The sequence below is a fragment of the Erpetoichthys calabaricus genome, chromosome 18, assembly GCF_900747795.2.
Source record: "Erpetoichthys calabaricus chromosome 18, fErpCal1.3, whole genome shotgun sequence".
NCBI classification, from domain to species: domain Eukaryota; kingdom Metazoa; phylum Chordata; class Cladistia; order Polypteriformes; family Polypteridae; genus Erpetoichthys; species Erpetoichthys calabaricus.
Genome location: NC_041411.2, coordinates 49,436,739 through 49,508,827, shown reverse-complemented (window position 1 = coordinate 49,508,827; position 72,089 = coordinate 49,436,739). Strand labels below are relative to the sequence as shown.

The 72,089-nt window shown below is 40.9% G+C and overlaps 1 protein-coding gene across 1 annotated transcript; it reads left to right on the top strand.

Annotated features, from left to right (window-relative positions):
- The first annotated feature begins 13,510 nt into the window (after window positions 1–13,510).
- napab (N-ethylmaleimide-sensitive factor attachment protein, alpha b) lies at window positions 13,511–43,693 on the top strand. Its single transcript, XM_028824277.2, has 11 exons — window positions 13,511–13,724; window positions 18,041–18,120; window positions 26,071–26,187; window positions 26,277–26,323; window positions 26,408–26,485; window positions 26,757–26,812; window positions 27,535–27,619; window positions 34,632–34,736; window positions 34,830–34,898; window positions 42,807–42,857; window positions 42,943–43,693. Exons 1-11 carry the CDS (start codon window positions 13,627–13,629, stop codon window positions 43,042–43,044), a joined length of 888 nt encoding a protein of 295 aa, XP_028680110.1. The 5' UTR covers window positions 13,511–13,626; the 3' UTR covers window positions 43,045–43,693.
- The last annotated feature ends 28,396 nt before the right edge of the window (window positions 43,694–72,089 follow it).

Here is a 72,089-nt window from a genome sequence, read left to right as displayed (position 1 = left end):
AGACACAGGGAGAACATGCAAACTCCACGCAGGGAGGACCCGGGAAGTGAACCCGGGTCTCCTTACTGCGAGGCAGCAGCACTACCACTGCGCCACCGTGCCTCCCTTTATGTAAATCTTCCTCTGTAAATGATTTACAACCTTGCCAGCTCTGATGTCAGTTCCGGCATCCGACCAACTGGAGGAGCCCCTTTCTGCCCGTCCTGTATATTACTGGAAGTGTCGCCATCTTGAGCAGTCTATTCTCATACTGTTTTTCACTGAAAAGCATTTATTATTTTTGTATCTACAATATACAGGATTGCTGTGTGACCCCAAAATTTTATTTTGTCTTTGTCCTTTTTTACAGTAGTATATTCTGCAGGATTACGAAGAGTCGTAAGATGAGTGAATTCCAGGATATTACGACAACTATGCAGACAATGGCAGTGGAATTACAGGCACTCAAGTCCAGGTAGATGATAAACAGACTCAGCTTGCCAAGGTGGGCACAAATGGCCATCTAGCAGGAATGGCTGATGGGACCATCTCAGGTATTGTTGCCATTACATCATAATGATGTTGAGACATTTTTCCTTACATTTGAGTGTAACTCTACCTGTCATCACTGGAAGAAAGAAGAATGGACACACAAACTGGCACCTTTATCTGTCTTTGTCCTCTTTTACACAATATAAAACAGTAATAAAAAATACACAACTATGTGAACTATTCATATATATAAGGAATCACTTAAATTTTAAATATACTGAAAAAGATCAAAAAAGTACCTAAAGGAGTTTTTATTGATAGTTTTCAAGCTGGACCCAGTCAGAGCTGGACCAGATTTATAGAGCAGTTATTCAAAGTATTGTCACTTCCTCCGAAATAGTCTGACTTGGCTGTACATCTGAATTTTAAAAGCATAAACTGCAGGGTGCTGCTTTGACATCAGAAAGATGCAAGCTAGACCTAAAATGAATATTAGTCTATTTCAATTATTTTCATTACAGAAAAGTTGCTGGTCACTCAAAGAAAAAAACATAGCCACAGCAACAATCACAATGGTCAACCACAACTTTTGATTCATCTTTGTATCTGTAGATCTCCAAATATTCCCACCTGTCATAACTTATGTTTACTTTAACAGCTTAAATTGTATGGTGCATGAATGTAAGCCAATTCATTGTCAAATTGCTTTATGTGTTCATTCTGCACTATATACTGCTGTCCTCCATAATGTTGTCATGCCATATATTGTATACTGTGCTTTCAACTATCTCTCTATCTCTCTATTATAAAAAAAAATCTTGGGAAGGAGACTAGGGAGACGAGATGTGATCTTCTCGGAAGACCATTTGACGTCCCGCAAGAGACACTTTAACATCCCGCGAGACAAGTCAGTGACAGAACATTTAAAACAAGTCTATGGACATCTAACCTAGCAGTTGTTGGAATGCTTGTGGCAGACACACTTCATGTGCTCCCAGCTCTTAAAACAACGACAAGCAACAAGCAGAACACGCAGCTCGCCAGCAGCAGCAGCAGCAAGCCAGCAGATGATCCGATCGCTTCTCCTTAGTGTGCGTTCAGCCGCCCTCCTTCACAACGCGAGCAGCGTTATACGTCCTGCGAGAAAGAGATTTAACCACGCCCGGGGCCGTAAATAAAGGACAAGTATAGTTTTTACAAAAGTTTTAAAGTAAAAGTGAAAATAATGCATATGTAACAATGCCCATGAAAATAACAACCTCTTTAAATTGTATATCCGGTAAACCAAACCTGGGGGTAGGCGAGCAAATTGATATTGAGGCATTCAGCCACTGCACAGCCCTCAAAGGAAAGTGTGTTGACTTCCAAACAACAAGCCTTGGATCACTAAGGAGCTAAGAGGTCTCCTGAATAAGATAAAAAAGAGCATTCAAATTTGGTGACAAAGAGGTTCTAGGAGAATGCTATATAAAAAGTGAAGGAAAGGAAGCTTATAAAGCTGAAATAGAAAACAAACTCACTGAAAATAACATGAAGTATGTCTTGAAATGACTGGGCATAATTACTGGACTCAAGCAATCCAATGTCTCAGTGCTATTAGGGGATGTGGACAAAGCTAAGACCCTGAACGGATTTTTTGATAGATTTTCCCTCCCACTGTCTCCTTCTTCCAATTACTGTATAAGTCTTCCCACACCATCCCTACTACATCAACAACTCCTGCCATGACAACTGGAAAGGCCAATGATGATTCCACCTAAGTAAAGACAACCAAGTAAAGGAGACAACTGAGGAGGCTACACACAGAACAAGCTCCAGGACCAGAAGGTGTCAGCCCTTGAAATCTTAAGGCCTGTGCTGACCAGCTTTGTGGTGTTCTCTGTCACCTGTTCAGTCGATCCCAGAGGCTCCAGAAGGTGTTGCTGCTGTGGAAAACATACTTTTTTTTTTGTTCAAAGAAGGCAGACCGGTGGCACATATGTCTCACATCATGAAGAGCTTTCAGAGACTGGTCCTGGACTATATGAGTCCTCTTGTGGTAGACCACCTGAACCCCACTTCAGTTTTACTACTGGACAAAGACTGGAGTGGAGAATGCAATTATCCCTCTGTTCTTACTTGGACAAAGCTGGCAGGACTGTGAGGATTATGTTTTTTGATTGCTCCAGTGACTTCAATGCCACCCAGCCATCCCTGTTAAGGGGTAAAGTCAGAGATATGTGGCTTATGGTGTCCTGGGTAATGGGCTAACTGTTGGCCAAACCACAGTTTGTGAGAGTCAAGGACTATGTTTCCAATATGGATATGAGCAACACTGGGGCACCTCAAGGAACAGTCTTGCCTCTTTTTCACTTCACTCTGTACAGCTCAGACTATAAATATAACAACATGTCATGTCACATGCAGAAATTCTCAGATGATTCTGCACTTATGGGATGTATATTGTTAAAGGGGATGAGACAGAGTATAGGAGTCAGATAGAGAACTTTTTTTTGGTGTAAAAAAATAGTTTTCAACATAACATCAGCAAAACCATTGAGCTGGTTTTTGACTTTCCCCACACCAAAGACCCTCAAGTTCCAGTCGCTATTGTTCACTACACATGCGATAATGCTGCACTCTGGCTTTGAACCCAGTTAACCTCCAAAGCTTCTGCATTATGACTCGTGATGTGCTCCATTGCACAAACCACCATGAAGGGAGTATGACAGTAACTCTGAGCTCCTTTGTCTGTTAATGTTTAAGGGTTAATGTTTAAGTTTAAATGTTAAGACAGAAATCCTCCCTGTTGATACAATTCCTCTTCAAACAGTTAACAGAATGAACACTGGGAAAGGCTTAAACTGATGACTTAACATTTTACAGGTAGCAGTTTAAGGGAAAAAAACCATAAATATTATTAGGGTTTGGTGAAACTCCAAATAACTAAAATTAGTGTGATGCACTGCAAAAAGTATTTGAGTTTTGCATCAATGATGTGGGTAATGACATCTTTCACATCATCTACAACTCTGTGATGGCCAGTGCAATTTTCTATGCTGTGGTGTGCTGGGCTGGTAACATCACTTCAGGAGAGCCCACCGAATCAACAAGCTGATTAAAAGGGAAGGCTCAGTTATGAGACACACTCATTCCCCCCTGGAAGAAGTACCAAAGGTAAGAATTAAAAGAAAGCTGAGTGCCATTTTGAACAATGGTGCACATCCTCACTTTGACACACTAACATTGAGGACTTTCAGGCAACGAATTTGTTCAGCAAAAGTGTGTCAAGAAACACTACTGGGGCTCCTTTATACCAACAACAAAATGCCTGTGTAATGCCTTACTGTGATTGTGAGACTGCCAAGTAAGAAGTTGTTGTTTCTTTTTAATTCTGTGCCTTTTTAGTCATTCTGGTGTGTGTTTGTGTAACAGGTGTATAAAATAAATAGTTTAGTTGTTTGGAGCTTTACCAAATCCTAATAACATTCATTGTGTTGTAAGTTTTCTGTTGTGGTCCTGTTATATTTCCCTACTCTGTTTGTTGTGTTATGTTACGTCATCAGTGTGCATCTCTCCCAGTATTCGTTGTGTTACTGTGAGAGGAGGTAAGCACGCTGTTATTTCCTGTATGGTAAATTTAATTAACTTATTTTAAATTGTTTGAGTTCATTTTTTTTGTATATGACAGTAATTGTAATATGATTTTTTTGTATACAGTTGTTGTTTTGAAATGTTTTGAATGGTTTTTTATTAATTTTGGTTATGTGTTAACATGAGCGTTCAACAGCCTTTCCAGATGGTTTTCTTTTGTTAATAGGAGGAATCACAGAGCTTGAACTGTCACTTTTTATGTTCTTTGTTTAATATTTCAGACCATTAATAAAAAAAAGAGAAAACATCAAGAACTAAAGGGTGTTTGCAGTATTCTTTCATTGCGGTTTGTACGGCACGTTGCATATAAATCACAACGCAGAAGCTTTAAGGGTTAACAGAATCCAAAGGCCAGGACGTAGCAGTATGGCGCGTGCGATGGAGACCGGTTACATTTGGACTATAGTGTGTGTGTGTGTGTGTGTGTGTGTGTGTGTGTGTGTGTGTGTTTATGTATCTGTTTATTTCTTTAAAGAGCTTGTATAAAAAGCCAAATTCCTGCCTGGGGACAAATAATGTTCTCACATATCTAATCTAATAAACATGCCATTAAGTCAACATAGTTAATATGTAAGGGAGGCACGGTGGCACAGTGGGTAGCGCTGCTGCCTCGCAATTAGGAGACCCGGGTTTGCTTCCCAGGTCCTCCCTGTGTGGAGTTTGCATGTTCTCCCCATGTTTGCGTGGGTTTCCTCCGGGTGCTCCGGTTTCCTCCCACAGCCCAAAGACATGCAGGTTAGGTGCGTTGGCGATCCTAAATTGTCCCCAGTGTGTGCTTGGTGTGTGTGTGTGTGTGTGTGTGTGTGTGTGTGTGTGCCCTGCGGTTGGCTGGCACCCTGGCCGGGGTTTGTTTCCTGCCTTGCACCCTGTGTTGGCTGGGATTGGCTCCAGCAGACCCCAGTGACCCTGTAGTTGGGATATAGCGGGTTGGATAATGGATGGATAGTTAATATGTAAGAGTAGGTTAAGTGTTACACTGAGAAGCAAAACAAACTACACTGGGCGTTATTTCAGCAATGATGATATTGTTCCTTAAAAACATAGGATGATGTGAATATTACAGCATGATTTACATACCTAGCACAATCATTCATACTGTTTGTGGTCATCCATTCATTTTCCGAACTCACTTAATCCCATTTTTAGTCTTACAGATACAAATGGACAAAAACTTTCAGTTTTACAATATTATTGTACTGCGGTGGGTTGGCACCCTGCCCGGGATTGGTTCCTGCCTTGTGCCCTGTGTTGGCTGGGATTGGCTCCAGCTGACCCCCGTGACCCTGTGTTCGGATTCAGCGGGTTGGATAATGGATGGATGGATGGAATATTATTGTAGATGCTGCCATATGATGATCCAAAACTGTCATCCTGTCATGTGGTGTACCTAATTTATAAAAACCTTTATTATAAGTCCACTGGAGGCTACAAATACGTTTCTCTACTGCAGCAACTACAAGCATGTGACGTTCAGATGAGAAACCTACAGCTGTCTTTCCCACACACTCTCCAAATAGATAGATAGATAGATAGATAGATAGATAGATAGATAGATAGATAGATAGATAGATAGATAGATAGATAGATAGATAGATAGATAGATAGATAGATAGATAGATAGATAGATAGATAGATAGATAGATAGATAGATACTTTATTAATCCCAAGGGGAAATTCACATACTCCAGCAGCAAAAAATATTAAATCAAAGAGTAATAAAAAATGCAGGTAAAAAACAGACAATAACTTGAATAATGTTCAACGTTTACCCCCTCTGGTGGAATTGAAGAGTCGCATAGTTTGGGGGAGGAATGAACTTCTCAGTCTGTCAGTGGAGCAGGACAGTGACAGCAGTCTGTCGCTGAAGCTGCTCCTGTGTCTGGAGATGACACTGTTTAATGGATGTAGTGGATTCTCCATAATTGATAGGAGCCTGCTGAGCGCCCGTTGCTCTGCTACAGATGTCAAACCGTCCAGCTCTATGCCAACAATAGAGCCTGCCTTCCTCACCAGTTTGTCCAGGCGTGAGGCATCCTTCTTCTTAATGCTGCCTCCCCAGCACACCACTGCGTAGAAGAGGGCACTCAATGCTATGTGCTTGGCTGTTTATGTTGCTTTTTTGCATGAGTTGTACCATTTCACACATTAGGGGGGATGGATACAAGAAATAGAAATTGACTGTAATAAATTTATCAAACTGTCAAATTAATATATCTACAATATACAAATACAGTCGAAATTGTCAAGGTTGTACCTGTATAAAACATTTTGATTGCAGAACAATATTGTGGTGCCCCCCAAAAAGTTTAATGGCTCCAAACCTGTAAAAAAATCTCCAATAACATTCCACTTCTAGCAGATATGTGTCAGAAGGAGGCAGGAGGTCTGATACTTTCACTGATGTATTCATTCAATAGCAGCTTTTGATTTAATATGACAGTGTTTTGGCTATGACTTAAACTTTTCAGTTATCAATAATTTATGTGTATTGTGGTGACATAGGAAGATGTATTTTTCTTTTATGTTTCAAACTCAGTTCTTCCTAATAACCGTTAAGAATCATGATATAAGAATCTTGATATAAGAATCTACATATAGATAGATAGATAGATAGATAGATAGATAGATAGATAGATAGATAGATAGATAGATAGATAGATAGATAGATAGATAGATAGATAGATAGATACTTTATTAATCCCCAAGGGGAAATTCACACACTCCAGCAGCAGCATACTGATACAAAAAACAATATTAATTAAAGAGTGATAAAAACGCAGTGCAAGTTAAAAAGTGCATGCAGAAGGAAAATGTGTGATGTAGTACTGCCTGCATCTATAAGTTTGAAACGCAGTTCAAGAAATGGATGTTAATAAAGCAATCGAGTCAATTGGCTTTATTGTCATCCCATCCATACACAGTATTGCAGCATACATTGGCACAAAGTAATATTTTAAAGGGCTGCAATGCAAAATATACATAAACACAGGACAAGTGCCTGCCACAGCCACAGTGATGAATGCAGGAATGCCCATGCAAATGAGCACACATTCAAGTACTCTCAAATATGCGCATATAGTCATTTTGTATGTTAAGGTCTTGAATCATCTTGTGAGTGATTAATGATTGTAAAACCACATGAAGAGAAGAACAGTGTCACACTGGTTAGCACCACTAATCCACAAATTTAGAAGGCTAGGCATAAATCCAAACCCAAGTACTCTGTGGACTTTACGTTTTATCGATATGTTTATGTGTTTTTCTCTATTTAGGTACTTCATTGTTCCTGATACAACCCAAGTGGGAATGGGTCTAGAAGAACATCTAGATGTTAAAGGAATAGAGAATGTAATTAAACACAAAAGCTTGGTGTGATGATCTACCATTTTTTTTTTTTTACAAAATTTAAAGAACCAAAGAAAATACTGTAGATATTGTATATTAGAAATGTTTAAAGAAATTGTTTAGAGGAAGGGAAAACATCACCTACATTTTGATCTGGTATCATAAAATTAATACCAAATATTGAGGGTGTGAAGAACACGGCAACTTGGAGCTTTGTGACTTTATTATTTCAAGGTTACAAAGTCTCAGCAAACAAATTGGCACATAGGCTTCAGCAACTTTCTGCGACCCTGGTGTAGATTAAGTGGGTGAGAAAAAGACATATCAGTAAGAGGGCCATTAATAAAGTAGTTCATATTGAAGATCTTATGACAAGGATTTAGGCATTGTAGTGGACTGGACACTATCAACTGTCAGATGGTCCTCAGAAGCCATTAATGAATATTAGTTTATATAGCATGTGTGGAGTACAAGTCCAAGGAGGTTCTGCTCAGGCTTTATAACACACTGGTGAGGCCTCATCTTGCCTCACTGGTCTCCAGGTTACAAAAAGGACATAGCAGCACTAGGAAAGGTCCAGAGGAGAGCAACTAGGCTGACTCCAGGACTACAAGGGAAGAATTATGAGGAAAGATTAAACGAGCTGAGCCTATACAGTTTAAGCAAAAAAAGATTATGAGCAGACATGATTGAAATGTTTAAAATTATGAAAAGAATTGCATTATGTAGATTACATTAGGAAGAATTTCTTCACACAATGAACTATAGACACATAGAATAAACTATCAAGTAGTGCGGTACACAGTAGGAATTTAGAGTCCTTCAAAACTAGACTTGATGTTTTTTTAAAAGAATGAAATGGATAGATAGGACTGGCAAGCATTTTTGAGCTAAATGACCTTTTCTCTTCTAGACTGTTGTAATGTTTTAATATGCAGTGCCTGGATGGCGTGTAACAGATAAGCTGGTGTTAAGAAGGCAATCTATAAATTTAGCAGAAGAAAGAAATGAGAGAGGAGGCTCTGGTAAACGTAAACCAGGCAGTGCACAAATATATAATGGAAGTGAAATATTAGTTGAATTAAATTTTGTGGCTGCAAATTATGTATCAATCAGTAATAAACAAACCAGAATTCTTTTGGGCCTTATGTAATGGAATTTCAATCAGCACTGGAGCAAGACAAGGTTGTCTTTTTTGTGCAATATGAAATTTTGGTATACAGACTAAGAAAACACCCCAAAGTAAAAGGCATAAACATCCTAGGGGGTGGTGAACAACAGACAAAGGTTTTCATGTGTAATAAACAGAGATGGATGGGATGAAAGAAATACAGAAATAAAAGGAATAACTTTAAAAAAAACTGAAAAGAAAGCCTGGCCTTACTCTTACAAATACTGGTTCTTTAATGGCATTGTATGGTGCTTTACTGGGTTCTAATGTTTCCTCATAGAACTACTACCTGACTAAGCACCATTTCACTCTGGAAAGGGTTCTTTGCACATGAAGTTGGTTCTTTGTGTTTGTAAAAACGTCCTGATATGTAGGCTGCCTAGCAGTACACTAAACAAATTAAGAAAACCTGAAGTTAGCCTGTTATTATACGCAGCCTGAGTCTTTAAAAACCATGACCCATCTGTATTTCACTGATCTGTCACCATCTATTCATGATTAGTCACTGTATGAAGCTGGTAATGGATCTAAATAAATAAAAGTTCTTTATGGAACCTACATGTAGATGGCATCACTCTAAAAAAACTCTCTGACACGTTTATTTTTAAGAGTGTTCGGGAAGCTTATGATGGAATAAAAAGTTTTAAGAGCAGCCAATTATACAGTATTTGGCAGCATTCTTTTTACTTCTGCAAAAAACGCAGGAGTAGAATAATAATATTATTTCAGTTGTTTTGGAAATGAAAGTGTGAAATATTCAAAAGAGGTAAACTAATAAGGAAGTTATCTTTCCTAACCTCCACAAATTGCTAAACTTGAGGTACAGTGACAATAGTGAATGCATCAGTAAACAGAGAGGTAAAAACAATGGATATGGGGACAATGCCTACTGAGGACAATTTGAAAAAGAGTTAAATTATATAAACAGACCAACATCTGATAAAGACGAACATTATAGAAAGAGAGTGAGAGCATAATGAGGGTATAAATGGTGTAAGAAAACCAAATGAGACAAGATGAAGGGTCGGTCCTCCGTGATAACCCCATTTAACATCTGAGATCAAAAGACTTCAAAATAATGGAAAAATAACGACATTATACAGGACCATCTTGGTCTCTTAAGATATTGAAAAAGCGTTCTGAATCTAGAGTGCTGCCTTCTTCAGTCACGTGTTCTAGAATAAATGCTGACTTCTGGTCTTTGTTGTCTTTTTTATAGATTGAGATGGAAGGGGCAGGACCGCTGAGTCAGAAGGGGGAGGTGACATCACTGTTTATCTGATTTTCTGAGAGAAAGGGGGAATGAAGTCAACAACTCTGTCACCCTTCTCTCTCTGACCATGCTGTTCTTACTCCATCAAGCCCAGAAGATGCTTCCTAGGCTCTTTTGTTGGACAATGGGAAGGAAAATTAAATTGGTTAGAGTTTCAAAAAGTGAGACAAGTGATAAGAGCAGTATTTTTAACTAGCCAACCCGCGGCGTAGCATACGCCGCATAATTATGTATTGATGGGTGAACACTTCCTGAAAGACACAGTTGTCCAAATGGGGTGGGTTTGAGGATACGACTGTAGGTGAATGAAAAGATGGAACTCTGGAGAGGGACACATACAATTGTCCGTGACTGAAAACTGGAGGACCGTCGTCGCGCCTCCACCTCCCAGAGCGAGGGATGGGGCTGGACGGCGCTCGGGAGTGGAGGGCAGAATGGGGGAAGAGGGTAAGGATGCCCATTCCGCCCCCTCCACCCCGGCCCCCCCACCATTCTAGTCTGCTTATTTCTTAGTCATCTCTTAGTCATTGTTCAGTATGCACTGCCTGCTCATGTGCCCGCCCCCAACTCTTCACCTGAGTCACTTTCGTCTGTGTACAGTCCACATGCACCTGTGAGTCACGTTGACGTTTCATTTTCCAAACACCGCCTCAGTCGCTTTCGTCTCTGCTACAGTCCACATGCACCTCTGAGCCATGTTGACGTTTCATTGTTCTTTGCGGTTCCGGCTGCTTTTCTATATATAATCCACCAAGTCACACGACCATGGTAGTAGCGACGGGGGGTGTGTACAAAGGGCAGGGACTTAATCAGTGTGAGCGTATGACCCGCACTTACTGGGAATTCCTCGCTACTTGTCCCTCTAAGAAGTTGGACGCCAACTGCTCGGGGGTCGCGTAACTATTTAGCAGAAGGGAGTTTCGTTCGTTAACGAAATTAACCAGACAAATCGCTCCACCAACTAAGTACGGCCATGCACCACCACCCACAGAATGGAGAAAGAGCTATCAATCTGTCAATCCTCTCCGTGTCCGGGCCGGGTGAGGTTTCCTGTTTTGAGTCAAATGAAGCGAAAGGCTCCACACTTGGTGGCGCCCTTCCATCAATTCCTTTAAGTTTCAGCTTTGGAACCATACTACCCCCAGAACCCAAAAACTTTGGTTACCCGATCAGCTGCCCGGCGGGTCATGGGAATAACGCCGCCGGATCGCTAGTCGTCATCGTTTATGGTCGGTACTACGATGGTATGTGATTGTCTTCGAACCTCCGACTTTCATTCTTGATTAATGAAAACATTCTTGGCAAATGCTTTTGCGCTCGCTCGAATTGTTGGTGGGCGTGGCTCTGTCTTGCGTGTGTCTTGTTTGCCATGGAATTCTTAGAGTTGGTGGGCGTGGCTCTGTGAGTTGTTGTCGTATCCCATGATCTTAGCATTGGTGGGCAGGTCTCTGTGAGTTGGCGGGCGTGGCTATGTCGTGCGTATCCCATGGTTGTCTTGCGTGCCCTGTCGGCTTAGTGAATTATATATATAGATATGAAAAATTGGAATTGGTTTGAAAAAATAGCAAGAAGACTTAACAAATGAGCAGAATGGTCTAGTGGAGGCAGGGTGTAAGTTTTCATATGTTACTGTACAGCCTGCATAATCAAAAATATATTTAAAACTAGCAAACATCAATGTACAACAAAAGCTGTGCCAAGTTAAATCAAATATTAACAACACTAAAATAAAGCTAAATCAAGCAAGATGTATGAAAGCGACCATTTAATTGATAAAGAAAAAGAAAAAATGATAAGAAATCAGCAATCAAATGAGTAATAATGGGTATCAGAACTGTTTCAACCATCTAACAATTTGTTTAAAATCTTACATGCGAAGAAGTGCATAATCCATCCTGAAAAACAGACAGGTCCTCAGTTAGCTGCTTCCTTAAATAGTACACACTATATACCATTCCATTGTTATCTGGAGCAATGTAAAGAAAAGTTTAAATTTTGGAGAAGAACAGTGGCAAAGGTGGATTTCTTGGTTAATTCTAAATTTTTGGCCATTTTAATCTTTTTATTTGCCATTTTCTGATACAGCTTTATCAGAAAAAAACAACTTAATTATGAACTGAAAACATCCACATTAAATGTTTTGAATTTCCAGAACATTTAGGTAATAAATTTTCGACTAGGACTAATAATAATAAATAAAAATAATAATACATTTTATTTATTTGTAGGCACCTTTCTAAACACTCAAGGACACTGAACAATAGATAAAACACAGATATTAACAAAATTAAAATACAAAAATTGAAATCAGACAGAGCAATTGTAATCAAAGAGAAAAAGCAGTCTTAAATAAATGAGTTTTAAATTTAGATTTGAAAAGTGAAAATGATTCAATATTTCTAAGCTCAGATGGTAGTGAGTTCCAGAGCTGGGGAGCAGAGCAACTGAATGCTGTGCTCCCCATGGTGGTAAGACGGATGAAGGGGACAGTCAAGTGGATGGAGGAGGAGGATCTAAGGGTACGAGAGGGAATGGCAACATGGAGGAAGTCAGACAGATATGAAGGAGCAAGGTTGTGGATAGCCTTAAAAGTTAACAGAAGAATTTTGAAATGAATGCAGAACTTAACTGGAAGCCAGTGAAGCTGCTGCAAAACGGGAGTGATACTGTGAATAGAGGGGGTTCTAGTAATGATGCGGGCAGCTGAATTCTGGACCAGTTGAAGCTTAAAATGAGTGGGACTGAAAGGATAAAGTACTGTCAAGGATGACACCCAGACTCTTAACCTGTGGGGAAGGGGAAACAGAGGAATTATCAATAACAAATGCAAAATTATCAGTTTTGGATAATGTTGATTTTGTGCCAATGAGGAGAACCTCAGTTTTCTCACTATTTAACTTAAGAAAATTGAAGAAAACCAGGATTTGATTTCTGCTATGCAATCAATAAGCGAGGAGAGTGGAAAGGAAACAGTAGGTTTGCTAGTGAGATAGAGCTGGGTGTCATCAGCATAACAGTGCAAGCTAATGTTATATTTAAGAAAGATATTTCCAAGGGGAAGGAGTTAAATAATAAAAAGGAGGGGCCCCAGGAGAGTGCCATGGGGCACACCTGAAGTAACAGCGGTGGGTTGGGATGTGAAAGTTTTAGGCTGAACAAACTGAGTGAGGCCCGAGTGGTAGGATCTGAACCAATCCAGTGGAGTGTGGGTAATGGCAATCGAATATAATCTATTGAGAAGAGTAGTGTGACAAACAGTGTCAACGGCTGCACTCAGATCAAGGAGGATGAAAATAGTAATTAAACCAGACTAGGATCTAGGTTCAAGCCCCTTAAACTCGCGCGTAATCGTGTGACATAAATTAGCATTATATGTGTATATATAATCTGTAGATAGACAGACGGTTATTTGGCGTCCTATATTTTTCACACAGTTCTTGTCATTTATTTACAGTGCATCACCTGTGAAAGGGACATGAAACAGTTACTTTAAGAAACAACGATATACCCAATTAATACTGGCGCGAAGAACGCACCATCCCATCATAAATAACGCAGTGACTTGTACAAACCCTGCACACGTGACAAGGACACGCACGTGATGAGTGTGTGACTTCCGCTCTACTCACGTGTTGCGGGTGAAGCTGGAGAGGGTGATGTGTCAACTGCCTGACGGGGACTTTGTGAAACATTAAAACGCTCAGGACCACCGTTGAAACTCAGGATTGTTATAATGGACAACAGTGGGAAAGAGAAGGAGGCTTTGGCGTTGCTCGCTGAAGCCGATAAGAAAATCAAGTCTTCGCAGTCATTTTTTGGGACGTTGTTCGGGTAAGTAATGTGAACGCAGTGGGTTGCTGGGCATAAAGAGTCTTGTGATGAAGTGCGGTGAAGGCCGTTGGCCCTTGTCCTTACACTAAGGTGATATGCGCCAGCTCGTCATTGTATTAATTGAAGATATTGTGCCTTTTTTTGTTTTTCACTGCCTTCTCAGTTCTATCCGCCTCTTATCGAATTCTGTATTTATTTTGTTGTTTCTACCGCATAATACTGCTATTTTTAAGCAGCATAACCAGGCGCAGGGTAAGTAATGTTTATAAGTCACAAATAAAAGTTATTAATTTTTCTAACGAACATTTTGACATTGACATTTTGAGATTGAAAACTTATTTCCACTGCCGTCCAGTCCAGGGTTGGTTTCTGCCTTGGCACCCGGTGCTGCTGGTGTAAGCTGTCAACCTGTCTCCGGCTTCCATCAATTCTAAAATTTAAATATAACATCCTGGTGACTTTTAATTAAAAGGTTATTATTAAAAGGAGAGTGGATGATTACTGCCTCCAGTACAAACAGACAAATAACAATATCATGTGGAACTATATTGTTTTCAAGAACATAATAAGGAGTAGAAGCATCCTTTGCCTTCAGAACAGCATCTGCTGAATAATTTGTTGGGTAAAGGTGCTCATTGTTAGTGTGTCAGAGAGCGAGGATGTACAACATTGTCTATAACTGCAATTTTATTTTAAGTTTCTACTTTGGTACAACCTCCAGGGGGTCCAGAGTGCACCCCATAACTGGGCCTGCCATTTTACACAGGAGGTGTTTTGCTGCATTCCACTCTGTGCTCCAGACCTTCCTCTAAAGGTTCAGTAGTGTAATCATCTGATGATTGGGCAGGCCACAGAAGGTGTTTAAGTTCAATCTTTTATTCCTGAAGCCACTCTTGAAACAGTTTAACAGGCTGTTAGGGCAGTCATGGGATCTAATGTCTTCTCCACAATGGCTGCCCATACCATTACGAATCCCCCACCATATTCTAATGGCTGGCACCAGACTTTGTGGCTTGAAGATCTACTGTACTTGGCTTTCTGCAAATGCAAACCAGTTAACATTTAGGAAACGGGGTTGAAGATGACTCGCTTAACCACATTTATTTGTTACTTGGATATAGAGAGAGCACTTTATTTGTCCTCAAGGTGAAATTGGTCTTTTCACATATATAGATAGATAGATAGATAGATACTTTATTAATCCCAGGGGGAAATTCACATACTCCAGCAGCAAAAAATATTAAATTAAAGAGTAATAAAAAATGCAGGTAAAAAACAGACAATACCCCCTCTGGTGGAATTGAAGAGTCGCATAGTTTGGGGGAGGAATGATCTTCTCAGTCTGTCAGTGGAGCAGGACAGTGACAGCAGTCTGTCGCTGAAACTGCTCCTCTGTCTGGAGATGACACTGTTTAATGGATGTAGTGGATTCTCCATAATTGATAGGAGCCTGCTGAGTGCCCGTTGCTCTGCTACGGATGTCAAACCGTCCAGCTCTATGCCAACAATAGAGCCTGCCTTCCTCACCAGTTTGTCCAGGCGTGAGGCATCCTTCTTCTTAATGCTGCCTCCCCAGCACACCACTGCGTAGAAGAGGGCACTCGCCACAACCATCTGATAGAACATCTGCAGCATCTTACTGCAGATGTTGAATGATGCCAGTCTTCTAAGGAAGTACAGGCGGCTCTGTCCTTTCTTGCACAGAGAATCAGTATTGGCAGTCCAGTCCAATTTATCGTCCAGCTGCACTCCCAGGTATTTATAGGTCTGCACCCTCTGCACACAGTCACCTCTGATGATCACGGGGTCTATGAGGGGCCTGGGCCTCCTAAAATCCACCACCAGCTCTTTGGTTTTGCTGGTGTTCAGTTGTAGGTGGTTTAAGTCGCACCATTTAACAAAGTCCTTGATGAGGTTTCTATACTCCTCCTCCTGCCCACTCCTGATGCAGCCCACGATAGCAGTGTCGTCAGCAAACTTTTGCACGTGGCAGGACTCCGAGTTATATTGGAAGTCCGATGTATATAGGCTGAACAGGACCGGAGAAAGTACAGTCCCCTGCGGCGCTCCTGTGTTGCTGACCACAATGTCAGATCTGCAATTCCCGAGACGCACATACTGAGGTCTGTTTGTAAGATAGTCCACGATCCATGCCACCAGGTATGAGTCTACTCCCATCTCTGTCAGCTTGTCCCTAAGGAGCAGAGGTTGGATGGTGTTGAAGGCACTAGAGAAGTCTAGAAACATAATTCTTACAGCACCACTGCCTCTGTCCAAGTGGGAGAGGGATCGATGTAGCATATAGATGATGGCATCTTCCACTCCCACCTTCTCCTGGTATGCGAACTGCAGAGGGTCGAGGGCGTGTTGGATCTGTGGCCTCAGGTGGTGAAGCAGCAGCCACTCCATGGTCTTCATCACATGTGATGTTAGAGCGACAGGCCGGAAGTCATTCAGCTCACCAGGACGTGATACCTTTGGGACTGGGGTGATACAAGATGTTTTCCAAAGCCTCGGGACTTTCCCCTGTTCCAGGCTCAGGTTGAAGATGCGCTGTAGAGGACCCCCCAGCTCTGATGCACAGACCTTCAGCAGTCGTGGCGATACTCCATCTGGACCTACTGCTTTGCTGGCACGAAGTTTCCTCAATAAATAATTTATAATATTCTGATAAACGGCAGACTCCTCACAAATACACAACAGACTAAAAAGAAACAAAAATACAATGCCCTGTATAATGTTTGGGACCAAGACACATTTTTCTTTGATTTATCCGTCTACTCCACAGTTTAAAATTACCTATGTGATTAAAGTGCACATTGCAGACTTTCCTTTAAGGGTACAGTATTTGCATCCATTTTGGTCACACTTTGTAGAAGTGACTACACTTTTTCTATATGGGCCCCCCTCTCCAAGGCACCGTAATATTTGGAACAATTGGCATCACAGGAGTTCCCTTTTATAATGTCCGAATTGTTAGATTTGTTCTTTTACACTGTAGCAGAGGGGTAAATTGAGGAAAACTTGTCCTTGCCCCAAACATAATGGAAAAAGAATGCAAATTCTAAGTCAGAAGGTTCCTTTGAGGCATTTTCTTTAATGTTAGTCAGAGAGAGGATATGCAACATTGTTAGTAATGGCACTCAGTTTTGTCTTCATTCTCTCTTCCACTGCTACCTACAGCAAGTTGAGATTGTGTCCCATAACTGGACCTTCCTTTTTAATTAGCTTGTTGATTTGGTCATCACAGATTTGCAAGATATTTTAAGGATGTTGCAACCCTTTCTGCCCTTTCTTATAGCCTGTCATTAATGTGGACCCCCAAATATTTGTAACATTGCACTACCTCCATGTCCATTCCCTGAATTGCGACTGGACACAGAGGCTCAAGGTCCAAGGTTTTGTGGTTCACGTCTCAGGTTATGTGCATTTGTGTATTGGACTTTTGATAAAAGCTATTTACAAATTGCAGGCTTTCCATAAATCCAGCTTTGCAAAGCTCATTTGTTTTTGAGACTGACTAACAGAGGTGCAGATAAGTAATTGGTGGGCAGAAGTAATGAGGATGGAAGAACAGGGGAAGAGAAAGTGAAGGAGGCTGAAGCAGAGGTGGATGGATAAAGTAAAAGAACATTTGAAGGAAAATAGTTTGACAGGAGAGGAGGTGCAAGACCAAGCTGTTTGGAGAGGGTTGATCAGGCACATCAACTCCACATAAGAATGGGAAAAGATGAAGAAGAAGGTAACAGGTGCCAGTTCATTTCCTGTGATGTGTCCATTAATTACTGTCAATGAGCTTCAACATGTGAGCACGCTCTCTTGTTGCTGGTACAGTTTGTCATCATTTGGCATATGTTATGATTCTTCCTAGGACTTTTCCTCTTGCCACATGCAATAATTGTACAGTTTTTGTAATTGATGCACTGGTGAGTTTAGGTATTAACTATTCAGCCTCTAAAACTCTGTTAGTTGTTGAAGAGCCAATCGTCAGACCTCTTCTATAACTGATATATGCTGCTAATTAACATTCAGACTAGTATGATGTAATTTTGCAGCTGTATTTGGAATTGTGATTTAGTTACGTCTACGTTCAATTTCTTTCTCGTGTTGCATTTTAGTTATTATCTTCACCTTTGTATGTTCTGTCTGACAAGGAGGTGCCTTCACTCTCGTTTTTATCTATCCCTCATTGTGATTTTTGCCTGTCTTATATTGTGACTCAAATACCCATGAAGTCTTTGTGATTCCCTTTCTGTTTCCTAAACCTCATTGTGACTGCCTGTATCTAGTAAGTTATTCTCCTTTCCTCCCTGCAGGGGCTCTTCAAAACTGGAGGAGGCCTGTGAGATGTATTCCAGGGCAGCCAACATGTTCAAGATGGCAAAGAACTGGAGTGGTGAGCTGAAATACCCCACTGAGGCGTAGGGGTTTCTTATAATTTTGCAAAGACAGTGGAGCACACAGCAGCAGGTTGGAAGCCAAAGCCAGTGTTTTAGTGGCTGTGTGATAGTTCTCAAAGGTGGTGTGCATGAGTGAAAAATGGTCAAATTGCACACACGGTATATAAGATGTTAAAAGTGCGCAAATGGCAAAGGAGCTGGATGTTGTCAGAGAGTTTTGTCAGCCAGTGAGAGAATAGCTTGTTAATCAGAGTAGCCACTATGTTGATTTTGGGTGTTTGGGGGGAGGTAGGGGATGGGAGAGCTCTTTGAAGACTTTGTGAAAACTAGTGAGTGTTCTTCGATTATAGTTGTTTTCTGGCAGGAAATTGTAGAGCTTCAGGTAGTAATAAACATTGCCTTGTACATCTCAGTAGTTTCTACAATTGGTGATAAGTGTAATTTAGCCATGGTAAACTGGCAGGATTGTGTAGAGTTGGAAGGTTTAGTTTAACCTATAACAATTTTGCCCTTTCCAATGAAGAAAAATTGAAAATAAATTGTTTTTGTGCCAGCATTCAAAATGTTTCTGGTTATCATGGATAAATAAACTGTTTATATTCCCTTTCTGCATAGCTTCTGATTAATGTGCGGATTCAGCCCCCTCCACTGACTCACTTTGAGCAAAATATGTTTAGTTTGCAGTGTATAATAATGAGGTATTTATATGCTTTAAACTGTTGTAAGATTTTGTCAATAAGAAGATCAATGATGCATTAGTTGCAAGAAAGCACTGTTGAAAGTTTGTTATTGCTATCTGCGGCATGTTTCTTTAAGTATTGCTGCAGGAGCAAACGTTCATTGCATTAACCACAGTCTTACAAATGATAAAACAGTAGAAAATGCAAACCATAAACCAAGACAAGATTACCTATGCCTTAGTTAAACTTAATATTCTTATCAGTCGGCAGTGGGTCTTCCTGTTTACACATTCTTTAACATAAGTCCATCCATCCATCCATTTTCCAACCCGCTGAATCCGAACACAGGGTCACGGGGGTCTGCTGGAGCCAATCCCAGCCAACACAAGGCACAAGGCAGGAACCAATCCTGGGCAGGGTGCCAACCCACCGCAGGACACACACAAACACACCCACACACCAAGCACACACTACGGCCAATTTAGAATCGCCAATCCACCTAACCTGCATGTCTTTGGACTGTGGGAGGAAACCCACGCAGACATGGGGAGAACATGCAAACTCCACGCAGGGAGGACCCGGGAAGCGAACCCAGGTCCCCAGGTCTCCCAACTGCGAGGCAGCAGCGCTACCCACTGCGCCACCGTGCCGCCTTAACAAGTCTTTTTTAACAAATTAAAAAGAAACTGAAAGTATGATGAATTTAGCTAAATATTGTAGGTATAGCTGTCGTTTTGGTCAATGAGCCAGTAGTATTCTTTGAAGACCAGTCTCTCCTCACATTCATTGGTTGTTAATCCACAGTCTTGCATTTCTGTGTTTTCAAGCAGCAATATATGAAACTGCATCACTGAATTTATCCACTGCATCTTGAAGCACAAAATATTAGGTAAACCTTCCACATGATAACATTTTTGCTTACAACAAGATCTTAAAAATATTTTTTGGGGGGTTTGACACTTACGAAGCTTCAGTAAAGTGGTTTTTTCATTTCTTCAATTTTGCATTCTAAAATTACTTCATTTTAGAATGGTCAGAGGTGGCTTAAGCAAGTTCTTCTGTGTAAAGTGTTGCTTACTAAGAGCCTTTGATGTACCAATAGCATTTCTTGGGAATATGAAGGTTTCACAGGTCTTATCAGAGTCACATTTATTCTCCAGTACTTAATGCACAGGAATTTAAGTTTGCAGCTTTAGAGCGTCCAACAAATTAAACAACATACATTATAAACCATTGCAGAGTAGAGAATCTTTAAAGGACGTGCAAATAATGTGCCAATGAAAGCATGTGTATGCACACATACACACTGTTGAACATTCTTACATTTTCATACAGTATATGAAAGACCACATAAATATAAATGAGGAGGGCAGGCTAAATTACTGGTTTGTGAGGACTATGGCCGTAGAAAAGAAAGTGTTTAAGGGACATTTGATGACCTGGGAGAGATGAGCCAGTGGTGATCCTTTTCACATGGTTTATGAAACTAGGTGCATTCAGGTCTGCAATAAATGGAAGAGCACAGCCCATTATTTTCTCAGCAGTCTTCACAACAACTGTAATTTATTGCTGGAGTGGACAGTTGCTGAACTAAACCAAGTAACAATGGAGAATATAATCACGCTTTCTATCAAGGCATATTTCCCTAGATAGGGCTGGGAAAAATTAAATTTTTTAAGTTGGCATAAATAGTACATCAACTGCTGAGCCTTCTTAGTGATGGAAATGCTATTACTGTCGTAGATTGAGAGTGTTTTGTGATTGTTATTCCCAACAATTTAAAGGTTTCCACCAAACGAATTATACAATCATTAATTTCTAGTTGGAGGGGTTGTAACTCTCACGTTACTATTTCCACTGTCTTGGTAGTATTGAGTACCAGGTTATTAGTAGTGCAGCATGACACAAGGCAAGTCTCCTTCGTTCTATATGCTGTTTTATTTCCATTAGTAATTAGTCCAATAATTCTGGTGTCATCAACAACAAACTTAATGGTTTTTACTGAAGGGTCTGTTGAACTACAGGCATGTGTATATAAGGGATAGATTGGGGGTCGGGGAGGGATTTAGTACACAGTGTTGAGGGGCAGCTGTCCTGATATAGAAACAGTCTGAGGTGTTGGGTCCCATCAGAGAATATGGTTTGCTGTTTATCAGAAAACTGTTACGTCCATTTACAGATGGAAGCACTCAGTTGCGTTTGTGGAAGTTTAGTTTGTAACAGTTCAGGGACAATGGTGTTTAATGTTTGGATGAAGTCCAGAAACTGCATTCTGGTGTAAGTTCCTTTACAGTCTGGATTCACCAGCACAAAGTGAAAGTCCATGTTTGTGGCCTCATTCACAAATTTACTGTATGTTCCCTACACTGAAACTGAATTTTTTCAGATGCAGAGCAATTATAGACTTAAGATGGGGAAATAACTTGTTTTTGTGATATTTTCATTAGAAGTAATCTAAGTGCAGTATGCCTTTAATAATTGAAGCAGCTTATTTTATCTTTTTTGGGAACTGGAATGATAACTGAAGATTTAAAGCAATACAATATCAAGATAAAAATGTGTTGGACTTTGACCATTTCAGTACCTAAAGTGTTACCAATGAGTTCAATAAATTTTTAGTACACAGTAGTACTAAATGACAGGAAAGGTATATAGCTATGAAATTTATCACATCAATTTATTGTTATTATTTTAAAGACTATATCAAATTATTTTTCATAAAAATAATGCACTATTAATTCCTTCCATGTCTATTGTTTTTAACAGTCATGAAAGTTCTGACTTGAACATGGAAATTATTACTTCAATTTATGAACAATTGCAGAGCTATTTTTCTCATCTTGCATTTTTTTTCCAAATTTCATGTATAATTTTTTCATCAAAACAATACCATATTTTGAGTTTTCAGAAGAGGCAAATGCACTATGGTACCCCAGAGCATGTTTTTTGCATTTTTGGAAAGATGTGTGTTCCGTGTCTTTGGTGAATTTTGTTTTGAAAACTGTATCTTGAGACCGAATGGATCAATTCTTATGAAGTTTTGTGAAAAACCATCTGTTTAGCGCAAAGCTTTTAAAAAATTTTGAATTTTAATGCCAGTACTGCTGAAAATTTGTCATACACATTTAGGACTTGGAAAAAAGAAAATAAGAATTTTGAGCTCAGTCCAATGCTCAAGCTTTGAGCATTTTAAGGTTTTGAAGTTTCAGCAGCTAAACTCTAATTAGAAACAACAAAGGAATATAAACATGCCTTTATAATTACCAGAATATCTTGCCTGTTTGTGTTCCTACTTTGAGGTTTAAAGTTTGTGCCTTCTGTTTATTAGTGGGTGATGCTATCTGAAAGGCCATTTAAGCTGTGTACAGGAAGGTGCAGTTTTTTTTCTTTCTCCTCTAATTTTGAACATCTTAAACGAAACTTACAGAGGGAAAGGAATTAATATACAATTCATATAGTAATTAAGTAGTTGTCCAAATTTAGTCTAATAATGTAAGTCCAAATTTTTTATGTTTTGGTGACCAAAAGTGTATATTAAGAAAACATTGAAAGAGATTTCCCTTACGGGGGAAAAATGTGAAAAATAAGTTCAGTTGTATTGAAACTTGGATATTTTTTGGCAAATTCACATTCTATACTATAAAAGTTGAGTGTTGGTCACTTAAGATTTTGTGACCACTGCTCTTCATGTCAGCAATGATGGAAGGCTGCAAAAACGGAAACTACAAGGAATTTTAACATGTGGGCCTTCTCATCAGTCTTTGGGTAAAACCCAGGTTATTGGTACCTTCTCTTGGAGATAATGTAGCTATCTTGTATATTTAAAATACCACCTGTAAATGACATCAAGACATGGAGAAATTCATCAGTCTACTTCGATTGAAATCATTGTGCACTAAAGTTGTAACAGTATTTACTTACTGTAAAGTTCTGTTTGATCCTACTTGATATTTTAAGGGTAGAATTAGGAATTGCATTGAGAATGCACAATGTAGTTACTGCACCAAAGAGACAAAGTTACAGCTGTAAAATCTTACTTCTGGAGCTCATTACCCTTAATGCTTCTTTAGGAAAAAACACTGTAATATACAGTGGGAAAAAACACTGTAATATACAGTGAAACTACAACCGTATGTTTGCAGTTAATAATTGGATTTCATTTATTATTGGCCAGTCATAGTGAGTATTCAGAGTGACGGTCAGTAATCTGGTGAGAATGGTAAGTGTTTTTGTTCAGGAACGAAGGAACATTGTCAGTTAAAGAAACTCTTTGTAACTAGGGGGCTCCGCCCCCTGCTTGCTTCGCTCGCCAACCCCTGGCGTTGGGGCATGACAAAGAGTGAGATGTATGAATTAGATATAGAATAGTGTGCAGGTTTGGATGATGCCTATAGAAATAAAAAATAGAGTGTTTGGCATAGAGTAATGTTTTATTGGAATATTTCTTTGTATACAACATTAGTAGTAAAGATGGTGTCTTGTCCTTGAATGAGTCTTCCTTGGCATGGATCATTTATAACTTTAACTTTAACGTCAGATGAACGTCGAACACGTGAGAAGGCAACATAAAGTTGTCCATGTCCAAAAACGGGTTCAGAGAGGTAGATGCCAACCTTGTCCATGGTTTGTCCTTGTGATTTGTTGATGGTCATGGCAAATGCAGGTTTAATGGGGAACTGTCGGCGTTTCAATGTAAAAGGTAATTCTAGGTCAGAACTCGTAAGGTCAATTCTAGGAATGAGAACTGTATTGTTAGCATGTGATCCTGTAAGAACTGTTGCTTGAATAACATTGTGTGTCATGGTGTTGACGACTAACCGTGTGCCATTGCATAAACCCTGTTTAGTGTTAAGGTTTCTTAATAGCATGATTATTGTTCCGTTTTTAAGGCTAAGGTTGTGTTGTGGTCATCCGGCCGGGTTAATAGTGTTCAAATATTCTAAGGGGAAATTCAGATGTTCATTGTCGTCATCAGAGTCAACTTTGTCAGAGCTTAGAAAGAGCCGTGTCTCTCCAGGAAGTAATGAAATGACCTGGTTATTAATGTGATTAACATTAATATTTTTTGGACATAATATAGTGCGTTGTGTTAACCACATATGCGAAAGCAGTATGGGCCATTGCCTTTTGGTGGCCTGATATTTACTCCGGTAGATGCAAAAGCAAATGAACTATTGTAGGATCTAATGCAGTTCATAAAGTTTTTACTTTCAGGCACATCGTTAGTTAGAAGCTTCTGTAGATATTCAGGATATGAATGTAAAGGAGGCAGTCTAATCTGCCCCTTTTGACAACAACGTGTAAATTCATTATTTGTATTGCCAGTTGTTTCTTCTGGGAAGTTAAGTGAATGACAATGATTGCAAATGACATTCATTAATCCCAATGAATTTTCCTCAATAGTGGACTCATTATTGAAGGCGTTGTCAGCCAACTGGCGTAAGCGTTTAGCAGGTGTCTGGCGTTGATGTCCGTGACGGGCATGTTTTGCTTGTGGCGTTTGAGTGCCGCTTTGTTGCATGTCCATTATTTGTGACGCGCTATTTTGGAGTTTTAATTGATTCGCCTCCGCTTTGCGAAAAGTCCGTTTCAGTCTACGTCGTGCGTTGTTTGTATCGAGCCTTGTCCGTTTTTGTATGTCGGTCAGTTGAGCTTTCTGCTTTTGGAGTCTTGCTTGCTTGTTTTCTGGCAGTTCATATGCGCGTTGTACACGTCTGCGTTCATTTATTCTGTCTCTTCGCTCCCTTTTTTGTATGTCTGAGACGCGAGCTCTTTCGGTTTGAAATCGTGCTTGTTTCGATGCAGCACTTTGAGACGCGCGCTGTATGCGTCTACGTTCATTGTCTGTCCATTTGGGCACGTCTCTGTAACGGGGTTACTTGAGCTTTGCGTTTTTTTGATCCGAGACATTTTTTCTCCCGGAGTTTCCGAAGCGCGTTGTATGCGCCGCCGTGTATTTTGTTGTTTCATTCGTGTTCGTGTGTTTGGTCCCGTTATCCGATCCGAATCGTTTTGTACCCGTGACCGTGTATTCATGACTTGTTTGTTCCTCAGCATGCGAAATATGGATAAGTAATAAGGAGGATCGCACTCACTGTTAATATGTAGCCTTTTCTGCAGTTGAACGGTTAATAGTGCTTTATTGTAAGGAGATCCACCTATGCTGTCCATCCGGTTTAGCATTCTCGGTTAGTAATATGGATAATAGAAGCAGTATCGGAAGTTATTCAAGTCAAATTTATTATTGTGTACATAGTTTAGTGAAATTCTTATTTTCATGTTTCCTCACCACAGTCAACAAACATAAAATACCAAAAATAAAGTATGCATAACATGATCTATAGACATACGCACAGGAGGGAGAAGCGACATAAGTGGCTATACAGGATGGGTGATGTCTTTTAATTATCCTGTCTTTCTAAGGCAGCGAGTGCCATATGTCCAGAGTGAAAGGCAGTTGGTTGCCGATAATAGTTTGTGCAACTTTCACAGCAGCTCCACCACCAACCCCAAAAACACAGTGCTTTACGATCTTGAGCTTAGCAGGTGCCAGAATGTGAGTCAGGCAGTGAAGATGAATTCACTGTGCACCTGTAGAAGTTAATGTGAACAGATGGAGAAATGCAAGCTGTCTTCAGCTGTTGGTGAACCTTTTTGAGAGGAGTTGAAATGTGTTGTGTCCACTTCAGTTCATCAGTAATAATCATCTCCAAATAATTTAAAGTCACTCACTCTTTCAGCAACATATCCCTGCTTATGTAGGGGGAAGTTTAGTCTTTGTTTTGCTTTCTGAAATCTATGACCAGCTGTTTGGTTTTGGTGATGTAAAAAGTGAGATTATTGTCCTGGCACCACTGAGTCGGTAGGTAGACCTGTTCTCTTTTGGCCATATCATCACTGTTGGTGACAAGGCCTATAATGCTGGCATTATCAGGAGATGTAATAATGGATTTGGAGATGTGTCTGGCCACACAAAGGAGAACCAGGAAAGTCAGTGTGGAGAGTATGATGCTGCCAATCTGCAGCTTTTGGTCAGGAAGCCTACAATCCAGTTTGCAGAGGGTGACACTGAGTCCTAAACTGAGGAGTTTGGTGGTCACTTTTGATAACTGTGAAATGCAGTAATCTATAAACGGGACAGTTTTAATTTTTCAGATTAGTACGATATACAGTAATACTAGCTCAGTAGTGTGAGTATATACGGTGATAGGTTGAGAATAGAGAGGTGCATTTTTCCTAATAGTCCATCTCCACACTTCTCTTCAGCTGCAGGAAATGCATTCACACAGGCTGCACGTCTACATCTGCAACTACAAAGCAAGCATGATGCTGCAACCAACTTCATTGATGCAGGAAATGCCTTCAAGAAGGCTGACCCACAAGGTAAATGAGAAACACTAATGGGGAATGGTATTGCGAGCAAAAGGGCTGAATGCTTCAACTGATTAACATGAAATACCTTTAACCCACAGAGGCTATTAACTGTTTGAACCGAGCTATTGAGATCTACACAGACATGGTAAGAAGCTAAAATCATGGCCAGCTGAGTCAATTCATTGGTGTATTTATTAATTGGTACATCCTTTCTTTAATTGGTTTGCAGGGGCGTTTTACAATTGCAGCAAAACACCACATATCAATTGCTGAAATATATGAGACTGAGTTAGTGGACATTGACAAGGTATGCAGAAATGACTCTGGTCAGCAATATAATATACCTTAAAATTGTGTGTTTTTTTTTTTTTTTTAACATTTTACCCCTTTTTCTACAGAAAAAATAATTTTGATGTTTTTATGTATTCCCTATTTTCTTTTTTTTTTTTTTTTTTTTTAAACATCTTTCTCTTTCTATTTGTCTTTAAGAACTCCACAACTTCTTTTAAAAAAAAAAACAAAAAAAAACTGTTGGGATAATATATTAACCAGTCTTTGGCATTTTGCTGCTGTTGCAGGCAATTGCACACTACGAGCAAGCTGCTGATTACTACAAGGGAGAGGAATCGAACAGGTAGGATTTTGTTTGTATTTGAGATGCTTGATTGGGTGCTGCTGATTAGTTTAATACCTCGTCTCACAACAGAATTGAATGATATGTTAGATTAGATATACAAGTTGGCAATCCCATGACATTTTACAAGTTTAAAAAAAAATCTTGTTTTTCCAAATGGATTAAAAATACCAGATTTAACAAACCACTTATTTTCTGGTTACTTAAATTTAAACTGGAAAAAGAAATAGACTGATTTGAAAGAGGTAATGTAAAACAGTTTTTGCACCATCTTAATTTTGTTTCTGAGTTTTTTTTCCCCAAAGTAAGAGTTCTGTTTTCAGTGTAAATCGAAGACATTCTTAGTGATCAAATCATGCAAAAAAAAAAAAGTAATAAAATTAAATATATTTATTTATAGGAGTGGAGTGTTTGCTGATTTGTGAAGATGTGACTTTCATCTCCTATCTTTTTTTTTTTTTTCTGGTGCCACACTACCTACAGCTCATTTTAGGGTAAAGGCGCTTATTCCTTTTCTAATACACAAATACCATATTGACATACGTTATGAGTTTCGCCATGAATTAGGCTGTAATGCATTTACTCTTGAACTGATCTGCAATAATTGGTAAAGGATAACCGAAGCTTAGTCCCCTGGACCACTTGTCATGCACTAGAAATGAAATTCATTAACACAGTTGGTCCTGTCTCACTGGTAATCTCTGGTATTTTGTACTTTATAGCTCTGCCAACAAGTGTCTGTTGAAAGTTGCCACATACGCCGCCCAGCTGGAGCAGTATCAAAAAGCTGTTGAGATTTTTGAGCAGGTGAGGCTGGATTTTATGCATTACGTTGCTTCCAGCATTTTTTCTCTCATTTAACGTTTTGCATCGCAGTTTCTCTCTGAGTAAAGTCTTTCTTTCCCGACATGCAAATTAGACCTGGATGGGAAACAGCCATATGCTAAGTCAAATACCATCTGAAATCTAACAAGCTTTGCATTTTGAATTTAGAAAAATGTTGCATAGGACCTGTGACTGTGTGTCCTGTCGTCATGTTTGTATAATTTTTGTAGTTTTTGTTCAATTTATCTATGAAATACTAACATGTCTATGCTAGGACTGTTCTAATAATTTCTGAATTTGAAATACAGTTGAGTGATCATTATGTTTGAAAGTGAACTGAAAAAATTTAAAATTAGTATTGCGTTATTCTTAATATTACAGTTTTTCATGGCAGAATTTACTGATTCTGTCTTAGATAAAAACAGTTTATTCATATATTTGGTTTGATAGGTAATGTTGTTATCAATGAAATGTGAAGCTCTATGTCCAGAAATTCCTTTTTTCTTCAGCAAATGCAGGACGATCCACGGAGTCTCCTTTTAATCTTGATTAAACGGACATATTAGACTACCAATGTCTGTCCATTGTCAAAACTGTTTAATCCAATTCAGATTCACACATGAAAGAACTGTTATTTCTTTTGTATAAATAAAGGCACTCTGAAATACATGTCGATTGATTAGATGAAAAGTACAAAGTATATTCCAAGAAGTTGGTTTATTGTAGATATTGTCCACACACCTGTATTCTGTCCAAAGTACTTTGCAAATCATTCTCCATGTTTGCATGCATATTTTGAACAGGTGCACAAAAATTATAAGGATTAAAGCCTTGCCAACGATGTGATGTTCGCTACAGAAAGTATAAATCTAGGCTGTGTAGCAATTAAAAAGGTAAAAATAAATGCCATCCATCCATCCATCCTCTTCCGCTTATCCGAGGTCGGGTCGCGGGGGCAGCAGCTTGAGCAGAGATACCCAGACTTCCCTCTCCCCGGCCACTTCTTCTAGCTCTTCCGGGAGAATCCTGAGGCATTCCCAGGCCAGCTGGGAGACATAGGCCCTTCAGCGTGTCCTGGATCTTCCCTGGGGCCTCCTCCCGGTTGGACGTGCCCGGCACACCTCACCAGGGAGGTGTCCAGGAGGCATCCTGATCAGATGCCCGAGCCACCTCATCTGACTCCTCTCGATGCGGAGGAGCAGCGGCTCTACTCTGAGCCCTTCCCGGATGACTGAGCTTCTCACCCTGTCTTTAAGGGAGAGTCCAGACGCCCCACGGAGGAAACTCATTTCAGCCGCTTGTATTCGCGATCTCGTTCTTTCGGTCACTACCCATAGCTCATGACCATAGGTGAGGGTAGGAACATAGATCGACTGGTAAATTGAGAGCTTTGCCTTATGGCTCAGCTCCATTTTCACCACGACAGACCGATGCAGAGCCCGCATCACTGCGGACACTGCACCGATCCGCCTGTCAATCTCGCGCTCCATTCTTCGCTCACTTGTGAACAAGACCCCGAGATACTTGAACTCCTCCACTTAAGGCAGGATCTCGCTCCCAACCCTGAGAGGGCACTCCACCCTTTTCCGGCTGAGGACCATGGTCTCGATTTGGAGGTGCTGATTCCCATCCCAGCCGCTTCACACTCAGCTGCGAACCGATCCAGAGAGAGCTGAAAAACACGGCCTGATGAAGCAAACGGGACAACATCATCTGCAAAAAGCAGTGACCTAATCCTGAGTCCACCAAACCAGACCCCCTCAACACCCTGGCTGCGCCTAGAAATTCTGTCCATAAAAGTTAAGAACAGCATCGGTGACAAAGGGCAGCCCTGGCGGAGTCCAACTCTCACTGGAAACGGGTTCAACTTGCTTCCGCCAATGCGGACCAAGCTCTGACACCGCTTGTACTGGGACCGAACAGCCCTTATCAGGGGGTCTGGTACCCTATACTCCCGGAGCACCCCCCACAGGATTCCCCGAGGGACACGGTCGAACGCCTTTTCCAAGTCCACAAAACACATGTAGACTGGTTGGGCGAACTCCCATGCACCCTCCAGGACTCTGCTAAGGGTGTAGAGCTGGTCCACTGTTCTGCGACCAGGATGAAAACCACACTGTTCCTCCTGAATCTGAGGTTCGACTATCCGACAGACCCTCCTCTCCAGAACCCCCGAATAGACCTTTCCAGGGAGGCTGAGGAGTGTGATCCCTCTGTAGTTGGAACACACCCTCCGGTCCCCCTTCTTAAAGAGGGGGACCACCACCCCGGTCTGCCAATCCAGAGGCACTGTCCCTGATATCCATGCGATGTTGCAGAGATGTGTCAACCAAGACAGCCCTACAACATCCAGAGACTTGAGGAACTCTGGGCGTATCTCATCCACCTCTGGGGCCCTGCCACCAAGGAGTTTTTTGACCACCTCGGTGACCTCAGTCCCAGAGATTGGGGAGCCCACCTCCGAGTCCCCAGGCTCTGCTTCCTCATTGGAAGGCATGTTAGTGGGATTGAGGAGGTCTTCGAAGTACAACTCCCAACCCCCCCCCCCACAACGTACCGAGTCGAGGTCAGCAGCGCACTATCCCCACCATATACAGTGTTGACACTGCACTGCTTCCCCATCCTGAGACGCAGGACGGTGGACCAGAATCTCCTCGAAGCCATCCGAAAGTCGTTCTCCATGGCCTCCCCAAACTCCTCCCATGCCCGGGTTTTTGCCTCAGCAACCACTGAAGCCGCATTCCGCTTGGTCTGCCGGTACCTATTAGCTGCCTCCAGAGTCCCACAGGACAAAAGGGACTGGTAGGACTTCTCCTTCAGCTTGACAGCATCCCTCACCACCGGGGTCCACCAACGGGTTCGGGGATTGCCGCCACGACAGACACCTTACAGCCACAGCTCCGGTCAGCTGCCTCAACAATAGAGGCACGGAACATGTCCCATTCGGACTCAATGTCCCCCACCTCCCTCGGGACGTGGTTGAGGTTCTGCCGGAGGTGGAAGTTGAAGCTACTTCTGACAGAGGGCTCTGACTGACATTCCCAGCAGACCCTCCCAACACGTTTAGGCCTACCAGGCCTGACCGGCATCCTCCACCACCATCGAAGCCAACTCACCACCAGGTGGTGATCGGTTGACAGCTCCACCCCTCTCTTCACCCGAGTGTCCAAGACATGTGGCCGCAAGTCCGACGACACGACCACAAAGTCGATCATCGAACTGAGGCCTAGGGTGTCCTGGTGCCAAGTGCACATATGAACACCCCTATGCTTCAACATGGTGTTCGTTATGGACACTCCGTGATGAGCACAGAAGTCCAATAACAAAACACCACTCGGGTTCAGATCGGGGGGGCCATTCCTCCCAATCATGCCCTTCCAGGTCTCACTGTCATTGCCCACGTGAGCATTGAAGTCTCCCAGCAGTACGAGGGAGTCACCAGAAGGTATGCCCTCTAGCACCCCCTCCAGGGACTCCAAAAAGGTTGGGTACTCCGAAGTGCTGTTCGGTGTATACGCACAAACAACAGTTAGGACCTGCTCCCCCCACCCGAAGGCGGAGGGAGGCCACCCTCTCGTCCACCGGGGTAAACCCCAATGTACAGGCTCTAAGTCGGGGGGCAATAAGTATGCCCACACCCGCTCGGCACCTCTCACTGGGGGCAACTCCAGAGTGGTGCAGAGTCCAGCCCCTCTCAAGGAGATTGGTTCCAGATGGTTCCAGAGTCCAAGCTGTGCGTCGAGGTGAGCACGACTATATCTAGCTGGAACCTCTCAACCTCACGCTCCTTCCCCTTCAGAGAGGTGACATTCCACGTCCCAAGAGCCAGCTTCTGTAGCAGAGGATCGGACCGCCAAGGTCCCCGCCTTCGGCCACCACCCAACTCACACTGCACCCGACCTCCTTGGCACCTCCCATAGGTGGTGAGCCCATGGGAATGGGGACCCACGTTGCCTCTTCAGGCTGTGCCCGGCCGAGCCCCATGGGTGCAAGCCCGGCCACCAGGCGCTCGCCATCAAGCCCCACCTCCAGGCCTGGCTCCAGAGGGGGGCCCCGGTGACCCGCGTCCGGGCAAGGGAAAACACTGTCCAAATTTTTTATTCATCATAGGAGGTTATGTTGAACCACACTTTGTCTCATCCCTCACCTAGGACCAGTTTGCCTTGGGTGGCCCTACCAGGGGCATAAAGCCCCGGACAACAGAGCTCCTAGGATCATTGGGACACGCAAACCCCTCCACCACGATAAGGTGGCGGTTCAAGGATATAATGCCATATTTCTTAAAAAAAAAAAAAAAGCAAAATGAGACTTTTTAAACAAGTTAACATGGTATTTTAATTGTTGCTGTGAGCCAGGAAGTATTCAGTGTACTGTACATGCAAATTTATTAGAAAACAGCACAGTCTTGATACCTTCGCTGGTCTTATGTACCTCGTACAGGAATGTGAGTTTAGCTCCCGACCTTTTCACACATACATACAAATTCAGATATTTCTGAAAGAAAACAATACTTATTTTTAATATGAAATATTAGAAATGTGACATCTTTTGGTCATTAAAAGTGTACAGGTTGAGCATTCTCTCATTAAAAGATGAAAACTTAATCAGTATTTCCAAATGCTGTTTGCCCAGTGCTTTGCAGAATTTCCTGAGCTTCTGCACAACAATATTCTTTACACAAAATTATTTCTGACAAAGAAGCAGTTTCAAAACAACATTTATATAGGAAGATTTCAAGTGCAAAACATTTTTTGTGCTAAATAGAATATTTATCATATATACTCGTGTATAATTTGGGTCTTGAAACTTGAAAAATCGATCATAAAATCAGACCCTGACTTATATGCCCATTCAAAAATGCAACACTTAATTTTTTTTTTCTTTTTAACATCTTCTTCTCCAATCTTGCATCAGTTTCTCAGACGCATCAACTTTTGTTGCAGCAGCAGCGCAGTTACCAATTTCTTTCGCTACTTCAACAACGTTTAATATAAAACCAGCTTCATATTTTCTTCTGATGGAATGTTCCATCATAGATAAGAGATGCTCTTACGATAAAGGTGAATGAGGGTGTGAGATACAAAAAACACAAATCAGTGCAAACATTGCTTCGGAATAGTTTGAGTATTACCATGTGGTCACGTAGGCACAATAGAGAGAGGGGTTAGGAGTATGTGCTGATACAGCGCATTGCCACACTCCCATAGAAGAAAAGGCAGTGTGCTCTGTGGTTACTCTCTCAGGTGGGCGTTAGCATATCATCATGTCTTGGACCAATAGTTTGAGTTTTCTGCATTCGACTTATATGACCGACATTATAAAATACCAGAAATTATATGGTAAAATCAAGACCCGACTTATCTGTGAGTATATACGGAAATTCAGTTCTATTAACAGTTTGGTTTTATTTTTTGAAATACTAGGGGGCTCCGCCCCCTTACTCGCTTCACTCGCCAACCCCTGTGTTTGGTTAATCCATCTATCCATCATCCAACCTGCTATATCCTAACCACAGGGTCACTGGGGTCTGCTGGAGCCAATCCCAGCCAACACAGGGTGCAAGGCAAGAAACAAACCCCAGGCAGAGCGCTAGCCCATCACAGGGCTCGCACACACACTAGGGACAATTTAGAGTCGTCAGTCCACCCAACCTGCATGTCTTTGGACTGTGGGAAGAAGCACCCGGAGGAAAGCCACGCAGACACGGGGAGAACATGCACACTCCACGCAGTGGAATGAATACCAAATTGTGTATTCTTTGAAGTTAAACTTGTCGTTGCTTTAACTGTTGTGGGACGACCTTGCTTTGTCCTACTATTTTTTCAATTACACCTGGCTCTGATGATTAATTACCTTTTGTTTGCGGTAATGAGATCTTTACTATCTTTTTTTTTTTTTGATACTGTAGTGACTGACGTAATAAAGTGTCACAAACGTCTTACTTGAACTATCGCAGACTTAGTAACCCCAAACACAACTGTCTAGCACCCTCTCCGACCCCTCCTCCTCCAAGTCTCGCCTCCCCCTTACCGGATCAGTCAGTACCCCGCTATCAAGTCTTCCGTGCTGTACTCTGCCCCCATCAATCGGACCTATCAGTCACTTAAAACCAAAAAGGCTTCAACCTGCTGGTGAGCTGCCTGTTCTGCTTGTCGCATGTCGTTGTTTTAAGAGCTGGGAGCACATGATGCATGTCTGCCAAAAGCAATCCAACAACTGCTTAGTTAGATGTCTGTGGAGTTGTTTTAAATAATGGCTCACTGACTTATCTCGCGTGACGTTGTAAAAACAATAATTGTCCTTTATTTCCGGCCCGGGTATGGTTAATTCTCTTTCTTGCAGGACGTATAACGCTGCTCCCGTTTATGAAGTTCTAATCCTTTAATTCTGAGCCCTGTTGGACGTGCTTTGTTTTCAGTTCCACTTGTTCCGGGCTGATTTCACTTTCCTTATTTTCTAAATTTGTACCTAGATTGTTTTTCTTTTTAGAATTTTTTTCTCTCCACCACTTCTGGGTCTCTTTTCTTCGCGCTTTTCTTTCTTCTTTGTTTAGCCGTCGACGTTTCATTTCTACCCTATTAATTTCATTTCTACGGTATTGACCTTATACACTTTTTATATGCACTGAGAGCCATGGGGATGTGTGTGCTGCGTGACTGCCTTTACACTACTGATCTTTTTTTTTTCTGCCCGTGGTCTTATCTTGTAAGTAGGGCATGTCTTGCGGGCTTTTAAAATGTCTTCCGAGAGGATCACGTATTGTAGCCTTGCTTTTGCTTTGCTTTCCAGGATTTCCTTTTATAATAGATAGATATTGTGCCAGCTGTGCCTATGAGATGAAATAGCCAAATGTAATAACCTTGCTACAACTGGTGGGTCCAGTTTATCCTCTATGAATGGATGCTTAAACTCATGTTTGCATTGAGCTCAGCTGCTACTTCAATAATAAGCTGACTTCTGGGGACTGAATTATGTTATGCTCTTTTCTTCCTAGGTTGCAACCCATGCCATGGACAGCACACTACTGAAATATAGTGCCAAGGAGTACTTCTTTAAAGCAGCATTATGTCATTTCTGTGTGGACATGCTGAATGCCCAGGTTAGGTGCACTAGATGGATGGGATATTTCCCTAATTAATTTGCTGACAGTGGAAGATCACATGATAGTAAACTGTGTTTTCTTGTCACTTAGCTTGCCATCCAGAGATATGAAGAAATGTTTCCAGCATTCTCAGATTCCCGAGAGTGCAAACTTGTCAAGGTAAGGGAGCATTGTCATCTGCCCTTTAGTATATTATACTGGAGTGAGGGCACTGTAATTCTTTCTTTGTCTCTGGGGAATAACTTGTGCAGTTAACACAAAACTTGGTATAAGATGCTCAGTGATGCTCATTATTAAAACCATAATTTAAAAAGTCTACATTTATGTAGTATTCACACAAGTCCCACCCCCCATGCACTCTGGCTTCCTCCCACATTTTAAAGATGTGAATGTTAGTTTGTGACTCTGATTTAGTGTTGCTGAGAGGATTTATGTATCCAGCAGTGAACTTTTGATGAATCCAGTGTTAGTTCCTGATTTTATGTCCCTTTGTTTTCTTGATGGCTGCCAGGGTAAACTGCAGTTGACGAAGATGCTGTAATGGAAAAAGCCAGAAAATGGATGTACAGACATAACTGAAATTAAGTGTATGAAAGGCATTTTTTTAGTGTTGCAAAGAATATCAAGTTTCAGAGAAATTTCAGACATTTAGGACAATTATTTTTATTCTTGGATGTTTACAGATCCAAGTCTCAGAAATTCTTAGCCTCTTTATGCAAGTACAGAATTATTATTTTTTTATTTTATATATACCAAAAATGATCTTTTTTTTTTTTCCAGCAAAAATACAGCCATTTTTGTGTTAAATGTAGGGTTGTGCTGTATACCAAAACCTAATTTTTAAAATGTTAGTTTAGCATTTCTATGTTTTCAGTTTCAGGAACTAAGCACTATTTTTCCACTCATTCCTCCCACCCCAGTTCTTCATGGCATATTAGGGTATACGGGTAAAAGCTTTAACACAGTTAAGGCTTCACAAGGAAAAATTTGCTTTGGTATAATGGAGACTCCAAGCTGGTATTGACACCAAAGTCGAAATTTTAGTACAGATCCAGCACTAGTTAACACTAGAATTACCAAAACATACGAAAAAACTTGTAAATCCAGCCCACCTTAAATCCCTTTGCACAGCAAGCAGTCTACTAATCCATCCTCCCACCACCGCAGAAGAGGCACAAAGTTCTCCCACTTCCAGCCTTGATTATCTGGGAGTGAAGTCCTGGAGTTTTAGAATGGAAATAATAGATCGTTATTTGGAACTCATGCATTTCATGTGTGTTCAGTTTCTGCAATAATCTGTGTAAACACATCTTAAAAAAACATATTTTAGTAAAAAATGACAAAATGTAGACAAACTGTGTAATGTGTAAAGCCTGAAATCCAAAGATCAAATAAACACTTTCACAAAAGTTTGAAGGGTGCTGCAACAGCTTCTGTGGCGCAGTGGCAAGATTTGCCGACTTGTAATCAAGTGTCCCCCAGTTCAATCCTGGCTACCTCGTATGTTTACCATTTTCAGTAGTGAGCTGCTCTTATTGTTAATATTGTACAATTAAAAACATACATTTGATTTGCATCTGTAACAGCCGGTATAAATTTAGAGTACTTATAAAAATTAACGTTTTTTTTTTTTGTTTGTTTTTTTCCACTTTTATTCTCTCCATCACGATCACGATACATACATACTACAGCGTCAGATCGGGTGTGAATTTATGCTGGTGCTGTTATTTAGGTGTCCGATCAGGAGGGGAGGGAGATTGTGAATGTGACTGAGAGAATAAAAGTGAAAAAAGCTAACTTTTTTTACAAGTGCCATAAATTTACAGCTGATCTGTTCATTTTCAAATAATATTGCATTAGTGCGATGATGTTTTCTGATTGGTACTATTCAGGTCATAAAATTACTTCTTCAAAATGTCAGATATGTTTGTCTTTTTTTTTTTTCCTCTGGTGCTGTGTTGATATCATGCACCAGACGGCATGAGCTTATTCAGTGCGTGCAAGGGCATACGGGTGGTCGGTTGCTTGTGCTTTAACAAGCTCGACCTGGTGGCGATCAACGTGCATGTACTGTGCAAGGCATGTACGGGTTCCACTGAGAAAAGAAGAGTGTTCATGGCTCACCTTCCAGAGGAACTTTCTTTCCTCTGCATGTCCTGGAGTACAAAAGAAATGCCACCATGCACCAAAATGTGGAGACTGGGCAAGATCGGGGAAAAAAAAAAAACACACGGTCACTGATTACAACCGCAAGATGGTATGCAAATGAATATGAATAATATGAATAATGTTACATCAGTGCCACAATGTTTTCCGAAATGTACTACAGTGGGGCAAAAAAGTATTTAGTCAGCCACCAATTGTGCAAGTTCTCCCACTTAAAAAGATGAGAGAGGCCTGTAATTTTCATCATAGGTATACCTCAACTATGAGAGACAAAATGAGAAAAAAAAATCCAGAAAATCACATTGTCTGATTTTTGAAGAATTTATTTGCAAATTATGGTGGGGAAAAAAAGTATTTGGTCAATAACAAAAGTTCATCTCAATACTTTATTATATACCCTTTGTTGGCAATGACAGAGGTCAAACGTTTTCTGTAAGTCTTCACAAGGTTTTCACACACTGTTGCTGGTATTTTGGCCCATTCCTCCATGCAGATCTCCTCTAGAGCAGTGATGTTTTGGGGCTTTCGCTGGGCAACACGGACTTTCAACTCCCTCCAAAGATTTTCTATGGGGTTGAGATCTGGAGACTGGCTAGGCCACTCCAGGACCTTGAAATGCTTCCTACGAAGCCACTCCTTCATTACCCGGGCGGTGTGTTTGGGATCATTGACATGCTGAAAGACCCAGCCACGTTTCATCTTCAATGCCCTTGCTGATGGAAGGAGGTTTTCACTCAAAATCTGACAATACATGGCCCCATTCATTCTTTCCTTTACACGGATCAGTCGTCCTGGTCCCTTTGCAGAAAAACAGCCCCAAAGCATGATGTTTCCACCCCCATGCTTTACAGTAGGTATGGTGTTCTTTAGATGCAACTCGGCATTCTTTCTCCTCCAAACACAACGAGTAGAGTTTTTACCAGAAAGTTCTATTTTGGTTTCATCTGACCATATGACATTCTCCCAATCCTCTTCTGGATCATCCAAATGCTGTCTAGCAAACTTCAGACAGGCCTGCACATGTACTGGCTTAAGCAGGGGGACATGTCTGGCACTGCAGGATTTGAGTCCCTGGTGTTACTGATGGTAGCCTTTGTTACTTTGGTCCCAGCTCTCTGCAGGTCATTCACTAGGTCCCCCTGTATGGTTCTGGGATTTTTGCTCACCGTTCTTGTGATCATTTTGACCCCAAGGGGTGAGATCTTGCATGGAGCCTCAGATCGAGGGAGATTATCAGTGGTCTTGTATGTCTTCCATTTTCTAATAATTGCTCCCACAGTTGATTTCTTCACACCAAGCTGCTTACCTATTGCAGATTCAGTCTTCCCAGCCTGGTGCGGGTCTACAATTTTGTTTCTGGTGTCCTTTGACAGCTCTTTGGTCTTGACCATAGTGGAGTTTTGAGTGTGACTGTTTGAGGTTGTGGATAGGTGTCTTTTATATTGATAATGAGTTCAAACAGGTGCAATTAATACAGGCAACGAGTGGAGGACAGAGTAGCCTCTTACAGAAGAAGTTTCAGGTCTGTGAGAGCCAAAAATCTTGCTTGTTTGTAGGTGACCAAATACTTACTTATTTTCCACCATAATTTGCAAATAAATTCTTTAAAAATCAGACAATGTGATTTTTCTGGATTTTTCTCATTTTGTCTCTCATAGTTGAGGTATACCTATGATGAAAATTTCAGGCCTCGCTAATCTTTTTAAGTGGGAGAACTTGCACAATTGGTGGCTGACTACTTTTTTGCCCCACTGTATATAGGTCATAAAATTAATAATTCCAAATATATATACCTGTGTCTCTGTTTTTTGTCAGTGTGGCTTTGACATCATGGCCACAAGGTGCGTACTAATTCAGCGTAAGCAGGAACACTCAATAAAACTGAATAAAAAAAAAAAAAAAATCAAGTGACCAATGAGATAAGAATAAGGCAGATTCACCAGTGTTTGTGTGTCAGCTTTTATCCCTCTAGATTAGAGAATTTTCAGTACAATTGTCTCAAAACACCATTCACATCTACAGTTAGTCCCAGTTTCAAATAAAAACTAATAGCGTCAGATCCCTTGGGGGGAGGGGGGTAGTATGTATTGTGATCGTGACCGAGAGTATTTTTTTTTTCATTTTTATTCTAACTTTTACAAGTACTCCAAATTTACACCAGCTGTTACAGACGCAAATCAAATGTATGTTTTTATTGTATAATATTAACAATAAGAGCAGCTCACTACTGAAAACGGTAAATATACGAGGCAGCCAGGATCGAACTGGGGGACACTTGATTACAGTCAGCAATTCTTACCACTATGCCATGGAAGCCGTTGCATCATCCTTGAACCTTTTGTGAAAGTTTATTTGGTCTTTGGATTTCAGGCTTTAGACATTACATAGTTTGTCTACATCTTGTCATTTATTACTAAAATATGAAAAACGTTTGTTTTAACGATGTGTTTACACAGATTATTGTAGAAACGGAACACACATGAAATGCATGTGTTCCAAATAATGATCTATTATTTCCACTCTAAAATTCTAGCACTTCACTCCCAGATAATCAAGGCTGTGTAAAGTGGGAGAACTTTGTGCCTGTTCTGCGGCGGTGGGGGGGGGGGGATGGAATAGTAGGCTGATTACTGCTTGTCTTGATCGGCACATTTACAAGACAAAAGACGCTGACGGGAGAGGTGCGAAGGGATTTAAGGTGGGCTGGATTTAAGAGTTTTTTCATAGGCTTTGGTAATTCTAGTGTTGAATGCAACATGGACCATGTTAATGTTTTATTAACAAGTCCAGGTTTATTGCAAGTGTTAATATTTAAGTTTCATAAGACAGAGGTGTGATTATTAACACAAGAATTACCAGAGCCTACGAAAAAACTCGTAGATCCGGCCCACCTTAAATCACTTCTTAAAACCGTTCTCACCTCTCTGCCAGCGTCTTTTGTCATCTAAATGTACTGATAAAGACATGCTGCCAGCAGCCAGCTATTCCATCCCCCCACCGACTTAGAACGTAAACGAGCTTTTCCCAGCTCATGCCTTGATTGATTATCTGGGAGTGAGTGGAGTTTTAGAATGGAAATAATAAATCACTATTTGGAACACACGCATTTCATGTGTGTTGCGTTTCTGCAGTAATCTGTGTAAACACATTGTTAAAACAGAAACGTTTTTTATATTCTAGTAACAAATGACAAAATGTAGGCAAAAACTATATAATGTATGAAGCCTGAAGTCCAAATATCAAAGAAACACTTTCACAAAAGGTACAAAAAAAAAAAAGCCGCCGCCAAAAAAAGCTGCCTTAGTGTGGGACATTGACACCTATTTACTATGATTGCCGCGGTGGAGCAACAGTATCAGTTGCTGACTGGCAATCAGAAGGTCATGAGTTTGATCCTGCATGACTCCCTTATGAGATGTGAAGTGTTCTTATTTTTACTATTTTAGAATAAAAAGATACATTTGATTTCAGTCTGTAACAGCCGGTGTAATTTATGATATTTGCAAAGGTTAGCTTTGTTTTTTTTTTTTTTTAATTCACTTTTCATTGTCTCAGTCGTGTTCAGGATCCTTCCCTACCCCATGTAAAAGTGTAATAAAACAAGTGCACTTTTATTTAAGAATATAACCGAAGAGAAAAGAAAGCAAGTTACAGTAGGCGGTTGATATGACAGCTTGCGTGGTGCAATGCTAAGAACTGCTGATTTCCATTCCGTGCTATATAACTGTTAACTGTTAACATTTGAATCTGATGATTGCATATAGCGCTGTCTTATTCAGTGTGCGCAAGAACATGAAGGTGGCCAGTTGCTGCGTGCTACAACGCACATTTTAAAAAAGAAAGAGACAAATATATGTGAAGAAATCATTTTATGACGCGAATAGTACCAATCAGAAAACATTGTCGAAGTAATGCAATATTATTTGAAAACGAACAGCGTCAGGTTGGGTGTGAAGTTATACTGGCGCTGTTTGAGTCAGATCAGAAGCTGAATAAGCTGAACAAGCTCCTGTTCTGACTCTAAGTAAAAAGCATGAATTAATTAACAGAAATAACCGCGATCGACATTTTAAACTTAACGATTTACAGTGCATACCAATTTATAAATTTTATGTCCGTTTTCAGTAGTAAGCTGCACTTTTGGGGGGGGGGGGGGGGGTGTTAGAGCGTGTGAGCTTATTCAGTGCTGAAAACGGCAAATATAGGAGTGAGTGAGATCGAACCGGGAAATCTTAATCACACTTGGTTTGCGTCTGTACTTGCGCTGTTTCTTAGAGTCAGATCGGGGGTGGGGATGCTAGAGCACGTGAGCTTATTCAGTTCTGCTGGATCAACGCATTTGTTGATCTTTTTTTCTTTCAGTAATAGCGCCAACATAAATCCACACCCGATCTGACGCTGTTCGTTTTCAAATAATATTGCATTAGTGCGATGATGTTTTCACATATATTGTCTCTTTCTTTCAGGTGTGTAATAGGAACCACAGCATAGAGAGAAGCGTGTACATTGTAACAGGTACACACGTTGTAAATGTAGGAAAGACTATCCTTGCGTGTGTGTGAACAGTTAACATTTGAATCTGATTATTGCATATAACGCTGAACTTACTGCTCTGTACTATTCTATCCTCTGCATGTCCTGGAGTATACAAAAGCAACAGCATACAGCAACATGTGGGGACTGGCAAGATCGGGAAAAAAAAATACGCATTCACTGATTACAAAACGCAAGATGTTATGCGAATGAATATGAATAATATGAATAATGTTGCATCCGTGCCACAAAGTTTTCCGAAATGTACTATACAGGTCATAAAACGAATAATTCCAAATATCATATATACCTACGTCTGTGTTTTTTTTGTTGTTTTGACATCATTCACCATAAGGTGCACTCTAATTCAGCATGAGCAGGAACACTCAATAAAACCGAATAAAAAAAATCAAGTGACGGTGAGATACGAAGGTGGCAGATTCACCAGCGTTTGTGTGTCAGCTTTTATCCCTCCAGATGAGAGAATGTCTCAAAACACCACTAACATCTCCAGTTATTATGTTTCAAATAAAAAATAACAGCGTCAGATCCGTGGGGGGGGGGGGGGTAGTATGCATCGTGATTTAGAGAGAATAAAAGTAAAAAAAAAAAAAAAAAAACGGTAACTTTTACAAGACCTATAAATGCACCACACCGTGTGTTACAGACGCAAACCAAATGAATGTGTGTACTGTATAAAATTAACAAAAAGAGGAGCTCACTACTGAAAACGGCAAATATAGGAGTGAGTGGGGATCGAACCGGGGACTGTCAATTACAAGTCAGCAAATCTTACCGCTACGCCACGGAAGCTATTGTATCAGTCTTGAACCTTTTGTGGAAGTGTTTTTACTTGATCTTTGGACTTCAGGCTTCATACATTATATAGTTTATGCCTACATTTTGTCATTTACTACTAAAATATGAAAAACGTTTCTGTTTTAAAAATGTGTTTACACAGATTGCTGTAGAAATGGAACACACATGTGTGTGTTCCAAATAGCGATCTCTTATTCCCACACTAAAACTCTAGCAGTTCAGTAACTCCCAGATAATCAAACAAGGCAAGAGCTGGGAAAACTTAGTGAACGCTCTGCGACGGTGGGGGATGGAATAGCCGGCTGCTTGCTGGCTCGTCTTAATTGGCACATTTAGAAAACAAAAGAGAGCTGCGAATGGTTTTAAGGTGGGCCGGATCTACGAGTTTTTTCATAGACTCTGGTAATTCTAGTGTTAAGGGCTATCATATACAAACTTTTTTTTTTTTCTTTTTTTTTTTTTTTTCCAAACTCTGTGGCCTCAAAGACTCGAAAAATAGTTTTAATTTGTTAGAAGCTTTTAAATTTTTCATTTTTCTGTCTGGTTTAGAAATTACTTGAAGCACATGAGGAGCAGAATATAGATGCCTACACTGATGCAGTGAGTATATTTCCCCCTCCTCCCCACCCTAATCTTAAATGCTCTTCAGAAAATTCCATTGATTTGATTTTTACTGTGCATACAGGTCAAGGAGTATGACACAATATCCCGGCTGGACCAGTGGCTCACAACTATGTTGTTACGCATCAAGAAGACTGTACAGGGTGAACCAGAAAATCTTTGCTAAGCTTCTTGGCTGTTGGTCAGCCTGCCTCCTAGTCATCCCCCTTTTTACTTCCTGACTCAGTCAGGGCACATAACTCGGCAATAATCCCAAAGCCTGGTGGACTGATGGCAAGTAGGCATTACTGAGCCAGGCTTTTTAGCATCCATGATGAATGACCCTGGGCTGAAGTGTTCTGCAATGCACACAAGCGTGAAAGCATGTGTTAGTTACTAAAAACTATAAGCAATTTTTGGCCCTAGCATATGGATAAAAAGGCACTATGGATAGAAAGCTATGGTGGGACGACGAATGTCCTGAAGGTGACATATTAACATCCTGGGAAGGCTGCCCTTTCTTGCAGTTTTTTGTGTTAAGGTGGTCTTCAGAAGAAGCTCTTCTATACTGACTGTGATGGCCATTGCCTTTTAAAGTGCCACTAGGGATGTTTGTGGGGTGCCCCATGACTCCTTTATCTTCAGAGTATCCTACAGTTTTATTTCATTTGTTGGAATGCCAGCAGTCAAGCGTTATCCTTTCAGTTTATGCGTGGAGTTAAATTTTTTTTAATTTTCAGTTTATTCTGCTTTCTGAGTATTTGTCTTTATTTGTGCAACATATGGACTCTTTCCATCTCCTCTCAAAAATAATAAAGGTGATATTAAGATGAAAATTTAGTCTTGTGAAATACCCTGAAGTCATTATAGTTTTAATCCATACAAGTGATTCCAAAAGTATTCTAATTATTATTCACTTTTTCACGCTGTGTCCTTAGTGGTTTAGCATGTGCAGTCTGAAATTTTAGAATCTGACCTTATGTTTACTCTTCCATAAGGGTAGTGTTTTAAAGGTATGTCTATGTATACCTGTTTTCTTGTGATATGGTGGTAAAAGCACTTACAGGATTTCTGACCTCACCATGAGATCTGGTATGTAAAAATCACATTTCTTGGTTTCCATAAAACTGGTACACAAATGAGAGCCTAATAAAGTACTTGTTCTGTAAAGGCTAATGAGGGATACAGCACAAGGTAGCAAATTAATAGACACAAATATTGTGAACAACCCAAAGGTAAAATATATATTTTTCTTTTCATTTTTGCTGTTTAGATTATTTTGTGTTGCGTATTAGTGCTGAGGGGGCAGCATGATGGCACAGTGGGTAGTGCTGCCATCTCATGGATCCAGTTTTAGGTTTAGGTTAATTAGCAATGTACAAATTGTCCCCTTGTAGGAGTGTGGATTTGTACATCAGTGTGTCTGACTTGGACTGGTGCCCCATCTAGGGTTGTTTCCTGCTGGGATGCTCTCTGGCCACTAGCAGCCCTAATGTGGATTAAACAGATTTTGAAAATGTGATGGGTTTGATGATGAGTAACATGCCTACTTACAAGACCATTCATTTCTGAACTGTCACTGTAGCTTCACTAGACATACTGGCACAAATGAAGAAAATGCAATCATCCACATATATATGTTTGGCCAAGTCAAAAAAAAGTTTTCTTTTTAGTAATTATGGTATTTTGTTGACGATTGAAAATAAGGTTCTGTTTCTCTAAATTTAAATCCCAGGTATAATAAATAATTTAATAAGTAAATACTGCAAACTCCGTACACCTGGTGTCTGGTGAGCAGGTGTATTTTTTTTCATAACAGATGAATAATACCATGGTCTCTGGGTTCTTTGGGCTGTGGTCAGGAAAGGGTATTTTTCTTGCATCATTTTTATAGCTACTATTGGCAGATCATGAACACCCGATGCCATCCTGGATATGCGGGCATCTTAATTTTATTTAATAGATTGACAGGCATAGCAGAAATACAACAACAAACTGTCATTGACTAACTGTTTATCAGACACTTTTTAGCTGTTTCTTTCCCCCTTTAAACCTGGTAAACTTGGTGTATGTAGCAAAAATTCAGAGAGAATCTGGTTGATCTACATAGTGCTGTGCGCATCTCATCTTGAATGCTTTCTGTACTTTGGACCTCCACATACAAAGGGCATGGCTATGACTGCATTGGAGATAATATGAAGAAAAAGTTATAAGTAAGGTAGTAATACTCACCGATCAGGACAGTGGAAAGTGCAATGTTTTTGTATGATGATTAGTATATGCAAGTAAGAATTTCACTGTATTGTGTGCATGTGACGGTATTGACCCCTTGAACTTCTGAAATGACAGAAAGGTAATCTTTATGCCATGCACAAAAATCAGTTAAGGATTGACTTGAAAGAAATTCTTCAAATGATGAAAAGATATTTCTTAGAGTGTAATTCATTGGTACCCATTTTGTATTTTAGAAGTTTCTTGACTTTTATACAACCCAAATACTTTGATAACATACAAGTGTAAATTGGCTCACATTAGATTCTTTATTATTTTTAGCAATTTTTGTTTTCCTTCAGGAAAATAAAACATTAGAAGTGTAACAATGTTACAGTACATTATTTCATTTAATTGTCTATTTGCACGTGTCCTAAAAATTGTGACTGTAGTAAAAAACTGTAGTTTATAGAGAATTAAATCCTTCATCATTATTAATTTCTTTGGTTGCTGAAAAAAATCTCAACTGTAATTAAGCAATTTTTTTTTGTTTAACAGCACATAATGTCTTCTAATTACAAAGCTGTTTTGAACCAAACACTTTGGCTCCAAAGGACGATTTTTTGAGTACTGACACAAAAATAGAACAGCAGCTCAATAATTGTGTTGCTGGTTGTAGCTTCTCATACTCACTGGGAAGAGCTGAGGAGAAGCAATGTCCACATCTGTCAAGAAACCTAGACAAAGACTTTTCCTGGAGAAAATGTAAGACTTCAACGAGAAGCTGGTCCTTTTAACATCTGTTAAATTCTAAATTGAAGATATTGAAGTTGGCTGGAGTTACTAACAAACTTAGGATTCTGGAAACCAGCAAAAAAGAAACCCAAGTTTGAGTCCTGGCCTGGGTACTGCTTCTGTGGCATTTGCACATTCTCCACTTTGCGTTTGGATAGACATCAGTTTTCTGTAATCCAGCCCTTTGTCGAAGTACATGCTGTAATCAGAATAAGCCATGTCAGACACTTTTCCATCTTCAATATGATAGCCAAAATCAGGTGAAAATGAAATGAATGATTATTAGTAAAGTTTTTTGATCTCATTTTCCAAACTGCTTTTCTTGCTGAGGATCACAGTGGCAGCAGGAGAGCCCAGACTTCCCTCTCCCCAGCCACAGGCTTCAGCTATTCCTGGGTAATTTCCAGGTTTTTCCAAGCCAGCTGAGACATAGAAATCTTCCAAGGTGTCCTGGGTTTGCCACAAGGATTATGCCCAGTCTCGTGCTCAGAGTGGCGCTGGGGGGCGCCTCCTGAGGGACATTCTTACAACATGCCCAAACATCCTCAACTGGCTTCTCTTGAACCGGAGGTGCAACGATTCTACTTTGACCCACTCTTGAATTGCCAAGTGTCTCATTTCTGCTGTGTGTACTCATAAACTTATTCTTCCGTGCATTACATTAGTAAAAAATAATACTTGCACAAGTAGTATATACAACACCACTCCTTTTGTTTTCTGTTTTCTAGGGTCTTCGTTGTAGGCCATTGTAGCAAGAATTTGTGACACCCATTCTCCTTGAAACATCTAGCGGTGGAAAATAATGGGTTCTAGTGGCAATCAACAATGACTCCTGAAAACGAGTAGCCCCTGCAAGTACTGTACTTTGTAATAAATGAAGGTTGGCAATCTTCATAATCCCTCATAATCTAATCTGCATTCAATTATTGCCCTGTCCCTTTTTAACAGGCATATTATTTTAGGTTGCCTAGTTTTTCCTTACATAGTACCTCTCTTTTTAAAACAAGGAACTATGCTGTCACTCCTTCATAATGCAGGTAATATGTCTCATTCGGGACAGCAGTGTGCTTGTCTGTGGAGAGTGTATCTACCTCATCGACAGGTTTAGTTGCCTTGGCAGTGACATGTCTCAGATGACTGTTCCTATATGAAATCAGTAGACAGTTTGGGACATAGACATATATAGATAGGCGCCGCATTCACTGTGTCGCCCAATCGACATGATACATCAGCGCGTCTACCCTATTGCAAGTGGCAAAAGTGCCATTTAAACTAATACAGGTAGATGTGGAAACTGAAATGTTTAAAACGGTATCTTCTAAATACAACAGATTTTGGCGAATCGTTTACATGCAATTATTTATATCCATTTATACACTAATAATGGCAATTTTTAAATAATTATTATTATTAAATAATACCTCCCATATAAGTAACATTTCTTGAACTGCCTTCTTCCATCTTGTTCTTACACAACACAGTACTGAAGTATTGGTTAATGACCTAGTCACCTCACATATAGATTACTGTAATGGTATTCTATCTGGCATCCCACAAAAACGTATCCATCGCTTACAACTTCTTCAAAATTCTGCTGCCAGGATAATAAACTGCTGGTCTAAACTGAACATATTACACCTCTTCTCTCTCAACTTCACTGGCTCCCTGTTAACTACAGAATACAATACTAAATACTGCTCTTAACATTTAAAGCTCTCCACAACCTCACTGATCTCCTGCAGACTTGCACTCCTCTCGCTCGCTCAGATCCTCAACTGCACCTCGACTTTCTGTACCACACATCAAACTCAGTTCTATGGGAGCTCGAGTGTCTCTCATAGTGCTCCTCAACTTGGGAATTCTCTTCCCTCTCATATTCGTCAGCTCGATTCAGTATCGCATTTTAAAACTGCCCTCAAAACTTATCTTTTCAAACTGGCATACCAATTGTGAATTTTGCACTGTTACTGCCAGTTATCTTTATTTGTTTGCTAATTATTGCTTTTTGATTTATCATTCTCTTGTTTTAATTTTACTAATGTTGTTTAATTTTATTGTAAAGTGACCTTGAGTGCTAAGATTATAAAACGGGATTTTTCTAATGGCCAAATATAAACAACACAATTGTTGTGCCTTACATATGAAATGTAATCCCCCTCCCCCGGGATCGGGTTTGGAGCGTACAGCGGTTTGTACAATCCCAAGCAGCACATTATTCATTACTTCACTCCATGGCAGTCCCACTCGCAATATGGTGGCGACGTTGACGTACGATGCTGCTGGTCATGCGCCGTCTAGTATTTCTATGTCTATGGTTTGAGAGAGCATGGGGAATTGTGAGGTTGCTGGAAACGTGTGTGGCACTCCTGATATCTGTGCAACAGGATGAAGGTCCAAGTCTTTAGAGTCCTGGTGCTTCCTGTTTAGCTATATGGCTGAGAGACATGGACGCTACCAGTGACTTGAAACACAGACTGGACTCCTTTGGTACTGTGCCTCTTCGGAGAATCCTTGGGTACCGCTGGTTTGACTTTGTGTCGAATGAGCTGTTGGTCATGCAGTCCTGAATGAGGCACAAATACCCTCATTGTGAGGGAGTGTCAGTTACAAGATAGTCGTTTACTGGCCTATTCCTGCACTATTTTCCTGAAAAGCACTGCAGTTGCCTCAGCTACAAGGTGTAGCTACACCAGTTTATTGTTTTCACAAATATTAATTCTGCAACCATGTAATAGTTGAATAAATATTATTAGACATATATAAATGAAAGTCTTGTATGTGTGTATGGAGCAGTCTGCTCTGCTCACGTTCAAACACAGCCACTAATTGGCGCATGCATGCATGTTTAAATTTTTTCACTACTTGCAGGCACCTCACTTCTCACTACTTGTGAGCTGCAAAAGCCGCTGCATAACAATGACTATGGGCTAATGACACAAATGAAGAGACACAACGTCGAAACGAAGCAAACGCCGCAGCTTAATGTGCAAGTGAAACACCTCGGCAACGGAGGGCAAGGCTTGAAGTTTTCGCTAAAAACTGCCATTCTGGAGGGATCTTCTCGAGACAAAGACTAATAAGACTCATATGCCAGTGATATGGCTAAGATATGTTATCTTTGTGTCTCCTTTCTAAAGCCATTGGGGCAGCAAGCACAGGTGGGCCCATGTCCTCTGCATTGGGTAATTCTTAAGAGTTATCTGACACCTCTCCAAATTCACGAGTATAGTAAAACTGCTAGGGAGTCTTCGGGTTGTTTTTTTTGTATGTGTGTGTATATATATATTATATATATATATATATACAGTCATATGAAAAAGTTTGGGAACCCCTCTTCATTCTTTGGATTTTTGTTTATCATTGGCTGAGCTTTCAAAGTAGCAACTTTCTTTTAATATATGACATGCCTTATGGCAACAGTAGTATTTCAGCAGTGACATTAAGTTTATTGGATTAACAGAACATATGCAACATGCATCATAACAAAATTAGACAGGTGCACCCAACAGAGATATTACATCAATACTTAGTTGAGCAAATATAAAAGCCTCTAGACACCTCCTATAGCCTTTGATGAGTGTCTGGATTCTGGATGGAGGTATTTTTTTGACCATTGTTTCATACAAATCTCTCCAGTTCAGTTAAATTTGATGGATGCCGAGCATGGACAGCCTGCTTCAAATCCTCCCATAGATTCTCGATGATATTCAATTTCAGGGGACGGTGATGGCTATTCCAGAACATTGTACTTCTCCCTCTGCATGAATGCCTTTGTAGATTTCGAACTGTGTTTTGGGTCATTGTCTTGTTGGAATATCCAACCCCTGCGTAACTTCAGCTTTGTGACTGATGCTTGAACATTATCCTGAAGAATTTGTTGATATTGGGTTGAATTCATCTGACCCTCGACTTTAAAAAGGGCCCCAGGCCCTGAACTAGACACACAGCCCCACAGCATAATGGAACCTCCACCAAATTTGACAGTAGGTAGCAGGTGTTTTTCTTGGAATGCGGTGTTCTTCTTCCGCCATGCAAAGTGCTTTTTGTTCTGACCAAATAACTCAATTTTTGTCTGATCAGTCCAAAGCACTTTGTTCCAAAATTAATCTGGCTTGTGTAAATGAGTATTTGCATACAACAAGAGACTCTGTTTGTGGCGTGAGTGCAGAAAAGGCTTCTTTCTCATCACCCCACCATACAGATGTTCTTTGTGCAAATTGCGCTGAATTGTAGAACGATGTACAGATACACCATCTGCAGCAAGATGTTCCTGCAGGTCTTTGGAGGTGATCTGTGCGTTGTCTGTAACCATTCTCCCAATCCTGCGCATATGCCGCTGCTGTATTTTTCTTGGCCTGCCAGACCTGCTGGGTTTAACAGCAACTGTGCCTGTGGCCTTCCATTTCCTGATTACATTCCTTACAGTTGAAACTGACAGTTTAAACCTCTGAGGTAGCTTTTTGTAACCTTCCCCTAAACCAGGATACTGAACAATCTTTGTTTTCAGATCTTTGGTGAGTTGCTTTGAAGATCCCATGCTGTCACTCTTCAGAGGAGAGTCAAAGGGAAGCACAACTCGCAATTGACCACCTTAAATACCTTTATATCTCATGATTGGACACACCTGTCTATGAAGTTCAAGGCTTAATGAGCTAATCCAACCAATTTGGTGTTGCAAGTAATCAGTATTGAACAGTGACATGCATTCAAATCAGCAAAATTACAAGGGGGCCCAAATTATTGTACAACCAGTTATTCACATTTGATTTAATTTCATACAACTAAATACTGCTTCACTAAAAATCTTTGTTCAGAAAACACTGCGGTACTCAGATGTTCCTAGGAAATGAAAGACATACCACTGTTATCTTTTTTGTTGAAAGGAGAGTAAATTATTATGCAGGCTGAGAGGGGTTCCCAAACTTTTTCATATGACTGTATGTATGTATATATATATGTATATATATATATATATATATATATATATATATATATATATATATATATATATTACTAGGGGGCTTTGCCCCTGATCACTACATGCATGCTGTAAAGAGGGGGACCCCAAGGAGACCCAGTCGCTCCTCAGAAACCCCTTTTAAACGGTGATACAATGGGAAACAAATATTTTACCTTCTCTTTGCTCGATCAGCTGCTGGATTGCTGCTGGTTCCGTGTCATGTCTCGCATGGCGCTTCAAACATTTAAAAGCCTGTACAGCAGCTGTCCTTTTGTCTCACTGTCTTGTCTCTCATCTCCCCCAGATATCCTCAAACACTATTTGATATCTTTTCGCTGTTCCGTTATTTCACTGAGTAATAATTTCCATTTGTTTGCACTAATGCAATGTTTACAATCATTTTTTTGAGACTTTCGAATTTTCCTACTTTCATTATCTCTAACATGCTCTGGATGTGTATTTAGCCAATGTTTTTGAATTCTTTACGATATTCTACTTTGTCATCTGCTCTTTGTCTTTTATTTCCAGCCCCGGGTGTTGTTAAATCTCTTAGCACAAAGTCTCGTCTCATGGGACGTGAAAGTGTCTTTCTGAGAAGGTCACATCTCGTCTCTCTGAACAGGTCTCATCCCAAGTTTTTTTTATATAATAGAGCGATTATAGTTGGGAGGTACCTTGACACAGAGCTCCCTGTACGCAGGAATGAGCAGGGATTGGAATAGGAGAGGGACGAATAGGCTAAAAACAAAATGGTACCAGCATACCATCAGGAAAAATTCTATTCACCAGTCAAAAATGAAGGAGACGCAATCAACAAAGGCTACCGTAATGGGTTAGTTTAAAGTGTTAGATGAGTGAAACAGGTTCAGTTTTGATTCTCATGCAGTTTCATGAAAATGAAGTAAAAATTCATTTGTCAGGCAGTTTTGCAAGTGTTTTTTTTGCAAGGTTGGAAATCTGCTCCCTGAAGCCTCATTCAGATGTCCGTGTTTTCCTGTGGTCTTTTCTGTAGGTTTACTGTGTAATGCATGTAGTCTTGTCACACACCAGTAAAACCAGTTCTGTTTATGTATGCCTCTCATGCAGATCACTGTGGACTAGTGCAGTTTGTTTGTTAAAAATGTGGCTCACTGCATATTTTCCTCACAAAGACCCAGTAAAATGCACAATTGTGTACATTATTGCATTTCCTCTACAGGAAAAACTCATTATGTGCTGCCCACTGCTACCGAATGACCACCCTTTCCTATTTTTTAATTGCCGGCTGATTGCTTGGAGTTTAAGGATATGCAAGTTCCAAGTGACACCTCGCTTAAAGTTTCTTTTCCGTTTCCAATATTAATTTAGAATTGTGTTTACAAAGATTGTCATCATAACTGGCACAGTGGGGATCATACTATTAGAACATGTCTTGTGGCTCAAAAAATGTCTACACGTGACAAGAAATGAGTCCAGTGATTATTGTGAGACAGGTTCAGGAAAAATATAGAGAGAAAGGAAAAACAATATTTTTTTGCTTCATAGATTTAGAAAATCATTTGATTCCAACCCAAACGAAATCATAAGATGGGCAATTCAGTGTAGGGCAGTGCAGACGTGGCATGTAAAAGTGTACAATGGCAGTGACACAACCATTTGTATCGTGAAAGGAGACCACGAGAGCTTGAGTGTGAAAGTGGGAGCACATCGAGTTTCAGTCCTTAGCCATTTACCGTTTGCCTTAGTAATGGATGCAGCAGCTAGAGGAATAAGACAAGGACTATCAATGGAGCTCCTACAGTATATGCAGGTGATTTAGTTTTAATTGCTGATAGGAAGAAGTAAATGAAAAACTTTTTAAGTAGAGAAACAGATTACGCAAGATTGGATTAAAAACAACCTAAAACAAACCTATGGTGATGATGGTAGGTGCCAAACAGGGGACTGGAGAAGAATCTGGAAGGTGGTAATGCAGTGTATGTGGTAGAGGTGTAAATTCAAACACTATCAAGTGCACAGAATGTGTAAAACTGGTTTACGGAAAGTGCGCCGGCATAAGGGGGAGGTCGACAAATGCCCGAATCTACTTCGTGCTTAGGAAAGGCAGTGGTGGAAATCCACCGATAGTCAATGACACAGCAGACTTGGCGATTGAGGACGATGTAAAATTAGAGAGGGTTGATTAAGTTTTGTTATTTTGGCTATATGCTAGGCTTTACTGGTGGGTCAGATTTAGCAGTGGCCACCTGATTGAGCTGTGACTGGCCAAAGTTTAGAGAAGTCCAAGGCAATTTCACTAAAAAACGAAATGGAGAACTTATTCCACTCGTATGTGTGCCTGTACGCCATACAGTAGTGATACCTGAGGATTAGGATCTGACCACCCTGGGAAGTTCGAGAGACCTGACATGTATAATGAGCTCAATATGGGATGGGTTACTGAAAGACAGATTGAAAAATGGAAATCTGCTCAGCAAAAGTGACTGTTGAATCTACAAGTGTTGTCTTGCAGAGGCACCACCTTAACTGGTATGAGCATGTGATGCAAAAGGATGATGATGATGAGTGGTTGAAGCAAAGTCTTCATCTATTGGTTAATGGTAAGGGACATAGCAGTAGGCGCAGGAAACGGAGTCAGAAGGGATATGAAGAAAACGCGGCTTACAAATGCTGCTGCACATGATAGAAGTCAATGGAGAAGAGGAGTTTGGGGAAAAAAGGACAATCCAGGTTATTGCTGGAAACTAGTCACAAAACTGATGATGATCACTTTCTAGAATAAACCTGCAGTATAAAGTTGTCCGCTGTAATTTTACTGCACTTAAAGATGTGTGTAAGGCTACTGGGATAATCCAAATCAGCAGTTTTCAACCTTTTTTGACCTTTGGACTGGCAGATGATTGAGAAGATCTTCACAGACCGGGGTGGTGGATAATCTGTGTCACAGTTTGTCCAACTAAACCTTGAAGTGGAAATACATAAGTGATTTCTATTAGAATGGAGATTCTATTGTCCAGAAATACTAATGGCAGCGTCCTCTTGGGAGTTTTAGGAGTCTAGGCTTACTGATATTAACTCCTTGGAGTTTTGAGCATCCAGATTTAATGCGATTCGATCACAGATTAGATTGGAGAATGGGGTATCCCTGGGACTTTTGGACATCTACATTTACTAACAGTAAACTGTAGAGTAGATGCTCCTTTGAAGTTTCATGTTTCCAGATTTTTAACAATTTATTTGGACAGTGTGAAAATTGGATGGGGGGTTTCCCTTTTGAAATTTCAAGTGTACAGATTTTATACGATTCAATCTGAGGATTTTGAGTTCCAAGCATAAAATATTCTATGGACTGCTACCGGTCTGTAGACCAGCGGTTGATAAATCATCCTGCTGTGATTGTGTGTGTGTGTGCAAGTGTGCCCTACGATAAACCATCTTGGTACTCTGTCCAGAGATGGTTTTCACGTTGCACCCCATAGTGTCCGGATGGACTCGAGTTTTCTGTGACCCTGAGTTGGCTTAACTGGGTTCAGCAATGAATGGATGGATGCATAATTTCATGTAACACAGCTGATGGAATGTGTTTCTAGACCCAAATCCCCCCCATCTGCAGCCTAATGGTACAACCCAAACCTAAGGTTTACATAAATCTAAGGGGTGGAGATTCACATTCATAAATTCACACTTGGCTGTAGAGGAAGGGCGGCTCTCTGAAAATGTGAGTGAAGTGAGGTGGTTACTCACGGGGTCGCTGTCATCTGGCAACAGCTTCTGGAGAAAGGTAAGGTATGGCTTGGCTGGGCAGCATCATACTCGGATGTTCATACTCCATAATGTGTGTGGGTGTGTGTGTTTTTTGTGGTTGGGGATGGGGGGGAATGGGGTGGTTTACGTGATATTAAACTCAAATATTGACTCCCATTAACTGGACGTCATCATGTTGTTTAATGCCTCGCTTATTCCTCCGCCGTTACTGCATTGAGGGTAAAGGTTTAGATCCACATTGACATGAGGGCTTGAGATTATGAAAACACACTTGAGCAAGTGTGAAGTCCTTGTTGTGAACCAAACCGTGATGGTGCCACCTCACTGGTGTCCTGTACTTTTTGTTATTCACATACAGCACCGAGGAGTGACAGCGTGGTGCATGTTGAGTAGGAATTTCACTGTACTATGTATGTGTGACAATACTGTATACTGACCGCCTGAACCTGTGAAGCTATACACCATGCGTATGTGCCAACAAAATTAAAAGGATCTCATTTTGCGTCTGTGACCGCCCGGGTACCCGGTACGGCCCCAGACATGTGCAGGTCAGGTGAATTGGTGACTTGAAGATGTTGTCCTGTTTGCTTCATCAGGCCGTGATCTTCAGCTCTCTCTGGATCGGTTCGCAGCCGAGTGTGAAGCGGCTGGGATGAGAATCAGCACCTCCAAATCCGAGACCATGGTCCTCAGCCGGAAAGGGTGGAGTGCCCTCTCAGGGTTGGTAGCGAGATCCTGCCCCAAGTGGAGGAGTTCAAGTATCTCGGGGTCTTGTTCACGAGTGAGGGAAGAATGGAGCGTGAGATTGACAGGCGGATCAGTGTGGCATCCACAGTAATGCGGGCTCTGCATCGGTCTGTCGTGGTGAAAAAGGAGCTGAGCCGCAAGGCTCCTACCCTCACCTATGGTCATGAGCTATGGGTAGTGACCGAAAGAACGAGATCGCGAATATAAGCGGCTGAAATGAGTTTCCTCCGCAGGGTGTCTGTGCTTTCCCTTAAAGATAGGGTGAGAAGCTCAGTCATCCGGGAGGGGCTCAGAGTAGAGCCGCTGCTCCTCAGCATCGAGAGGAGTCAGATGAGGTGGCTCGGGCATCTGATCAGGATGCCTCCTGGACGCCTCCCTGGTGAGGTGTTCCGGGCACGTCTAACCGGGAGGAGGCCCCGGGGAAGACCCAGGACACTCTGGAGGGACTATGTCTCTCGACTGGCCTGGGAACGCCCTGGAATTCCCCCAGAAGAACTAGTAGAAGTGGCCGGGGAGAGGGAAGTCTGGGCATCTCTGCTCAAGCTGCTGCCCCCGCGACTTGACCTCGGATAAGTGGGAGACAATGGATGGATGGATGGATGGATGGATGGAAGTTGGGTGCAGCGTGAATGGAGTCAGACTGGTGCTCTCCAGGGCTGCTTTCTGTCTTTTTATCAGTGTGGGCTCCTGTTGTCCACAATCTTGAGTTGGATGACGTGAGTTTGAGCATTTATGTAGTAGTAGTAGTATTTGACATGTTATACAGACTACATCAACATCATTACTTACATACAACACATCGACTCTCTTCAGCACCTGGTAAACATTTGTTTTATTGAATAAAATAACACTTGAGCTCCCTAATGTTCACTGATGCTTCCCTGAAAAAAACTCCAGTGCAGAGGGTGAGGTGACGATTTACAAATAATCTCCACTGCATTTAGAAGATGCAGTAATCTCAGTGCACAATAAATGTAGACACAGTACCTATAAAAAATATTTACCCTTTGGAAGCTTTCACAATGTACTGTGGAATTCATTTTACTCTTTTCATGCTGATCAACAGAAAAAGGCTTTATTTGGTGAGGCCAGCAGAGGGCGCTCACTCTGTGTGATAAGGAGATTGCACTGTACACATTGGGGCTGTCCTTAAAATCGACTTTCTGACACTCTGTGGGCATAAACGGTCCCTGGACATCTTTCAAAAAGAGTCGGATGTACCCCGATGTCCTGGCTACATTGCCCACCATTGCCCAATTCCCTGTCCCTTGTCAGCTAACTATTTCTCACACCCCTTCGCCTCCTAATAGATTGTGAGCATCCTGGCACAAGAATGGCTGCCGTTGCATCATCCAGGGGGTGGTGGTGGTCGAAGTAGTTCCCTACTGTCCCTATAAAGCAGGGGTCTCCAACTCCAGTCCTGGAGAGCTACTGTTGCTGCAAGTTTTCTAAATAAGTGACCAGTTTTGCGGCTAATTAACTATTTCATTTTATTTTAATTGACTTTTCTTGAGACTCTGACCGCTGAATTGATTCTTTTTTCCTTAAACATAACTTTGTGAAGTTAGCCAACAGATGACCAACTAAGTTGGGCCCTCAAACACCAACCTTCATCCATCCATTCCAGGTCGCGGGGGCAGCAGCTTGAGCAGAGATGCCCAGACTTCCCTCTCCCCGGCCACTTCTACTAATTCTTCTGGGGGAATTCCAGGGCGTTCCCAGGCCAGTCGAGAGACATAGTCCCTCCAGCGTGTCCTGGGTCTTCCCCGGGGCCTCCTCCTGATTAGAAGTGCCCGGAACACCTCACCAGGGAGGCGTCCAGGAGGCATCCTGATCAGATGCCCGAGCCACCTCATCTGACTCCTCTCAATGCGGAGGAGCTGCGGCTCTACTCTGAGCCCCTCCCGGATGACTGAGCTTCTCACCCCTATCTTTAAGGGAGAGCCCAGACACCCTGTGGAGGAAACTCATTTCAGCCGCTTGTATTCGCGATCTCGTTCTTTCGGTCACTACCCATAGCTCATGACCACTTGTGAACAAGACCCTGAGATATTTGAACTCCTCCACTTGGGGCAGGATCTTGCTCCCAATCTTCATTCAGTTTCTTAATTTGAAGTCAGTTCTCGTTGCTAATTAAACCCGTTATCTATTTCCATGGTGCTCATTCTGCCATGGCAGACATTTCCAAAACTGTTGATTTTCTTTTTTAAGAGCGCTGTCAAAATGTTTTATGGACCTCAGCAGATCAACATTACTGAGGTCTTCACCTTTCTTTATTTTCAGTTACTGTGTGATGGATGCAGGTTGTTGTTTATGTGTTGGTTCATTTTGTGTCTTAATATTGTTTGGCTGCTAATTAAGAAAAAAAGAAATAATTAAAGGGCCTGAGTCTTAAGGTGTGCATCAATTAAAATTAAGGCAAAGAGTTAATTAGCTGCAAAATCTGGTCACTAATTAAGAAAAGGGTTGGAATGAAAACCTGCAGCCATAGTAGCTCTCCAGGACTGGAGTTGGAGACCCCTGCTATAAAGTATCTTGAGTAGGATAGAAAAGCATTATATAAGTATAATTACTTAATTAATTTCAAAAGTAAAAACAGCTCTCTGCAAAGGTGTTCTAAATTAATTACAAATACAAAGCAGTAAGATTTGATTGCACAATTATTCAAGTCACTATTTAGTAGATGCACCTCTGTCAGCAATGGCAGCCTTGAGTCTATGTGCACAGGTCTCTCTCTATCAGCTTTGCCCGTCTCCACACTGCCATTTTTGCCCTATTCCTCTTTGCCAAACTGCTCAGTCCTTGTCAGGTTTCATGAGGATTATGAATGAACAGCCTTTTTCAAGTCCAGCCACAAATTCTTAGTTCTCAGACTCTCGCTCACTTCAGGACACTCGCATCGCTGTTTATAAGCCATTCCTGTGTAGCTTTGGCTTTATGCTTGGTGTCATCGTTTTCCAAAACGCAGCAGCTTTTCCTCCAGGTCACACACTGGGCATGTTGAAGAGAAGCAATCCCCTTAGCATGATTCTGCCACCACCAGGCTTCGCAGTGGGGATAGTGAGTTCATAATGTGCAATGTTCAAACACAGCATTTACTCTGATGGCCAAAAAACTTCCTTTTGATCTCATCAGACCATAGAAGCACCTTCCAGCTGACTTTGAGTCTCTCATGTGCATTATGGGGTGACATGCCATGTGTGTTTTGTGTTCTCTTTGTCACTGGTGAAGCACCACGGGCAGCAGCTGTTGCATGCATTAGTCTCCTTTATCAGGAGTCGCTGTAGCTTGTATCGCTACAAAGGCCTCCTGGTGGGTCTCACTCACTCGTCCTCGTCTTCTTGCACAATCATTCAGTTCTTGTGGACCATCCTGCTCTGGTTAGATTTCCAGTTGTGCCATAGTCGTTCCAACTTCTTAAGGCTTGGTTTAACTGGACTACAGGACATATTCAGTGACTTGGATATTGTCTCCCATGCTCTATACATGTGCTTTCACAGAGTGTCATGTCTTAACCAAGATTTGGGTTTTAAATTCACATGTCTTCTTTTGTTCACTTTTGATTCTTTATTTTTGTTTTTGTCTTGTGTATATAAGCTGCTTTGGTTATGTTCCCTGTGTTTTGTGGGTGGTCCTACAAGAGGTGGGGCCACCTGCCAGTCACCACCAGAAAATGCCCTCTGCCTTATAAATCTAGAGGGTCTCTCACAGTTCCTGATGGTTCATTTTGAACATGTCTTCCATGGTTCTATTTCAAATTTGCTTGGGAGTTTGGTGAGCAGTACTCAGTTCAGTCCTGTGCTTTTGGGATCATTGAATGTTTGACCATTTTGCTGTTTTTTTTTTGACTTTGCTATTGGATTGTGCATCGAGACTTGTTCACCTTTGATTATCCATGCTGGCAACTCCTTTTTTGCCTTGTGTGCTCTGTGGAGCTTCATCTGTTTATTTGTGAAATAAACCTTTTTATTTGATAAAGATTTGGTGGCTGCCCTTATTATTAGCCCAGGGTTTGATGGTATATCTCCCTCTAGTGGACATTACTGGAAGTGTTTGGGACTCTCAAGTTCATGACACTTGGAGTGTTCTTCTGGCTTCATTGTGTAGGTTAGACCACCATATTGGCTCACCACAAGCACTTAGACTACAGTGAAGTGACTCTTTGACCTTTTAAACTGATTGGCTGTGCCACTGATGATTTAGGTGTGTCATAATAAAGGGGGCGAATACTAATGCAATCAATTATTTTGTGTGTGTAATTCATTCTGATCACTTTGTGCTTTGATTTGACATTAAAGAGTCTTTTTCTGTTGATCAGTGTCATGAAAGCCAAATTAGGTCCACTGCGATTCAATGTTGTCTAACAATAAAATATGAAAACTCCCAAAGGGGTGAATACAAGCAGGTGTTGAAGGTGAAACTCATATTGTTGTTCAGCTTTTACTTTGACTCTGCAGCAGACAAACCCACGCTAAACAGGTATGCAGAAATCGTTGAGCCAGCAAAATTCTTAACAGGGCATGAACAAAATTCAAGTTTCATGGTGACATGCTGCATGCTGTTTTGATATTCAAGCAGAGTTCCAAAATTTAATTCCAGGTTGTTCATTGTTTTTGCAAACTTCCTTGCTTTTGGAGAGGTTTGGTTTCATTTTGGTGATTCCAAAGTTTCTTTTGGTTTTTACTTTTTGGTTCGTTTTGAAGGTAGAGCAATATTTTCATATCTTCCTGTGACACTATCTCGTACCACCATTTAGTGGTCACTTCTATGCTAGGATGACCAGGAGTGCTCAATGCGTCACATCATAAGAGCTGCAGTATAAAGTTCAGTGTCACACGCTTCTTGGTTGTCCAAGATTACGGAGTACCAGCAATTTTCTTGTGAGTTTAGAGTTTGTTTGAAGGTTACAACAATTTGAACTTTGAAGATTGATATTAACTCCCCCGTTTTGCTCCTTGTTGCTATGATTTATGTTTGTATCATTTTGTATATGTGAATGCAGGTTTTTGGGTTTGCAAAACTAAATTTTTGCATTGGTTTTTGGAGTTTTTTGTGTGCCTTTTTCTGGTGCTATCTTTGTTTTCGGGGTGCCACCACTTTGAGCATTACTTGTTATGATGCTGCCAGGGGCAGATCTACTATGAAACTAATGAAGCTTAAGTTTTAGGGCTCCTAATCCTGCAGGGACATCGGAAGTGACTTTAATTTTCATCCCTCGCCATAACTAGACAGAGTGGTGACTCTGTGGCTAAGGATCTGTGCTGGTATCTGGAAGGTTGCTGGTTCAAATCCCAATACTTCTAGAAGGGATCCTACTCTTATTGGGTCCTTGAGCAAGACCCTTAAACTGCGCATTGCTCTAGGAGTTCTGTACAATGGATGATCCTGCGCTCTGACCTCCAAAGCTCATGAGAAAAGATAATATTCTCTCAGGGATTAATGAAGCAAATCAAAACTCAAAGCTGTAAGGCACAGGACAGTGACTTTGAAATAATCCAGTACAGTAATTTTAATCAAATTCTGAAATGTAATGGTTACATTTTTAAAAGATTTGTGGTGATCTGTCATGGAACAACCCCACTGAAGAAGATAACAGCGTTTGTCCAGACCTGGTTGGTAGTTGCCAATAGGCCCCCATAATAGTTCAAGCTTCAGGGCCCCCAGAAATGTAGGCCCACCACTGTCCAGTGACACTCAGAGGTGCGCAGTGTTGACGTTATCGCCGTAATGCAATAAAAAACCTGCATTGTCCACTTCTGGGCCATATGTGGATGAATCAAAACCAGTCTCTGCCCATGGTCATTAGTATTCCTCAACCCTTTTTCTGCCTTTGAGTTGATTTTTAGTTTATTGATTTGATTTAGAAGAAGAGTAGGACAGATTCTCGGTATCAATAGGTTTTCTGATGTTTCTCCTCCTGGTCACCTTTGAGTGTGCCCTTCTTCCTTTTGGCGTAACTTACTCCTGATCCACCATTACTTTTACCCGTTCTCCTTGAGTCTGTCCATATTTCAGAACAAAGTCTACCATTTCTACTAATACTACTATGTGGACAGAGGAAGGTGAAGTTCATGTGGCATGTCCTCATTCTCAATAGTGTATTAAAATACAGTGATAGGTCAAATAGGACTTCCAAGGTGTATTTTTTTTAACTCATTCTAACCTCTGTAATTATATCAAATAATTTTACAACCCATTCACAAAAATTACTTGTATTTCAATTAATGTTCAGTGTCAATCTATACAAGATTTTTCTAGTTTTACAATTGAATTTCTTAACTGAATAATTAAGCTGTAACACATTTAGTTACTTACAATGGCTCAAAACACACACAAGTCATCTTTGATGCCAAGATAAGACTGCCCATGATTTATTTATTCTGAGGCAAAGTGACACTGGAAGACGATATACATTACATGATGGTCTCATATGGCCTGTACTATTGTAACAACGATCATGTCCTTACATGTGCCAGGTGCCTACCTGCTCAGACGCTAGCACCTTACACTTTTCCCTGACCCCCAGAATGCATTTGTGAAGTGCAGTATAGGATGGCAATGTCTCAATGCATCCGCTGAGAGGTGGCTCTGCCAGCCAATGAGTGTGATTAAAAATATTGTCTTTTTCTTTCGGCTGCTTCTGTTGGGGGTCACCATAGCTAACCATCTATTTCCATATCTTTCTGTCTTCTGCATCTTGTTCTGTTACACCCATCACCTGCATGTCCTCTCTCACCACATACATAAACTAACACTTAGGCCTTCCTCTTTTCCTCTTCCCTGGCAGCTCCATCCTTAGCATCCTTCTCCCAATATACCCAGCATCTCTCCTCTGCGCATGTCCAAACCAACGCAATCTCGCCTCTCTGACTTTGTCTCCCAACCGTTCAACTTGAGCTGACCCTCTAATGTACTCATTTCTAATCCTATCCATCCTCATCACACCCAGTGCAAATCTTAGCATCTTTAACTCTGCTACCTCCCGCTCTGTCTCCTGCTTTCTGGTCAGTGCCACCGTCTCCAACCCATATAACATAGCTGGTCTCACTGCCGTCCTGTAGACCTTCCCTTTCACTCTTGCTGATACCCGTCCGTCACAAATTACTCCTGTCACTTTTATCCACCTACTCCACCCTGCCTGCACTCTCTTCTTCACCTCACTTCCACACAAGTATTTTAAATGATTAAATATGTGTGAGGTTGAATAGCATATGATTGTTTCAGGGAGGAGTTCACGTAAGCACATTTGTGATTTATAAAGGTATACTGCATAGACAAGTGCACACACCAGGTTCTATAAATTAGATTATTTTACCGTATGCATGTTCTTGTTTTTTAGTGTGCATATATTTTCACAAATGGTGGCAAAACACACACAAAAACGATTTCCCAGCCGAGAGGGTGAATGAAAACTACAAGGTGTGATAGTTCTTGTACTTCTGGTAGGCACGTCTGTAAATCAAACTATCAGCACTCCTTAGAACCTGATTGCCCACTGCTATTTACTTGTTTTTCTTGTTGTCCCATAGATTTGGAAACTGTGTGGGCCAAGAAGCACCTCCAGCTCTGCTGTGCTCTAACTGCCAGATGGGGATTTAACAGGGGATTGCAGCAGACCAGTGATTTGGATGGATTTGTAACTCTCCGCATCCTTTGGCCTGACTTTTTCACCTTGATGAACTATTTGTCTCAAACTCTGTTACATTCTCTACAATCCATGCTGTTCGGCACACACAGCTGTCACAACAACCTTTCAAGCCCTTACAAAGATCACAAATGGAGGGCATCCATACGAGCTGTCTTCAGATCTGAGCAACATGATGGGCAGTCACGACGGACTTGTGTAGGCTAAACAATGAATTACTTTTACTAGTATGAGTCTTTAATAGTGTTTAGCACTTTCTTGACTGCTTAAAGTATTGTGTGTTCAAACAGCACAAGTCATAGACACTTTTATGTAAGGATAAATACAATTGGGTAATGTTTTAGGTGGCAATAAGGCAGTTGTATGTTTTGGGCATGAACAGTTGTATCTAGCAATTTTATGGCCATGATTAGCTGTGTGAAACTAAAGTAAACTATTTATGCCTAAATCAACCTTTATAATGCACAGAGCCTATAAAGAGAATTCAGCCTCATGGGGGTTTTCACATTTTTGAATCACAGTGGATTTAACTTATATTTTTTGACACTGATCAACAGAAAATACTTTTTACTGTCAACTTTAAAGAGATCTGTTTTTACTTTATCTAATATGAGTATAAGTATTCACCCCTTCAGGTTAATATTTAGTAGAGGCACCTTTGGCAGTCGTGACAGTCTTCCCCATTCTTCTTTGCAAATTGCTCAAGCTCCATCAAGCTGCACAGAGATTGTGAGTGAACAGCCGCTATCAAGTCTCATTTGATTTGTGATCTGTGCCCGTATTTATCAGGCATCTCAGAATTACTCCTAGGAACTGCACTGAAATTCTGACTAGAAGACTCTGGCCTACCTCAGAGTAGTTCTGAAGTGTCCTAGCTTACAGATACATCCTAGGAAGTGCTTGGACACATCATCAGTGATATTGAGTGTTTTAGGTCTCGTAACATCAGATGCCTTCACTCAGGTGACCCAGCTAGGGTTGATCAGGCCATTGCTTGTACCCCAGCAGCAATAGCCCATGATTTGGGCCTGATGCTCCAAAGCCACCTAGAGGCTCTCTATGGTGGACTTTATGGCTCTCCGTTTCACAGCTCCTGTGATGGCAAACATGTTGTAGACCTTGTAGTACACCTACTCACAATTAATTGTCAGAGTTCACATTTCAGAATGGATGATGTTGTGATTTTATGGCACCACATGCCACAAACTGGGACTCATGATAACTTTTTCTGTTATCCTAGGAAATCATGATGACACTTTGTAGTTTTCTGTAGGCTTCACCATGAAGATAACCTCTCTACACATAAAGCAATAAGACATCCAGTGTCCATGCCCTTCTTCTGCCTCCACAACAAGCCTAGAATGTCCAACAAAGATAGGCAACAAGAAACACTAAGAAAGAGGGATGTAAGGGCTACAGTGTTGAATGAAAAAAGTACAAGAAAACCTACAAAGAAAGGGATGTAAGGCCTATTCAGTGAACAGAGGTTTGCAAATGCAGACTTACCATTGTACCATTAGGCCCTTTTGAATAAATTGGTGTTCCACTATGCTAGTAATAATATTAATTAAAGTGTGTGAAAGGAAAGAGGAAATAATAATAAGTTAGGATATATAATCAGTGATGCGGGCTCTGCATCGGTCTGTCGTGGTGAAAAAGGAGCTGAGCCGTAAGGCAAAGCTCTCAATTTACCGGTCAATGTATGTTCCTACCCTCACCTATGGTCATGAGCTATGGGTAGTGACCGAAAGAACGAGATCGCGAATACAAGCGGCTGAAATGAGTTTCCTCCATAGGGTGTCTGGGCTTTCCCTTAAAGATAGGGTGAGAAGCTCAGTCATCCAGGAGGGGCTCAGAGTAGAGCCACTGCTCCTCCGCATCGAGAGGAGTCAGATGAGGTGGCTCAGGCATCTGATCAGGATGCCTCCTGGACGCCTACCTGGTGAGGTGTTCTGGGCACGTCCAACCGGGAGGAGGCCCCAAGGAAGACCCAGGACACGCTGGAGGGACTATGTCTACCGGCTGGCCTGGGAATGCCTCGGGATTCTCCTGGAAGAGCTAGAAAAAGTGGCCGGGGAGAGGGAAAGTCTGGGCATCTCTGCTCAAGCTGCTGCCCCCACGACCCGACCTCGGATAAGCGGAAGAGGATGGATGGATGGATGGATATGTAATTGTAATTGTCACCAAAACATTCAAAATAATACTGTAAACAAGTACTGAGACACAGACACCGAGCAAGAGTTTAGCCTGATAATGAGCACGTTTATTAACCTCTTTAGCATTAGACCCAAGAGTGACTCAGGCTGTGAAAACAGTTAAAAGCATTAGTCTTGAGTGTCACTCGGTCAACCATATAGACGTGTCTCGTGTAAGCGTTAGACCCCCAATGATTACTCGGGCTGTAAAAGTTCACATAAACCAGCACCACCTCATTTGGATTTTGTGGGGCAGCCGCGAATAAAAGTGAACATTGACAGCCAAGATCCACTTACTTACCTGAAGTTATTTCTTGATAAAGACATGAATGAAAGACTTGTTGTTAAGACGAACCATTATGCTAAACAGGGTCACCATACAAAGATATACAGTACCAAACAAAAGAAATATTTTGAAATTATAGACATTATCATTATTATTATTATTATTATTTGCATCATTATCATTCTGATTTTGTACTTTTAGAGTTTTGCATGTTTTACAGTAGAAAGATGAGATTTAATAAATATGTAATTTTTCAAGCCAAATAATGCAACAGTTTTTACATGTTTTTTTGAGAAAAAACACAACGCCACGGAGATTAAAAATGAATGATCCACAGCCATACTTTCAGAAGGATCACCTTCCCACTTTTATGGCCAGGGGAGACGCCTCATGAAGTAACAGTTATACTAAAACTAGCCACGGCTGTAAGTCGTGTTCGCTCTTCCAGTGTAGTGCTGTGTGCCGTGTCTCCCTCCGTGATCCCCCTCTTATCTTCTGTGAGCTTCTATTCATTGAGTGATCCTAAAGTCACCACTGCCTGCCTTTTTGAACATTCCTCTAAAGTGCAATGCGAATGTTCTGCGGGTTCATGGAATGCAATGCTCAGCATACCTGTGTGACGTTTTGCTGTCAATCACCCATCCAGTCCCTCCTATCTTTAGGGTAATACGCTGGCTACTACAGTACAGTTTGCATCCATGACAATCAGTAGGTTGATGCCGTGATAGCGTTTGAGATTCACATATGTGTGCTCATCTGCAAATAGGGCATTAATATTTATGTGGAGAAACACATGAATCTGCATATTGTCTCATGTATTGTAAGGGCATTCAAAGCTTGGCGAAAATTTTCAAAAATGGTTGGTTATGACAAACCCAAATCAATTGTATTGCAAAGCTGCATTTTAGACGTAATGTTACTGACACTTTCATTTCAGCATAAAATCACATGGTATATCCATCCATCCATCCATCCATTTTCCAACCCGCTGAATCCAAACAGGGTCACGGGGGTCCGCTGGAGCCAATCCCAGCCAACACAGGGCACAAGGCAGGGAACCAATCCTGGGCAGGGTGCCAACCCACCACAGGACACACACAAACACACCCACACACCAAGCACACACTAGGGCCAATTTAGAATCGCCAATCCACCTAACCTGCATGTCTTTGGATTGTGGAAGGAAACCGGAGCGCCCGGAGGAAACCCACGCAGACACGGGAGAACATGCAAACTCCACGCAGGGAGGACCCGGGAAGCGAACCCAGGTCCCCAGGTCTCCCAACTGCGAGGCAGCAGCGCTACCCACTGCGCCACCGTGCCGCCCACATGGTATAGAAGATTTTTTACAAATATTATTACATCTGACAAATCAATATCTTTTTTATGAGTTCATTGTCTGGAAGCTCTCCAAAATCCTAATAAAGTTAAAAAAAGTTGTTTAGGAAAATTGATAAAATGTTTTACTTCCTACTTCTAACAGCAGGTCCAAATTTGTCTCACTCTGAGAATTTTGAGCCAGTCGGGACTGTTCTCCTAATCTGAGATGCTTGATAATTTTGGGTGCTGGACTCTGACTTGGTCACTTCAAGGCATTCACATTGTTGTTTGAAAGTCATTCCTGTGTAGCTTAGGCTTTATGCTTGGAGTTGTTATTTTGCTGGAAAACAAATCTTCTACCAAGATGCAGGAGTTTTGTGGATTGCATCAGGATATCCTCCCAGATTTCCTCATATTTTGCTGCATTCATTTTACACTCTAACCTAACACACCATTCAGGGCCTGCTGCTAAGAAGTATCCCCACTACATAATACTGCTACCACCAGGCATCGTGGTGGGGATGGTGTTTTGTTGTTAATGTACAGTGTTCAATCATGCAGTTTAGTCCGATGGCCAAAACTCTCAATGTTGGCCTCATCAGACCATAGAACCTTCTTCCAGTTCAGAATCTCCCGTGTGCCTTCTGCCAAGATGTTATGTGTGTGTTTCTTAACAGTGATTTTCCCTTAAAGCTGTAACTGGTGATGCACCCAGGCACTACTTATTGTCTGCAACATCTCTCAATCCCAGCTCTGGAGCTGGTAACTCCTTCAGACTCATAGGACCCTTAGTGGCCTCCTTCACAGTCAATATTTGTGGGCAGCCTCCTCTAGGCACATTTACCACTGTGTCATAACTTAGTGATTAATTTAACTGGATTCCAATGAATATTCAGTGACTTGGATATTTTCTTGTCTTGTGCTTTCTAAACTTCTTTTCATAGAGTTGCTAGGAGTGTTCTTCTGTCTTCATTGTGTAGGTTAGGCCAAATGCTGACTCACTACAAGTTTCACCTTCTGGATACACTTAGACTATGATCAGCTGAAAGCCCGGTGATCTCCATTGAACTAAATCTGTGACTTGTACAAGGAATTGGTTGTGCCAGTGATGATTTAGATGTGACATATTAATGGTAGTGAATACTTATGTAAGAAAGTATTTTGTGTTTTGAAATAGTAATTAATTTAGATTGTTTTGAAGTGATCTGTTTTCACATTGACATTAATTTTTTTTTCTGTTCATCAATGTCAAAAAAGCCAAATTAAATACATTGTGATTCAATGTTGCATAACAGTGAAATATGCAAATGTCTATGGGGTGAATACTTCTATTAGGAACTGTAGTATCTATCTATCTATCTATCTATCTATCTATCTATCTATCTATCTATCTATCTATCTATCTATCTATCTATCTATCTATTGATTATATAGTGCCATATCTATCTATCTATCTATCTATCTATCTATCTATCTATCTATCTATCTATCTATCTATCTATCTATCTATCTATCTATCTATCTATCTATCTATCTATCTATTGATTATATAGTGCCTTGTCTGTCTGTCTGTCTGTCTGTCTGTCTGTCTGTCCCACTTTCTGACAGTGAGGATGGCAGTGATAACTCAAAGCTAGGCACACTAGATATGTTTTCTTTTGCTACAATATCCAGCTCTTCCTCCTCTTGGGGTCCCATATACCCTGGGGCCATAGACAGTTTTAATTCCATAACTATTTCCTGGATCTTCCTATGGGTTTCCTATCACTTAGCTCTGCCTAATATGTTTCTCATTTCAGAATTGAATCTGTGTCCATGACAAGCCAAAAACAATGAGAAAAATATCAAAATAGTAAATTAATTTTAATAAATAAATAATTCAAAGTAAAACCCTACATTCTTAATGGAATACTCCAACCAAAAATGCTAAATGTTAATTACCCCATAAGGTTTGCAAAGATAGAAAAAAATTTCTAATGTTGTGTTTTAATGGAGAATGGAGATAACAAACTTTCTGATAGAATGAGTGTCAATGAAGACCAATGCTGGACCTCAACAAACAATACATGTTATGTGGATTATATGTGACACAAATGTCAGGTCACCCAGTTTTATATTCACAATGGCCAAGCAGTATACATTATTGGTAAAAAATGTTGCTAAATAAATACTACTGGAAAATCAGAATGGTGCACGCAGAGGAGACCTATTTACACAGGATCGAGCTTTTGAAATGAAGACCTGCCCTTTTCTCTCATTTATTGGTCAAGAGCTCTATCTTCAATTCAAAATCTCGGGGTAACATAATATAATATAATTATATAAAAATATAATTTTTGGGTGAGTATTCCTTTAACATTATGTATTTTATGGTAGTCACACAATTAAGAGCTGTCTTGTTTTTTATAATGCTCACTTCCTATGCATTTAGGTAAACTTGTTATTTTTGTGTGTTTAATCAATGCGTTATGGAAACAGTGGTATGTCAACAGTGACATTAAGTTTATGGGATTAACAGAAAATATGTAATATGCATCATAACAAAATTAGACAGGCGCTTAAATTTGGGCACCTCAACAGAGATATTACATCAATACTTAGTTGAGCAAATATAAAAGCCTCTAGACACCTCCTTATAGCCTTTGATGAGTGTCTGGATTCTGGATGGAGGTATTTTTTTGACCATTCTTCCATACAAAATCTCTCCAGTTCAGTTAAATGTGATGGATGCAGATCATGGACAGCCTGCTACAAATCATCCCATAGGTTTTCTATGATATTCAAGTCAGGGGACTGTGACGGCCATTCCAGAACATTGTACTTCTCCCTCTGCATTAATGCCTTTGTAGATGTCGAACTGTGTTTTGGGTCATTGACTTGCTGGAATATCCAACCCCTGTGTAACTTCAACTTTGTGACTGATTTTTGTCTCATCAGTCCAAAGCACTTTGTTCCAAAATTAATCTGGCTTGTCTAAATGAGCATTTGCATACAACAAGCAACTCTGTTTGTGGCGTGAGTGCAGAAAGGGCTTCTTTCTCATCACCCTGCCATACAGATGTTCTTTATGCAAATTGCACTAAATTGTAGAACGATGTACAGATACACCATCTGCAGCAAGATGTTCTTACAGGTCTATGGAGGTGATCTGTGGGTTGTCTGTAACCATTCTCATAATCCTGTGCATATGCCACTCCTGTATTTTTCTTGGCCTGCCAGACCTGCTGGGTTTAACAGCAACTGTGCCTGTGGCCTTCCATTTCCGGATTACATTCTTTACAGTTAAAACTGACAATGTAAACTTCTGAGATAGCTTTTTGTAACCTTCCCCTAAACAAGGATAATGAACAATCTTTGTTTTCAGATCTTTTGAGAGTTGCTTTGAGGATCCCGTGCTGTCACTCTTCAGAGGAGAGTCAAAGGGGAAGCACAACTTGCAATTGACCACCTTAAATACCTTATATCTCATGATTGGACACACCTGTCTATGAAGTTCAAGGCTTAACGAGCTAATCCAACCAATTTGGTGTTGCAAGTAATCAGTATTGAGCAGTTTACATTCATTCAAATCAGCAAAATTACAAGGGGACCCACATTTTTGCACAGCCAGTTTTTCACATTTGATTTAATTTCATACAACTAAATACTGCTTCACTAAAAATCTTTATTTGGAAAACACCCCAGTACTCAGATGTTCCCAGGAAATGAAAATCATACCACTGTTATTGTTTTTGTTGAAATTAGAGTAAATTATTATGCAGGCTGAGAGGGATTCCCAAACTTTTCATATGAAAAATTATATATTTTGTCACACACATGCGATCAGGGGACAACTAAATGGCTTGAATAAATGTAATTCCGCGCCTGACCAGGGGGCGGTGAACTGCACTGATTCTCTCTTTCAGTTCCTTGCAGACCATTCTTGGGAAGTCCCGCCTGGTTCTGGGGCAACCAAGGACGTCACTTCCGGTTCTGGCCCTGATAACATCACTTCCTCTACTTGCATTTAAATGCTGCCATTGTAAGGAGGCAGGCAGTTCTGTTTTGGATTCAGTCATGCGAACATGTCTGTTCTATTTCATTGATTTTGCCTACAGGAAATATTATATGGGTGGCTGCCCCCAACCTTTACAATGATCTTTGTCATTCTTGTGACAATATATATATATATATATATATATATATATATATATATATATATCTATTCTAAAATAAAATCCTGTGGGATGGAATGACTAGGAGACGATACGCGATCATCGAGGAAGACAAATAAAAGACCTGCGAGACAAAAAAGAATGGCCACGGAGCGTCTCGTGGAGATATAGAACATAAGATTCTGCCCCCCCACCCCCCTTACAACGGGAGTAAGCGGTTATACGTCCTGCAAAAAAGAGATTTAACCACGCCCGGGGCCAGAAATAAAGGACAATTATTGTTTTTTACAACGTCAAATGAGGTTGTGAGGCAGTGAGCCATCATTTAATACAAGTCCACAGACATCTAACCAAGCAGTTGTTGGACTGCTTTTGGCAGACACGCATCATGTGCTCCCAGCTCTTAAAACAATGACATGCGACAAGCAGAACAGGCAGCTCGCCAGCAGCAGAAAGACAGCTGATGATCCGATGCTTAGCGTGCATTCAGTCAACCGCCCCACCCCCCCAAAACCCGAGGAGTGTTATATGTCTTGCGAGAAAGAGATGCAACCATGCACGGGGCTGGAATAAAAGGACAAGTATTGTTTTTACAAGCGTTTTTAACGTAAAAGTGAAAATAATGCATATGTAACAATTCCCATGAAAATAACAATCTCTTTAAATTGTAAATCCGTAGCACGCACAGATCATGTGTTCTCAGTACATATAAAGCGTATAAGGACAATATGTTCTAGATGAAACAACACAAAGAAGAAAGAGCAGTGCGGAGAAAAATTTTAACAGGCGACAAAAAAGGTGATGTATATATTCCGCGAATAACATTACACACCAAAGGAGATTGTGATATGCCATTCGTATTAAAATGTTTACAGTTTACCGTGAGAATAGCTTTTACTATGACAATTAACAAATCACAGGGACAACCATTAGAAAAAGTCAGATTATTTATTAGAGAAACAGAAACTATATTCACTCACAGGCGATTATACGTTGCATTGTCACAATGTGTCTCCAAAAACGGACTCAAAATTCTATGCGATCTTGAAGAAAAGGTAATTCCAGATATTGTTTTTAATAAACCTTAAAAGTAAAAGTGCAACTAATGAAATTGAAACAATTCCAAAGAAAAAAAATGCTTTTAAAATTGTATATCCAATTAACCAAACAGCGCT

Coding starts and splice junctions, on each gene's coding strand:
- napab (XM_028824277.2), top strand. CDS start 13,627: ATGGACAACAGTGGGAAAGAGAAGGAGGCTTTGGCGTTGCTCGCTGAA. Junction 13,725..18,040: donor TTTTTTGGGACGTTGTTCGG/GTAAGTAATGTG, acceptor TCCTCCCTGCAG/GGGCTCTTCAAAACTGGAGG. Junction 26,188..26,276: donor CAAGAAGGCTGACCCACAAG/GTAAATGAGAAA, acceptor TTTAACCCACAG/AGGCTATTAACTGTTTGAAC.